The sequence below is a fragment of the Lampetra fluviatilis genome, chromosome 25 (genome assembly GCF_964198595.1).
Source record: "Lampetra fluviatilis chromosome 25, kcLamFluv1.1, whole genome shotgun sequence".
Taxonomy (NCBI): domain Eukaryota; kingdom Metazoa; phylum Chordata; class Hyperoartia; order Petromyzontiformes; family Petromyzontidae; genus Lampetra; species Lampetra fluviatilis.
Genome location: NC_136299.1, coordinates 7,570,671 through 7,641,804, shown reverse-complemented (window position 1 = coordinate 7,641,804; position 71,134 = coordinate 7,570,671). Strand labels below are relative to the sequence as shown.

Sequence of the window (71,134 nt, the reverse complement as noted above, 5' to 3'; positions counted from 1 at the left end):
TGTGGGATGTGTGTGCGTGTGTGGGATGTGTGTGTGATGTGTGTGGGATGTGTGTGCGTGTGTGTGGGATGTGTGTGTGATGTGTGTGGGATGTGTGTTCGTGTGTGGGATATGTGTGGGATGTGTGTGTGATGTGTGTGGGATGTGTGTTAGTGTGTGGGATGTGTGTGGGATGTGTGTGTGATGTGTGTGGGATGTGTGTGCGTGTGTGTGGGATGTGTGTGTGATGTGTGTGGGATGTGTGTGGGATGTGTGTTCGTGTGTGGGATATGTGTGGGATGTGTGTTAGTGTGTGGGATGTGTGTGCGTGTGTGCGTGTGTGGGATGTGTGTGCGTGTATGGGATGTGTGTGCGTGTGTGTGCGTGTGTGGGATGTGTGTGCGTGTGTGTGGGATGTGTGTGGGATGTGTGTGCGATGTGTGTGGGATGTGTATGGGATGTGTGTGCGATGTGTGTGCGTGTGATGTGCGTGTGTGCGATGTGTGTGTGATGTGTGTGTGGGATGTGTGTGCGTGGCGCGTGATGGGGAGCGGTGGCGCAGCGGTGAGCGCACTGCGGTGCCCTGCCAAACCCTGCGAATCCCGAGTTCGATTTCCCGCTTCACGACCAATAACCCCCGTAAATATTCGATCCGGTCCTGAGCCTCCCCTACGCCTTGTGTGGCGATGGGGAGACAAAGGCGGTCGGGCGTGGTAGTGACTTACCTTCCCGGCCTTCATAATAAGTACGCGACCACAGCACTTACCCCAACAGTCTATTGAATGCTACCCGGGGGATCTTTGTCTCTTTGTGTGTGTGTGTATGTATTGATTGATGTATGAGTGAATGCCAAAATGCATGCGAGGGATATCAGAATATGTGAGTGTGTGTGTGGATAAATGCGTGAACGTGTGTGGGCAAATGGATGCTTTGTGTGTGTGTGTTACGTAGCTGTTAGCGAGCTGCGTTACGAAACCCGGCGACCCCAGTTCGATTCTCGCCCACGGTCAACACTAGTGGCGATTATTATCGGAATCGGTCCTGGGCATCGCCTAGGTCGACTCAGCATCAAATGAGTAACTGGTGCGATGTGTAAACATCGCTACTAGGGAGACAAAGGCGGCCAGGCGTGGTGCTGGCCCCCCACCCTCTCTATCTTTGACTTTGGTGGTGCAGTGGCGATAAATGTTCAACTTCTTTCGCACCGTACGTTGCCACCCATGCGAATCGGAGGTGCGGTTAGGGCACTGGTGTTCATCTGAAACTGGTGCTGGGCCTCTCCTAGGTCCACGCAACCCTAAAACGAGTGCGGTGTGTGTCAACAAAACAAACCCCATCAGCATAGGAAACACAAAGACGGCCGGGCGGGCGTTGTTCTCGGCCACATCACCCCCTCGTGTGCCGTGTCGGCCTTCACAGGCGCTCGTCAACAGGATCTATGAAGGCGCTTGCCCCAACAGCCTGTGTTAGGCTCCACTGGGGGATATCGGTCTTTGGGGTGAATATGTAAATGGAACGCGCCGATGAACGGACGGATGGATCTACGGGATGTGTGAGAAGTAGATTGTCCGATGTCGTTTGTAAGAATCGATGCTTAAACCCGATCTTAATCGAATCACCGTTGCGAGCCGCGACCGCTAAGTGAAGCGCGCACGTGCGCGTGTGTGTGTGCGCGCGTGTGTGTGGTGATTTGTAGAACAATACTCTGGGGAGAAGAGAGACAGAGAGGAGAAAACCTGGGCCCACTCGAAAAACACGGACACCCCCCCCCACCACCGCGGAGATGAAACGCGACACAGAGAGAGACACGTCCACAGAGAGATGCAGACAGATGCATAGAGACAGATACACACACAGAGAGGTACACATAGAGACATACACAGAGGTACACACACGCAGATAGACCTTTGAACATACACATATCGAGAGATGCAAAAACTAAAATCCCCTCCGAAAGCCTTAGCGGACTGTTAGAGATGCACTTCCATCATCATCATCAACAATCGCCGTTCGCCACTCATTGTCTAAGACGTCCAACTCTGGCTTGTACCAGGCTAGGTACACTTTTAGGCCACGTCAAGTGTCGAAGTCTCGCTGTTGGCAGGAGGTCACAGGCAGGTGCCATGGATTGATTGAGATGACCGGCAGATGCACCACCCGTGTTCCCCAGTGTGTGTCACAACGCTGCGTTTTAGACGCCCGGAACTCCGCTCGTCGTTGTGAGCGTCGCTCCGTTGTTGGAGGGCGACTACCTCCAACTACCCAGTAGCATTTCTTCACCAGCCTCCTCCACAGAAGCCGATCTTGACACCGCTGGTACCAGTCATCGCCAAATCCACTCAGCTGCACATCCTCCTGTACCACATCAGCTCCACATCCTCCTGTACCACATCAGCTCCACATCCTCCTGTACCACATCAGCTCCACATCCTCCTGTACCACATCAGCTCCATCTCTTCTCCAGCCCGTGCCGCGCCCGTTTAGCCCCCCATGTATCCGACCAAACAGAAGTGGCTTGGACATGCGGTGGCTGGGCACGCGGGCTACGTGACCCAGCCAACGCCTACACGCGCAAATATGCATGCACACAGGCAGACATGCACATCCATACTACAGCGATCCCCTATACATATATCCTTGTACAGCATGCTGTAGTGTGGCTGTTAGCGAGCACCTATTAACGCTGACACAGGAGATGGGTGACCAGCACCACGCTCGACCGCCTTTGTCTTCCCGGTGCCGATGCTCACACACCGCAGCAGGCAGTCATTTAAGGCTGAGTCGACCTATGGGGAGGACCACTACGTATATCCATGCACGTGTACGTACGTTGAACTTCTTTCGTACCGTGCGTAGCCACCGGAGCGAATGGGAGGTACACAGATGCACACACGCAACAGTAGACGCGCGTGGTGGTGTCTCGAGGTGTTGATGATATCGCTGCACTCCGTGGCGCCTTAAATTCGCTCAATCTTTCTAGATTTGAAGTTTTCGTGACTGCAGGAATCCATACTCATTGGTTCTTTCGGTAAAGTCACGTAGGTATAAAAAATTAAATAAATGTATTTTATTTAAAATAAAAAAAATGTATTTTATTTAAAATAAAAATTTATTTAAAATAAAATAAATGTATTTTATTTAAAATAAAATACATTTATTTAAATTTTTATGTCACGTAGGTATAACAAATAAAATAAATGTATTTCATTTAAAATAACAAATTTATTTTATTTAAAATAAAATAAATTTATTTTTTATACCTACGTGACTTTACCGAAAGAGAACCAAAGAATATCGCTCAATCTTCCCGCCTGTCGCTTCACTCCGAATAACTGCGCCCGGTTCTACCCTACACGGCAGCAGTGTGTGTGTATAGAGACATCAACCGCACGGCGAGATGCGGCAACAGCTGGGGCACAGCTGCAGAACAAGAGGCCAGCTGCTCAACGCACAGCCACCGACAATACCACCGCTGATATTGCAAAGACAAAGATCCCCCGTGGAGCCTGCGTGTACTTTTGGGGCAAGTGCTGTTAACGAGCACCTATGAAGGCCGCCGACACTGCGCCCGGCCGCTTTTGTCTCCGCAGTGGCGATGTTCACACATCGCACCAGGTACTCATTCGAGGCTGAGTCGACCTAGGGGAGGCTCAGGAACGATTGTCAGATAATCGTCACCGGTGTTGGCCGTGAGCGGGAATCGAACTCGGGTCGCTGGGTTCGTAGTCCAGCGTAGCGCTAACCGCTACACTACCGCACACGCACACACACCACAAAGTCATACACACACCCACGCCTATACACCACGTTGGTACACACCACGCTGATACACGCACACCACCGACGTATCATGAACACCGTCTACTCACATGTCATCAACACACACCATCAATACATTAAATACATCACAACCCCCACTAACACGTGACACACACTACTAATACGCACAACACTATGACATCAGATACATCATACATCACACAACACGAACATGTCATAACACTCCACCTCTGTTACAGAGAGAGGTTCACGGTTCGATTTCAGCAGCCGCCCTGATTAATACTGCGGGTGGAATAACCGTAATGTTACTACCCTCCGTCTGTTTCAAAGAGGGACCTGATAAGATCTCCCAGACGTCATTGTCAAGACTAGGCTATTGTGTACCAGAAAATAAAAAAAAATACCCGCACAGTACTTATTTGGGATTGTATACACAGTAGCAACCATCGCCCCCTACTGGCAGGCTAGTGCCCCATGTGACTTGCAAACGAGGCTCTATCCTTGGTTCCTTGTGGTATTATCTGGTTACACGCAATCATCTTGGAACCTGCATAGAGGCTTCACACATCCATACACACCCTAAACATTTACGATATAATCATTGACAGGGCTTAGTTTTTTACTGAAGAGTCTAGTGATGGCTGGTAGACTGGGGGAGGTCTCACGTGACTGCGGTGGCGAGATGTTAACTACCTCGCCTGGTATACAGGAGGTCGTTTGATCCCGATCCTAACGCCTGTATATTTTGAATTTGCATGTTCTTCCCGTGGTCGCGTGGATTTTTCTCCGGGTCCTCCGGTTTTTTTCTTCCAAGTGTATAGACACGCGTTTGGAGTATTTGGCTGCTATAAATGTCCACGTGATGATAAGCCACTGCGTTGAGCTATCATCACCTGTGGCCAGGTCGCTTCTGAGAAAGAGCTACATAGCATCGCTGGCCAATATTGATCCGGAAGGCCATTAAAATATTATTATTTCCTCTTGGATGTGCTTTTGTTTTCGTGGAACAGATACTCCCTTATCCGTTAAGTACACACGTAAACAGTGTTTTAATTTGATCAATGTGACTCTTGGTACAAATCCGTTAATTTAATTGAATAAAATACATTTACACGTACGTAACAATTTTGCTCAACTGAGTACCTTAATTCATCATGATGGCCTCCTTTGCCAGCACCAAAATATAAGAATACGTTTCAGTTTTGTTGCCAGAAAAAAGGGGAAAACCCTATTTTTTTTATTTTGGTACTGGCAAAGAAGGCCTAATGATGTAGACGCTTACCCCAAACCCTCATTACTCTGATAGTGCATTGTCTTTGAGCTGTACGCCTTTTGGCGTCCTCTGGTCGAACACCGTTTGAGACTAGGCTCAAAAGAAAACTGTCTCTGGTGTGGACCAATCAGTTTCAAGGACAATGCATATATTAGCAGAGTATTTTTTTGTTTGCATTTTGACCACAAGTATTGTGGTTAATGCAGACACGGTTCCTCGTAAAAAGGTTTCAGTTTTGTTGCCAGAAAAATGGGGAAACCCCTATTCTTACACCTTAATTCAACTTACTAGTACGTATTTGCTTATATCAATGCATTGACATGCTGGCATTGCGTACCAATACATTGCACTGTGTAGATTTGAAGCTTTCGTGACTGCAAGGATTCATACTCTTAGGGTTTTTTCGGTAAAGCCACGTAGGTAAAAATAAATAATACTTATTATAAAAATAATAATATAAATACAATTATAAATCACGACGTTTCGGAGGCAACACAAGCCTCCGTCATCAGGTGGGACAGTCACAGCTAGATTTACTGTATCAAGCGAGGCAACATTTTTATTATTTATTTTTACCTACGTGACTTTACCGAAAAAACCTAAAAGTATTGCACTGTGTACCAACACATGGACGTCTCCCTACCCAATATGGCCACAGGGAATTGCAACGTGTGGCACGTGGCTCGCTCCCACGTGTCCACATCTGACCATTGTGATTGGGCCAGGGCCTCCCTGGGAGGCTGGACCAATGACGGGTCTGCTGCCCGCCCTTACCGCTGCAATGGGGGAACAAATCAATTCATTGATTCGTTCATTGGATTTATTTTTGCTGCGCTGCCCTCTGCTGACAGCCTCCGAGATTGACCCGCACGGCTGTCGACAAGACCCTCAATCCAGCAGTTGATTGATCATGGCCGATGGTGAACCATGATGGGGCCGGTGAAACGACGCGTTGTCCAATACAATTGTTGGCAGTAGTTGGGGCTGTAGGGGCACGTGACGGCGAGGAGTGATGCACGTGTGAAACGTCGGATTTCTTTCGCACCGTACGCAGGCAACCCGTGCTAATCGGAGGGGATGATAACGAGGTGGCAGCCGAAGGAGGTCACGAGTCTGAGAGATTATAAACGCCCCCAGGGAGATGGAGCGATGCCGTGCGTGTGCTGTACGCCTGTCTGTATGTTGAACTTTTTTCGCACCGTACGCAGGCAACCGTTGCTAATCGGAAGTGCGGGGGGGGGGGTAAGGACAACAAACTAACACACAAAAAGGTGCTAGGTGGACTATTAACATCGTGGTATCGCGAGAGATGGTGACGATTCGGGGGTGAAGTCGTCGTCATCATCCAGCAGTGGATTGATCATGACCGACAACGACGATGAGATTCCCGGATCGATTCCTGGAATCGAAAGCTTCCTGAATCGATGCAGAGAGAATCGATTCCACACGTTGCGGTCATGGCTTACCGCTTCAATGGGGTTACGCAGCGTCTGGCGGGCGCCTCTCCTCAAGCCGCCTACTGCCCGCAGGTGAGACAAGCTGACCACCTGGAGATACAAAGACGGCCGGAGCGACCCCCACCCACCCCCCTCGTTGTGTCTCTCTCACGGCCGTCTTTGTATCTCCAACCCGGAACCCCTAAAACAAGTCCAAAACGGCCTCGGACTTAGGCTTCATTTAGAAATCGAAGTTCGTGTTAGCAACGGCGGCATCTGATTGGCTGTTGTAGCACCACGTGCTCGGATATTCTTCGTCGTGATTGGATGTACGCCCACCGCAGTGCGGATCCAAACTATAAAATGTAAACGATTTCTGAATTTTAAAAATGCCGTGTTCGCTCCACTGCTGGATGATGCCTCGCCGCGTCGCTCGGTCAAGGCGGTTAGCGCGACCATACCTCACCACGCTCGTTGATGCGGATAGGAGCCACCCCAATGCCCCAGGGTAGCACGCAAGGCCGGTATCGACTTTCTTTGGAGGCCTTCATGCAGCAGTGGATAGAGCGTGGCCGTCGATAATGACCGTGTGTATGTGTGTGTGGTGTATGTATGTTGAACTTCGTATGCACCGCACGTAGCCAAACGTTCTAATCGGAGGTGTGGGTGGGAATGACAACAAACTATGGGTTTCTGTGTGAGTCGATGGGTCTCTGTGTGAGTCTATGGGTCTTCGTGTGAGTCTATGGGTCTCTGTGTGAGTCTATGTGTCGCCGTGTGAGTCGATGGGTCTCTGTGAGTCTATGAGTCTCCGTCTGAGGCTATGGGTGTCCGTCTGAGTCTATGGGTGTCCGTCTGAGTTTATGGGTCTCCGTCTGAGTCTATGGGTCTCTGTGTGAGTCTATGGGTCTTTGTGTGAGTATATGGGTCTTCGTGTGAGTCTATGGGTCTGTGTGAGTCTATGGGTCTCTGTGTGAGTCTGTGTCTCCGTGTGAGTATATGTGTCTCTGTGTGAGTCTATGGGTCTCTGTGTGAGTCTATGGGTCTCTGTGTGAGTCTATGGGTCTCTGTGTGAGTCTATGGGTCTCTGTGTGAGTCTATGGGTCTCGGTGTGAGTCTATGGGTCTCTGTGTGAGTCTATGGGTCTCTGTGGGTATGGGTCTCTGTGTGAGTCTATGGGTCTCTGTGTGAGTCTTGGTTTCTGTGTGAGTCTATGGGTCTCTGTGTGAGTCTATAGGTCTTTCGCACCGTACGTAGCCAACCGCGCTAATCGGAGGTGCAGAAGGACAACAAACTAAACACAAAAAAGCAGGTCGAAAGAAACAAGTTTTCAATTTAGATTTAAAATTGCATAGCTCCAGTGGCTTCCTAATAAATACTCCAACACACACACACAGCTCATATCTTGTGGTAGTACAAACATAGCCTCTTGGGCAGTGTATATTAGGCTATTCCTTTACCAGTCTGACGCTTCCTCCCGCAGTGGATAGGGGGTACAGCTGGTGCATCTACCGGTCATCTCAAGTCAGCCAACCCATGGCACCTGGTTTTGTCCCGAGACCTCCTGTCAGCGAGCCTTCGACACTTACTTCACGTGGCTTCAAAGTGCACCTGGCCTGGCACAGGCGTCATGGTGACGTCACCTTCACTTTGTGGCGAATGGCGTGGTATTTGGTACCTGCTGTCATCCCTTTCAGCCAGTAAACGCGCAACTTTTGCCCGACGTACAGGACCGACGTTAAGCCCGCCGATGACGCCGGCCAATGTCAACCAACGTTGGCCCAAGGTTTCATGTTTGTCTGCCCCCCCCCCCCCAGGGCTTGCGGGGAGCCGTACCCGCTGAATCACCCCCCATGGTGTTTTCCGGGTCGGTGAAGGCCGTCTCGGAAGCGAGTCAACCGGAGTTCTTGGGGAAAAACAGAGTCCCCGAGCTGCAGAAATTCTTCCAGGTGAGAGGGATTAAGACGCTTCGCGAAGCACAGAAGCACCCCCAAACCATCTGGGGGTCATTTATAACCTCCCCACACGGTGGCAAGATGTTAACTACTTCGCCTGGTATACAGGAGGACGTGGGTTCGATCACGACCCTGACGATGCCTGCTGTATATTTGTAATTTGCGGTGTTTCTCTCCCCATGGTTGCGTAGATTTTTCTCGGGGTCCTCCGGTTTTTCCCTCCACATTTAGAATCAGCATCACACCTTTAGGGTGTTTGGCTGCTATACATTTCCACATGATGATAAGCCACTTCGTTGAGCTATCGTTTGTAGCCAGGTCGCTTCTGAAAAAGAGCTATATAGCTCAATTTGGCCTTACCTGGTAAAATAGTTTAGTTTTAGTTTAACATTCTTGCATTCTTGGAAAGCAGGAAACACATGTTTTGCCGAATCCATTCGCGTGTGCGTGATCCTTCTCTTTCCTCTTCTCATTGCGCCAGCGAGCAGACGGGCTGCCCGTGCACCTCAAGCGCGGCATGGCCGACCGGCTGCTCTACCGCACCACCATGGGGCTCACCGTGGGTGGCACCATCTACTGCCTCATCGCACTGCTCATGGCGGCGCGGCCACAGAAGAACTGACGGAACCACGTGACCTCGGTAGCCTCGCCGACGACGACGAGGTGGTGGAGGAGGAGGACGGGGTTGCGTGGGGGAGGGGGGAATATGGGAAGGGCAAACACCTCGCCCTCTAAACCAAAAACCGTGTTGCCTCGTGGGCACGACAATCGAAGGGCGGCGGCCCACGAAACGAAAAGCTCTTCTCTTGTAGCTTCACCTGTTAGGCTGCGTGCTCTGGGCAGCCGCACTTGGTAGCCAGTTTAAATTCTTCGTGACGAGGAGGTGGCCGGGAGGTGTGGGGGTCAGAGAGCCCAGCTGGAACCGGCGAGATCCTCGTTCCAAATCCAGGCAGCCGCTCGTGGTTAAACTGGGTTCTCGCCGGTCAGTGAGAGGGAGGGCAGGAGGCACGCAGGACCGGTTTCTGGCATCACTCGCCACCGATGTGAGCCATGACCAGGAACGTGGGCTCACAGTGCGTTGTGCGCTAATCACTCCGCCGCCACTAAATTATAACAGTGTCATTTGTTTACCCAGGAAAATCCCCCCACTGAGTCTGAAGATTCATTTTCAGGAGTCGGTTCTGCTATAGTTGGGATGTTTGGCAAATTCAGTGAATGAGAGTTTGGGTTCGTGTGCTAACCACGCAGAGAGGGGGATAACAATGAGTGCCACATCGTGGCCCACAGACTCACGTAGAGACCCATAGACTTAACATAAAGACCCACAGACTCGCATAGACTGAGCTGCGATTAAACTGAGTTCTCGCATGTAGCGAGTTTACATGGTCTCGGCCCAGTCACCAAAAACTCAGAATCGACATTCATCCTGGAGGAATCCAGTAGGGGCAGGTCAAACACGGTCCAACAACAACGTCACAACGTTACAACTGCACACGAAAGAAACACATTTGGCTCCGTCACTTAATTTAGCTAAACTCCAGCTTCGAGAATAAATAGTTGAGTTAGACTGTCATAGGAAGAACGTTACTCGGTGGCAGGGCGGGTGGGAAAGTGCTGACCCCTGCTGGGCGGATCGGAGCTCACTGATAAGATATCGAGGTAGCTCTGTGGTTTCCACTTCCACGGGCCGTTCGGTCATCAGGAAGGGGGTTACACTTTTGCTCTGCGAGAGTTCCTCACGGATTCTTCTTCGTCTCTCATGGCGCGACGCCGATGAGCACGATCGTGACGACGTTGAGGACAGCCCCGGTGTGTAGCTACAAGATAAGAGCTGTAAAAAAATTATTTAAAGCTTTCGTGACTGCAGCGATTCATATTCTTGGTTCTTTCGGTAAAGTCACGTAGAAGGGAAATAATAAAATAAAATCAATGTATCATTTTTATTATTTCCCTTCTACGTTACTTTACCGAAAGAACCAAGAATATAAGAGCTGTTTTTCACCTTGGAACGCTCCCTCTCTTAACTCCAGCAATTCGCGAATGACCAACTCTAAAGTAGTAAATAAATGACGTCTCATCGCGATTGTACGACAGTTGTGGCACATGTTGAAGTGTGCTTAGTGGGACTACAGGGAGGTGTGTGTGAACGTCTGTGTGTATCAGGGAAAAACTAAATACTGCAATACGATGCGGATGTATATATCGCGGTGTCTACATGTGACTGCAGCCTGTACGGAACCGGTGGCCGTATTTATCTTATATAGAGAGATGGTCGGTAAGTCATTGGCAGAGGAAAGAAGATAGTTCTCTCTTTTGAATTTGTCTCTCTATGTGAGTCGGTTTCTGCGACTCTATGGGATTGCTAGGTAAGTGGGTGGGTGTCTACGCAATATAATTACTGTTTGGATTTACAGAATGTCTTATCTGTGACCGCATCTCATGACTCTGTACAGAAACAGTGGGCTTGTTAATTGTGTCGAGAGGGAGAGGCAGTCAGTCACCACCGGTCTCCATGTGACTTTGGTCTCTGTGTGAGTCTATGGTTCTCTTTGTGAGTCTATGGGTCTCCATGTGAGTCTGTGGGTCTTAGTGAGTCTGATTCTCTTTGTGAGTCGATGGGGTCTCCATTTGAGTCTTTGGGTCTCAGTGAGTCTATGGTTCTCTTTGTGAGTGAAGGGGTCTCCATGTGAGTCTGTGGGTCTCCATGTGAGTCTGTGGGTCTCAGTGAGTCTGGTTCGTTTTGTGAGTCTATGGGTCTCCATGTCTTTGGATCTCAGTGAGTCTATGGTTCTCTTTGTGAGTCGGTGGTTCTCTTTGTGAGTGAAGGGAAGGGGTCTCCATGTGAGTCTGTGGGTCTTCATGTGAGTCTGGATCTCCATGTTTGCTTGAGAGAGAGGCAGACAGTCATCGGCAGGGGGGGAAGCTTTTGAGCCGGGACTTGAATAGGGGCAGGGAGTCCACAACACGGATGGCTTGGGGGTGGAGTTCCAGGCAATGGGGCAGCACAGGAGAATGAGCGACCTCCCACTGAGCGAAGGGTGACTTGGGGGGAGGGGGGGGCTAGCACGCAATCTGCTGAGAGCACTCGGTTGGTAAAATGATGAGTTGCGTTCAAAATCACGAGTGGCACTCGCGATGGTAATTGCCATTCTAGTGTTCAGCTAACAATACTGCTGTAATTGTAATTATAGTTCACACCAGATCTGGCTTGAAGCTTCGTTAATGAGAATAAAAAGGACTTACAAAGACTCCATCATCTGTGCGTCGTCATGGCACTCCCTTAGCATCATTACTCCCACACGGTTTTAATCTGAATCGGAATCTTTATTTAGCCTGAGGGAATCCGTGCCAGTGATGTCACGAGGGTGCTGTCGAAAGGTGCTTGACCCTGACTTCAATTTTTTTTTCTCATAAACGAATCTTCAGTCACGTGCGGGACAGCTGGGGATACATAACTTTGGTGCGTAGCTACAATATGAGAGCGGTTTGATTTAAACTTAAAAATTACCAAAAACTTGATATAGGGACCCATGGTAAAGGTTGGGACACAATACTTTTGGTTCGGGATTGTACAGTGTAATTGCAAACAAATGAAATGAAAACCTACGACACTTTATACTCATGCCAGGAACGACGCGTGTGTGGATGGGTCCAGTGGGGAGCGGTGGCGCAGTGGTTAGCGCACTACGCTACGAACCCGATGACCCGACTTCGATTCCCGTTCACGACCAAAAACAGTGGGGAATATTTGAACCGGTTCGGCCTCCCCTGGGTCGACTCAGCCTTAAATGAGTACCTGGTGGGGTGTGTTAAACATTTGCACTGGGAAGACAAAGGCGGCCACCCACCCCGTCGGGTGACACGGCCTTCATAGGTGCTGCTCGCTAACAGCAACTGTTCAAGGCTATGAAAGGGATCTTTGTACTTTGACGTGTGCGTGTGTGCTTGTGTGTGTGTGTCCAGCAACGGACACACATTCACCTGCGTTGCAGGCCTGAGTGGACACACACACACACACCTGGTGCGTTGTTGATAGAAGCTGCCTGCCGTAAATGACAGTTTAAACCAAGGCCGGGTTAACCTTTGACTTACCTGAGGGCCGCATCGGACTTTTCAAATTCCTTTGGTGAACAGCCATACGTACAAAAAAATACGAAAGACACTCATGTAGCCTTGACAGACCGTTGGGGCAAGTGCTGTTAGCGAGCACCTAATAAGGCCGGCATGGCACGCGAGGGGGTGGGTGGCCAATACCACGCCCGGCCGCCTTTGTCTCCCATGAACGGGAATCGAACTCGGGTTGCTGGGTTAGCAGCGGAGCGTGCTGACCGCTACACGACCGCTGCCCACACACGAACGCACACAGCACCTCGGCCACTTCTGTCAGTGTGCCGGAAACGCAGTGGCAAACTGGACTGAGCGTGCCGCCAACAATATAAAAGGCGCCTGTCTGTCCGCCGGACTGACCATCCGTCAGGCTGTCTGTCCAAGGCTTTGTGAAACACATTTCTCCTGCGGAGGGAGCCGGTAGGAACGTTGGGTTGCTCGGTCAATGACCAGGGTCAACGGCGGCGTGGTGTATTCCGCAAATATGGCCGACTGTGAGGGCGGGCACAAGCCGGCGTGAGTAGGTTAAACGTTGAGTTTTATAAGGGCAGAGTTTGGTGCGAGGATTTTCAGGAACATTCCCCTCTCGTACCCGATCGGTGTGGGGCCAAGATCCTTGCAGTGACGGCTGGAATACCGCAGCTCTCCGACGTTGTCTTTCGTTGTTCGAAATTATGGTGTCCCGACGTTTCGCTTCACGCGCCGATAGCAGCTTCAGGGATGGGGGGGGCAGAGGGCGAAGGGGCTGGAGAAGTAAAGGAGCGAAGCTGCTCTCGGCACGTGCAGCGAAGCGTCCGGGCGTCGAGCCGAACAACGCCAAAGCGGCGCAGCCCGAAAGCCCGCCGGAGAGCAGTGCAGGGCAGTGCAGCCCTGAGAGCAAACGCAGCATGGGGCAGCACAGATCAATATTCATGCGGACTGTTTGCAAGCAGTGGTCGCGCGAAGTGGAAGTCTAGGGCCCTGCCCTGCCCGTGGTCCGTACGGTCACTACCCCTGATTTAAGCCAGTGCATGGAGACAGCATTGTCAGGCTAGGGTGCACTTATATGGGACTATAGTTTTTAATGGAAAAAGAACGGATAATACACTGTCACGTGATAACGAATGTATGTGAAAAGCTTTAAAAAGTCCGTACTTGTTCGCCATTATTGTCAACGCGTGCCCTGGAATATTCTCCAGCACATTTCTTGCGGTATTGTTGCAAATTCTCAGCAGTGTGAACATTCTTTTGAAGCACCAGTTTTCCAGTGAAGCAATACTCGACGGACCGGGTGAATAAGGCATTAACGCGTTGAGCCGTCAATCGTATCAATTGCTGTATCGTGAGAATGTAACCCTTCCGTGGCGATAATAACGTGTGATAAATAATTATAATTAATGCACGCACCTTGGTCAATCCACTGCTGGACGAAGTCCTCGGCAAACGGTGAATAACCTTCATTGGCTTATGGGCCCTGTGCAAGGAATGAATGGGGCCACCCCTCTCTACAACTCTCTTCGTAGCCCAGTACTTGGGCCCAGGGCCGTGGGGCCCGGGGGAAATCCCACTGTGTGGGCTCCCCCCCCCCCCCCGACGCCTTCAACCTAAACCGAAAGTATTATATCGGACACCGTGACATCAAAGCGCGGGGCTTCCCACAGTGCAGGGCCCAGGGCGGTCGCCCCGATTCGCCGGTTTACCTTTGGGACATCTCTGCCTGGGGCCGTCCGCAGAGGTCGCAAACGGGTTTTGATTCCTTACACGTACCCGGCCGCACCAGGGTCGCAAATGCGTACGGCCGGGTACGGGTACCCGTTCCCTTCCCGTACCCTACCCGAAATGAGTGACAAACGGTGACTCACCAGTGACTCACGGTCTACCCGTACCCGTACCCGGCCGCACCAGGGTCGCAAACGGCTACCCGTACCCGGCCGGGTACGGGTATCGGGTAGGGTACGGGTATCGGGTACCCGGTTGCGACCTCTGGCCGTCCGGCACGTGGGCCCCGGGTGCGGTTGCACCGCCCTGCGCACTACTCGATAGACAGCTACGCCGCTGTTCACACGCCGCACCCGTCGTGGGGGTTGTTTGACCATAATTCACCGCGCTGGTTATGTGCAGCTTGGTCACGTCGGAGGTGGCATGACAGGATCCAGGTAGGACCGGTTCAATTATTGCTGTCCACTGGTGTGAGCCGTGACCCACAGATCGTGGCCACGTGGGGGAGGCAAGGTCAGGGGTCGGCAACCAAAATAACAAGGAGACATTTTTGTTCGACTTCAGTCAAACTGAATATTTCAAGAGCCGAAATGCGCGTGAATGCGTACACGTGAATGCGTACACGTGAATGCGTACACGTGAATGCGTACACGTGAATGCGTACACACGCATCACGTCACGAAGCAACCGCAAAGAGCCGCGTGCTGCCCTGGAGCCGACCACTGGGCTAGGTGATGGAGGGGGCTTGAGTAGCTCTGGGCAGAGACGTGGACAGCCCGCACCTACACGTAGGGGAAGCAATAAACACACGGCGATGTGTAATTGAATGGCACGGTTGGTTTCTGTGAATAAAGAGAGTATATTTTAACGTGGTCGTTGACTTAATAAAGCATGTGCTGCTGCCGCTTCTGCTGCTTCCGGCTGAATTGTTCGGTATGTGTGCGTCCCGCAGTGCGCGTGAGATCTGGACAAAGTCCCATCGGTGAGCTCCTCCCGCAGGCAAGGCTGCGTTGGCTGGGTCATGTAGCCCGCATGCCCAGTCACCGCATGCCAAAACAGCTTTTGTTCGGCCGGATCGAGGGGGCGAAATGGGCGCGGCATGGGCTCGAGAAGAGATGGAGTGATGTGGTACAGGAGGACGTGGAGCGGAGTGGACTTGCCGATGACTGGTACCAGCGGTGTCAAGATCGGCCTCTGTGGAGGAGGCTCGTGAAGGACGCTACTGGGCAGTTGGAGGCAGTCGCCCTCCAACAACAACGGAGGGCAGAGGAGCGACGCTCAACAACGAGCGGAGCGCCGGGTAGCTAAAGCACAGCAAGTTGGCACAGTAGGGGGCACAGGTGGTGCTTCAGCCAGTCATCTCAGTCGGTCGACCCGTGGCACCTGGGTCTGCCCCGTGACCTGCCAGCGGGCGTTCGACACTTCACGTGGCCTCAAGGTGCACATAGCCTGGCACAAGCGTCGTGGTGACGTCACCGCCACTGAGTGGCGAATGGCGGTTGTTGTGAGACTGGGACTCAAGTGTCGAAAGGGGTCCACTTTTGGCAGGAGCGGTGGTGCAGCGGTTAGCGCTCTGCGCTACGAAACCCTGGCGAACCGAGTTCGTTTACCGCTCACGGCCAACACTGGTGATGGTGATTATCTAAACCGGTCCTGGGCTTGTTCCAGGTTGCCTCGGCATCAAATGAGTACCTGGTGCAGTGGCGTATAAACATCGCCACTGGGGAGACAAAGACGCCCGGGCGTGGTGCTGACCACCCACCCCCTCGCGTGCCGTGCCGGCCTTCATAGGTGCTCACTAACATCACTCGCCCTAACAGTCTGTTAAGGTACACGGGGGGGGAGGGGGGATCTTCGTCTTTGCCGTGTTCCCACGTGTTTGGAAACGTGTACAGGACCAGGCCCGCGTACGGTTTTAACTGGAATATTTCAGCAAAGTGCGAAACGTCGTTTTCAGTGAAGCCGGCATCGGTCGTCTTCGCGTGTGAAAGCTGCTTCAGTCGATCGTTCCACCCCCCCCCTACAATTTATCTCGCGTCAATGTCGCTTCACCTTACCCGCTGCCACGGCCGCTAGAGGGCGCTCTACAGTCGCGTTTGCCCCAAGGCAGCCGCATTCACCCACCATATTTCGCTCGTCTCATCCCACACCGTGTTTCACAACCATCACCATCACAACCACCACCACCATGCCGCTGCTGCTGACACCACAGCCGCAATCCTCCACTTACGTGGCGGTGACATCACCAAGACGCTCTGCCTGCCCCGTCTAACACACAAAACGTCTTTGTTTAACCCATCCCATCAGCACGCACGGCCTTCAGTGGCATTTGCTCTTAGAAGCAAAACTCTGGGCCGGTTTCGACGTCCTGCGTCTCATCAGCAGCAGGGCCAGATGCTCGCAGGCAAGGACCGCCTACATAAGACCTTGTGTTTCAGCAGCTCTCTCTCTCGCCTGCTCAAGGCGCGGCTCCGGCTGGAGCACGCGTATCACACACACGTCGGTGATGTGCAGCGCGTCTTCTTCGAACGCTGGGGAGCCGGACAAGCCCCTCTCTGCACCAGCGTGGACGGCACCCTCGTGGTGTTCACCTTCTGAAGCGCTCGCTCGTCACCGTGGCGTGCGCGATGACCACCACCACCACCACCACGTGACTTTTCTTTTGTATTGTGCGCGGTGCTTTCAGCACCACAGCGCGTGGATTTGTAACGATTTGTAACGTTTGTTTTCTTTTGTTTGCTGGTGACTTTGTGTATTTCATATTGAAATCGCCTCCAGTGCTTTTGCTGCTGGCGGCAATAAAAGTTGTTTAAATGTCAAAGTCTCTCTCACCTCAAGACGGACGCTTGTGTTGGCGGCCGAAACGTCGTGATCTATTATTATTTTTTCTACCCACGTGACTTCACCGAAAGAACCAAAGCGCAGAGATGGGGTGTTTCAGTTGCGCGTAAAACTAGAAAAGAATTATAATAATACACGTGAAAGAGTATACGAGTATGTATCGTGTTACTTAAAAGCTTGGCTTGGCAGCTTGCGTGCGTGTGCTTTTTCTCTCTCTCTCTAACCGTGAGCTCACAATTATCTCTGTGTGTGAGAGAGAGAGAGGCTGTGTAGAGCAATCGGGAATTAGCGGCTATTGCGAGAGGAGGGGGGGGGGTTTAACTCCCACAGCCACGCACACACACAGAGGGATGCATTGAGGCTCGAGGCTGCGAGCCTCTGGCGTGTAAACGAAGCCGCGGTTTCCACCACCGCCACCACCACCACATTCCTTCGAGTCGCAGCGGCACTCGTAATTACGGTAATGATTTACAGCGGCGGGAGAAGCTGAAGGCGCAGCCCTGCAATCGTTCACTCACGCCACTGCTGGCGGAAGGGGCCTCCTCCCCCCCCCACTCCATAGAGAACTCCCACACTCGAGGGAATTCCACCAGTCAATAACAAACTACTCTACTCTGTAGGGAACCCGCCCCCCACTCTACAGGGAATCCCCCCACTCTATAGCTAAGACCCCCACTCTATAGCGAACTCTTCCACTCTATCGCCGAGACCCCCACTCTACAGGGACCCCCCACTCTATAGATAAAACCCCCAATCTACAGACAACTCTCCCACTCCATAGCGAACTCCCCACCTCTCTAGGAAACTCGAGGAGAGATCTATAAATAGAGAGAACCTTCATGCAAAAAAAAGAGGGGGGGGGTGCATTTCTGGCCTGACGCCTTGGAAGAGGTGCGAGTCGCCCCACACTTTACCCTACCGCACCTGCTGACCCACGATGTAATAACAGTGCGCTTGGGGGTCTACTACTCCTTCATCCTGCTGGGTTGGATGGATACGGGGGGAAGAGGAAGGGGGGGGGGGTTAGACTTAGTAAACTTGCACCAGTGTGTCGACCGCCGCGCCGGGAGATGCAACACGCTGCTAAGCGTTCCACAACTCGAGTGGCAGGAGGCCCTCCTTTCCGGCAGCACGGGTATCCAGCGAGCCCTTGCAGGGGCTGCGCCTGCGTCCTCGCGATTTCAAGCAACACGAATAAATAATCGCGCCCGGCGTCAATCATTAACACACCACGCGAGCCCTCCGTGCGATATGCCCTGAGTGTATTTCATGAGATAAACATTATCAAGATGTAATAACGATTATTATAATAGTACAAATACTATTATTTAAAATCTTGCCACCGTGCGTGTAGTTATTACAGTGGTTACAGGTACAGCAACAGCAGCAGGTTAATTGCAATACCCATCGCAGCGGTAATTGGTGACAGGATGAGAGGTCTCAATTCTAAAAGGTCTCATTTAGGTTCTGGCTAAGTTTAAGGATTTCCGTTTGCGTCTACAATTAAATTAAATTGAGCAATCACGCGACATAAAGACTTCGTATTGTAGCCTTAACGGGCTGTTGGGGCAAGTGCTGTTAGCGAGCGCCTATGAAGGCCTGAACGGCACACGAGGGAATGGGTGGCCAGCACCACGCCCGACCGCCTTTGTCTCCCCAGTGGCAATGCTTACACATTGCGCCAGGTACTCATTTGAGGCTGAGTCGACCTAGGGGAGGCCCAGAATCCGTTCAGATAATCATCACCGGTGTTGGCCGTGAGCGGGAATCGAACTCGGGTGGCCGGGTTTTGTGGCGCTAACCGCTACACCACCGCTCCCCACCCAATGGGACTCAACAACCAACATTCACCAATACTTTCGTACTTACATACACGCACTCACCAGCTCGTACACTTGAATAGACTCACTCACCAGCCGACACTCACCAATACTTACACGTACATACTTATATACACGAACTCACCAGCTCGTACACTTGAATAGACTCACTCACCAGCCGACACTCACCAATATTTATACGTACATACTTATATACAGACACTGACCAACTCGTACACTTACGCAGCAGCAAACACTCAAACGATGCAGGTACTTACAAATACCCATAACAGCCGCCATTCGCCACCACGTGCCAGTGATAGCACCACGGCGCTGGTGCCAGGCTAGGTGCACACTGAGGCTATCGCGTGAAGTGTCGAAGGCTCAATGGCAGGTCACGGGACAGACCCAGGTGCCGTGGGTTGACCGACTGAGATGACTGGCAGATTCCTCCACCTGTGCTACCCACTGCGGCAAATGCCCATATGCACCTATTGACACTCATCGACAGCACTCGCCAATCCAAATACGCATCTACACACTCACCAGCACGCACTCACCGACACAAATACCCATTTGCACCTACTGACACTCGCCAGCGCCAAACGCTCACCGTGTGAATATCCATCCACGGCATTTGTCCAGTTGATCCCACGCTCCTGCAGACTCGGGGTCACTCCAGGGAGATGGAGACCCCCAAACGCACGAACCCCCCCCCCCCGCCCCTCCCAAACCCTCCAGGGAATTAAAGTCACAGCTCAGAGAAACTGAGGGAGAGATCCGTCGCCTTCCTTCACCGTGCCGGAAATGTGGCAACTTTCACCAAAATCCGGTTGGAATAAAAAAAAACTCACCCCTGCACTTCATATTCAACCTGAATTGGAACAGCTTGTAACACCGGTACGGGAATTATTTTGCCAGTACATTAGTATAATGACGATCATTATTAAAATAATACGGTTTGTCATAAACCCATCAGTAGGATTATGTACAAGAACATTATAGGATTGCTACGCATAGGCGTACCTTTGTAGTCTAGTGGTAGTGCCTTACGCCGCTAATCCCTGCGTGCCTTTTCACGGGAGCCCGGGCCGCGATCCGATTTCCCCCTAGCCCCCCCCCCCACCCCGGGGACGGCTGGGGGTCGTGGGGGTGGGAGTCTCACCTACGGAGGAGCAGATCGACGTTTAAGAGCCGGTGGCTCCAGTGAAGTTTTCTCCCCGACCCCCACCCCTCCGGTTCACGAGGGGCTCGCTCAAAGCTCAACGGAACGGACGAACAAACGGGCGAGCGGGCGGGGGGGGACGGGGGGGTGGGGGTCGGGGGGGTGGGGGTCAACCCCGCACGGCCGAGGTTCACGCGGAAACGCTCGGAAATAAAATAAATAACCCGGCGCCCGTTTGGGCAGCGGCTGCGGCGATCCGAGTCCAAGTCCAGGTCCGCGCGACGACTCAAAACGCGGAACGCAAATACAAACCCGCCCCGATAACACGCGAGATTCGACGACAAATGAGAATCAACCGTAAGCGCTGTGCAAGTAAAATGGGAATAAATAGCGCGCACACGACGCCGGCGGTGGTGGTGGTGGTAGGTGTCGCTCATTACGGTGGCGGAGGTGGCTGAAGCAGTGGTGACCCGGGAGTGGTGGTGGTGGTGGTAGTGGCGGTGGTGATAGTGGTGATAGTGGTGATAGTGACGGCGGTGGTGGTGGCGGCGGAGGTGGTGTTTGTGGTGGTTGTCGGTGGTGGCACTGGTGATAGTGGTGGCACTGGTGATAGTGGTGGCAATGGTGGTGGTGGCGGCGGTGGTAGTGGTGTTGGGTGGCAGTGTTGGTGGCGTCTGAGATAGTGGTGGTGGCGGCGGTGTTTGCGTTGGCGGGCCGATCGTCGACGATGCCCACATCCGCGTCGCCCCGTTGCCGCGCGGCGTCGCTAGCAGCGCCGCCGGCCCCGCGGTTCGGCCCCCGCCGCCGCCACCTCCTCCAGGATGGCGACGAGGTTGTCCAGGCCGCCCAGGTAGCCGTCCTCGCGGTTGCCCTCGCGCCACGCCGTGCGGTGGTCGAGCGCCGTGCCGGGCGGCAGCGGCCGCGTCTTGCTGAAGTCGATCATCCACACGCCGGCGGGGCCGCCTGCGTCGTGCACGAAGAGCAGCGAGCTGCCGATCACCTGCGGGGGAGCGGCCGGGAGAAGGACAGCACAACCGTGGTGACGATGATGACGACGATAAAATAACGATGAGAATGAAGATAACAACGGTAACGAGAATAATAACGTTGAGAAATGTTAACAACGATGGCAATCAGACGACAACGACTTGTGTTGTCGTAACATCGCGCCGCCCTCCTCCTCCCCTAAGCTGCGGGGGTCTCCGAGCGATTCACATCTCATCACATCTCAAACGCCCCTCCCCCCCCCAGCGGCAGCTGTGTCCCTGTGCAGCACAGGGACATACAGCACAAGGACAGCTGCCTGCTGCCCGTCGGGCTACGGCGCGTGCGTGATAGCACCGTGACTACTACGACTACTGTGACTACTGGGATTACCACGGCCGTCGCACACCGCAGTATTCACCAGGGCAGCCGCTCTCCTGCCAACCCCACCGAACCCCGACCCCCCCCCCCACGCAACGCTTGCGGCGACCAACGCACGCGCCGGGGCCCGAATGGGGCCCGAATTGGGCCCGGATTGGGCCCGAATTGGGCCCCGCGTGGGTCCCGCGTGGGTCCACTGTGTCCCCCGTGCCACCCGTGCCCGCTGTGCTGCACCTCGTGTGAACGGAAGAACGGAGAGACCTCGAGCGCCGCTCGGAGTGCGTGGAGCCTCCTGATGTAGCTCTCCTGCAGCGCGCAGCACAGACGCACGCAGCACGGGTGCATCGCCATCACACGTCAGCCCAACAACGACGCAGTATTTATATAAAACACCATCCTGTCCCATCACACGTGGCGAATCTGTGGGTCTCTACGTGAGTCTATGGGCGTCTGTGCGAGTCTATGGGGGTCTATGTGAGTCTATGGGCGTCTCTGTGAGTCGATGGGGGTCTATGTGAGTCTATGGGAGTCTCTGCGAGTCTACGGGTCTCTATGCGAGTTATTCGTGACCTGGCTGAGACCATCAACTCGTTGCGCTTGAGAACTCGGTTGAATCACAGGCGGTGGCTGACACTCGGATTCCAAATCAGGATCTCAGCCGTGCCAGCTCAGTGTCTCTGCGAGTGGCATTTTAGAAACTTAATTAGGCCATCATCTTGCCAAGGAGCATAAACTATCATCACGCGAACTCCGCTCATCCTCACAGCAGCAGGGGCGGCTTTTGACTGGCCATCGAACAAAGACGGTGGACCCCGCGTCGCGCGCTTTCCGATGCGCTTCCTCGGCCGTCTGGAACGCGCTCTTCCGACATCAGGAAGCCACCGGAGCTATGCACTTTCAAATCACCTGCACTTTCAAATCACCTACGTTGAAAACAAATTTCTTGAGAACGGCGCTTTTTGTGCTGAGTTTGTCATCCTTCCCCCGCACCACCTGTTAGCACGGTTGGCTACGTACGGTGCGAAAGAAGTTCAACATACGTACACGAGCATCACGAACCCCACCACCTCCCCCTGATAACACAACATTTGTCACCGTCAGACTGATTCCCCGCTCGCAGCCCAGGTGCCGAGTCACCTTGAACCCAGATTCAAAACCCATGGTTCTCACCGTTGCTGGCCCAGTGTTCCCGTCAGCGACACGGCGAACATTATCATCATCCTCACGTGCCCATTACGTCCCCCGTGAAGGGAGAAACGGGCAAGCGGCAGCCTCAGGATTCAAAAACAACCCAGGATGCGGGGGTTGAGCGCCGGCCTGGTTCGACACGAGGGGGCCAGGTTCGTGTCAGGTGACGTGCCGTGTGTGTTTGTTGGACCGGCGTGGAGAGCCCAGGAGACCAGGATGTGCACGTCTCATTTGGAGCGGTGACCCGGGGTCACCGGAGAACGCCAAAGCAAAGCAAACAGAGTCACGGCCGTGACATCAAACGGCAATCGTCGCTCATCGCTCCCCATCACTCCCCCGTCACTCCCCGCCACTCCCCGTCGCCCCTCACCATGACGACGGCGTCTCCGCCCACGAACTCCTCGAGTGCGGCGCGCACCTCGTCCCTCGACTTGGTCCTCTTGAAGTCCTGCCTCAGCGTCCCGTCGCTCTTCTGAACGCGTCACAGCATCGCGCAGGCAGCGGCGGCGGTCAACGTGGTCACGGAGACGGTGAACGATGATCGCAGTGATCGTGATGATCGTGGTGGTGAGTGATGACCGTGATGGTCGTGATGATCGTGGTAGTGGTGACGGTGAGTGATGATCGTGATAATCGTGGTGGTGATGATCGTGGTGATGAGTGATGATCGTAATGATCGTGGCAATAGTGGTGGTGATAATAGTGATGATCGTGGTGGCGAGTGTTAATCGTGGTAGTGGTGATGGTAAGTGGTGATCGTGATTATCGTGGTGATCGTGGTGACCATGGTGGTGATGTAGGTGATAGTGATCATCGTGGTGGTGATGACCGTGATGATCGTGGTGGTGAGTGATGATCGTGATGATCATGGTGATGATCGTGGCGATGGTGGTGGTGATAATAGTGATGATGATGGTGGTGAGCAATGATGGTGGTGATAGCGAGTGGTGATCGTGATGATCGTGGTGACCGTGGCGGTGATGTAGGTGATAGTGATCATCGTGGTGGTGTCACCGAAAACATTGGTACTGTTGCGAGCGGCGACGATGGTGGATGTGGTCGTGGTGGTGACGGAGATGATGGTGGTGGTGATGGTGGGAGTGGTGACACTGGTGGTGGCTGCGATGATGACGACGACGATGACGCTGGTGGCCGTGGCGCCAGCAATTGACCGATAAGAGCGCCGAAATCGTCCTCCCCTCCTCACCTTGGTGGCCTCGATGCGGAATCCGAGCGAGGCGGAGGAGCTGCAGAGCTCGCGCCACTGCATGTAGCGCGGCTTGGTGACGGCGCCCCGCTCGCGCTCCAGCGCCGTCGGCGCCTTCGGGTCCACCGCCACCATCTTGGCGAGCATGTCGGCGCGCGGCTGGGGGTCGCGGCGCGCCAGCGCCAGCTCCTCCTCCAGGTACGTGCTGCCCCGCAGGCAAGCGCACGCACGGATGGACGGACACACACGCGAACACACGCACGCACGGGACACGCACGGACAGATACGCGGACACATGCACGGAGACACACGCACGGACACACGCACATAGACACACACACGGACACGCACGGACATACGCACGGACACACGCACGCACGCAAGGACACAAAGATAAAGGCAAAGATCCCCCCATATCGCCTTAACAGACTCTTGGGGCAAGTGCTGTTAGCGGGTGGCACCTATGAAGGCCGGCACGGCATACGAGGGGGTGGGTGGCCAGCACCACGCCCGACAGATCTTACGGAAACGTTGGACGTTGGAAGGCATGAACAGACGGACGAACGTTAGAATTGACAGAATGAACGTGTGGACTGGTGGTCAAACTGACAGACCGACGGACCAACGGACGGGTGAACGGAGGAAAAAATGGATGGAGGGACGGAGGTCACCACGGTCACCACCCGGGGTCACCGCGACACGGTGCGATGCGATTCGGTGTGAACGTTGACGGCGCCCACGACCATCGCGATATCGTTTTTTCCCGCGAGAACCGGATCGGATCTCAGCTCCCGGCACGTGGAGCGGATCGTCGGACATCGCGCGGCACGACTCGGAGGAGGGAGGAGGGAGGGGGGGGGAGGAGATCATCGCTGCCCCACGTGCTCATCAGGGTGGCCGAGCGGTGACGTCATGAGTGACGTTGTCAGAGGGCCCTTGCATATCAACATATCGGGCAATTCACCAGCACTGTTCAAGCTCGGCCTGACTCTGCTGCTGACAATAACGAGACACTCGCTAAACATCGAAGTTTCGCTCGCGTTGATCCAACGCTGCTGATGAGATGATCTTCTCCCCAGCAGAAGGCCACGGGTGGGCTGATGGCTGTGTAAAAGAAATACACTGTGTATTTTTTTTAAGCGGATGGGCAGATATGTGGAGGAAGAGGCCAATTACTGTGCAAATATATTTACTTAGTCCAAGCCCTCTGTGGGGTTTACCGGGGGGGGGGGTGGTCACTGCTGGTCTCCACGACTCATTGAGCCAGACCAATACACCCAAGGGGATCACACTACTGGGGATTAAAGTTAAACGCTCATGTACACACACACGCGCGCCCACGCACACACCAAACACAAACATCACCCCGAAGCCTCAACAGGTTTGGGGGAAGTTGCTGTTCAAGAGCAGCACCTATGAAGGCCGGCACGGCACACGAGGGGGGGGGGGGGTCACGTGACTCACACACAATAGAAAAACTTACGTCATCCACCTGCCACGCATACCCCGTGTACACCCCCCACGCGTACCCCGTGTACACCCCCCACGCGTACCCCGTGTACACCCCCCACGCGTACCCCGTGTACACCCCCACGCGTACCACGTGTACACCCCCACGCGTACCCCGTGTACACCCCCCACGCGTACCCCGTGTACACCCCCCACGCGTACCCCGTGTACACCCCCACGCGTACCCCGTGTACACCCCCACGCGTACCACGTGTACACCCCCACGCGTACCCCGTGTACACCCCCCACGCGTACCCCGTGTACACCCCCCACGCGTACCCCGTGTACACCCCCACGCGTACCACGTGTACACCCCCACGCGTACCCCGTGTACACCCCCCACGCGTACCCCGTGTACACCCCCCACGCGTACCCCGTGTACACCCCCCACGCGTACCCCGTGTACACCCCCACGCGTACCACGTGTACACCCCCACGCGTACCACGTGTACACCCCCCACGCGTACCCCGTGTACACCCCCCACGCGTACCCCGTGTACACCCCCCACGCGTACCCCGTGTACACCCCCACGCGTACCCCGTGTACACCCCCACGCGTACCCCGTGTACACCCCCCACGCGTACCCCGTGTACACCCCCCACGCGTACCCCGTGTACACCCCCACGCGTACCCCGTGTACACCCCCCACGCGTACCCCGTGTACACCCCCACGCGTACCCCGTGTACACCCCCACGCGTACCCCGTGTACACCCCCACGCGTACCACGTGTACACGAGTTTACCCCGTTGTTCATGACAAAACGTGCGGCTGAGTGGGCAGGTGTTTGCTACCATCATTTTAAACTATTTCCAAAATAGTTTACGGTTTGTTGACAACAGCGTGCTTGGCATTACTACACCGAGAGAGAATGAGGAACCCGCAAGGTGAGAAGACAAGGCCCCGGTTCACCACATCACCCAAACTGCCAACGGAACCGATGCGGAGCAACTCGGCAGGGCTCGTTACGGGCGGAAGGGCCGATGGCCGATGGTCGAGAGCAACGGCGGAGCGGCAGACGAATGAGGGAAGGCGCCCGAGAGGACGTCCAGCCAGGAGACGGAGCGATGGTGCAATCAGCCCGTGCGTGGGTGCTGGGCGGATCGTGGTGTCGCGGGCGTCATGTGGGACGGAGACAGCTTAGGGGGGGGGGGGGAGGGGGGCCTTGATCCAGCAGCGTTTGTGGCTCACAATGGGCGTGTCGGAGCCGCGCAAAGCGGTCGCCTGAGCGGCGCCGCAGGACCAGCGTGGCTACGAATGCTCGTCCGCCCGCCCGTCCGTCTCTCCGTCGCTTTGTCCGTCTGTCTGCCCGCCCATGTGTCTGTCCATCCGTCCGTCCGTCCGTCCGTCCGGCCATCTGGCCATCCGGCCACGTGTCCATTCATCTGCCCGTCCGCCCGTGTGTCCGTCTGTGTATCCGTCTGTCCGTCCCCGTCCATCCACCCAGCCGTCCGCCGGCCTGTCCACCCGTGTGTCCGTCGGCCCACGAGCCGTGACCGAGCGTGCACCGTAGCAGCAGCAGCAGCAACATTAGCACAGCAGCAGCAGTGCAGCAGCAGCAGCAACAGCAGCAACATTAGCACCGCAGCAGCAGCAGTGCAGCAGCGTCAGTGCAGCAGCAGCAGCAGTGCAGCAGCAGTGCAGCAACAGCAGCAGTGCAGCAGCAGCAACAGCAGCGGCGCAGCAGTGCAGCAGCAGCAGCAGACTCCGGCCCTCGCTCACCGCACGCCCATCTTGCAGTCCATTGCGGCCGGCGCTCGGAACCCCGCGAGCAGGTCCTGCATGCGGTTGTAGCGCTGGGACGACGAGCGGTACCGGGAGGGCAGCGCCGTTGTCGTTGTCACGGCGGCAGCGACGACGACGGTGGCGGTGGTGATGGTGGTGTCGCCGTGGAACTCGGGGACGAAGGGGCGCAGCGGCGCATCGCCCATGAGCAGCTGCAGGCAGCGCTGCTCATGGGGACAGAAGCGCTTGAGCACCGTGCCCGAGTGCGAGGGCATCAGGCTCCCTGCGGGGTGAAGGGGGGGGGGCCCGGGGGGAGCGCACGGCATGAGGGAACTATTATTATTATGATTACCATTATTCCTCCGGTTTACAAAACGAAATAATCGCTGAGTCTCAAGACGCTTTTACCAGGAGGGTCTTGCCAAGGGGCGCCGTCGTGGCTAGGTGATGTTAACTACCTCACCTGGTATGCAGGACGTCGTGGGTTTTATCCGTACCCTGACGCCTGCTGTATCCGTGGAGTTTGCGTGCCTCTGTGCCCGTGGTCGCGTTGATTTTTTCTCCTGGTCCTTCCGTTTATCCCTCCACATTTGTAAACGTGCATTTAGAGTATTTGGCTGCTATAAATTTCCACATGAGTCACTTCATTGGGATATCATTTGTGATAGCCATGCCGTTTCTGAAAGAAGAGCTATGTAGCTCAGTGGGCCTTACCGAGTAAAATAAAAAATGGTTTAGTGGTTTCGGCAGACAGGGTGATGCTGCTGCTGCAGCTGTGGAATTCCTGCCGAATCATTTGCGGTGTCATTTCTCAGTAATGGGATGTGGCTTTGGCCAACAGCAGTACCACTCTGCGCGTGTGTGGTGTGAGTGTGTGTGTGAAAGTGTGGCTTTAGCTCTGGGAGGAAAGCGTAGAACCCAGGCCACGTGAAGTGTCGAACGCTCGCTGGCAGGAGGTCACCGGACAGACCCACGGGTTCACCGAGACGATCGGTCGATGCGCCCCCTCTACCCCGCCCCCCTACTGTGCCAACTTTCACCCACTCGCCCACACGTCGCAGCACAAGAGGAACGCGCGTGACAGCGGTCACACGACAGTGTGGACGTATCCACGCGGTCATGTGACAGTGGTCACGTGACTGTGGTCAATCGCCTCTCACTGAACCTGTGACAGCCTCACGTGACCCCAACAGCCACTAGAGGCACTACGATTGCTTAGCTGCCAATCGTGTGGGGGGAGGAGTGAGAGGTCGGGGGGGGGGACAGTGAATAGTGAAATCATTCAATGCCTACCACACGCCCGACCACCTTTGTCTTCCCAGCGTTAACCTTTAAACGACCGCGGCCGAGTTGACCCACCTTCGTGGCCAGACAGCTGCACCCAGGAAGCACTGCGAGGAAGAGCGTTGTGGGGGGCGGACGAGGGGGCGGGGGGGGCCCCCTTAGGGCGGCAAGGCCCCCCCGTGTGGGAGTCCAAGTGGCGGGTTGCGGCCTGCACGGACACACGACAAGGACAAAGATCCCCCGTGTAGCCTTAACAGACTGTCGGGGCAAGTGCTGTTAGCGAGTACGCAACTATGAAGGCCGGCACGGCACACGAAGGGGGTTGGGTTGCCAGCAACAACGCCCGGCCGCCTTTGTCTCCCCCAGTGCTAATGTTGTTACACACCGCGCCAGGTACAGTACTCATTTAAGGCCGAGCCGACCTACAGGGAGGCCCGGGGAGCGGCTCAAATATTCGCCGGTCACAGCGATTGCTCGCGAGCAGGGAATCCAACTCGGTTCGCTCGGGCTCGAGGCACGGCGCGCTAACCACTGCACCCGCCGCTCCCCTGGTCGTGTGCAACGCCGAGAGACACGCGCACACAGACAGAGAGAGATCCGTGTCGAGCGTGAGCTTTCGGCAGGTTGGGCGCCTTCTGTCTGCACTCGTGAGGAACACGTGTCGGTGTTTCCGGCGACACCGGCGCCCGCTCGCGTCTTGCACTCACGCTCGCAGCGGAGGTCTAGGGCCAGACACCGGCGTAAGGCACTACCACTACGACCCGGCGACGTGAACATTACAACTGACATTCCGCAATGGGCAGCGAGCTGGGCGAGCGATGTGAATTCTGGTGATGCTCTAGAAGGTCTTAGGGAGAGCCGAGTTGGCGGTTTGAATTCTAACTCCGCTTCTAAGGAAGGGCCAAGAGAAAAAGAACCGCCAACAATGAATATAAACCCGCCCCAAACCGACCGAACCAGTCCACGGGGCGAACCTTGGCCGACATGCGGGTGGCTTGTTCGTACGGCGGCGGTCGTCCTGGGCGCTAAACGAAACGCTTCGGTCGTTGTTGCGTCACGCAAAACCACTCGGCGGGGTGGGGTGGCGGTGGTGGCGGTGGCGGTGGCAGGGAGAACAAAACCGCCAGTGTGAAAAGACTCTCTCCAGTTCTTGACGCAGCCTTGGGAAATGTTAATTCTCTGTCCAGCAAAAGTAATGAATCGGACAATAGGCATCCCCCCCTCCCCTCGCGTGGTATTCGTCACTCCACGTTATTTTACGAGGGGGGCGGGGCGGAAAACAGTTTTGACACGTGTCGTTCTGCCAAAGTTAATGTCGTGTGCCCTCCGCCACCCGACATGATTGTTGCGTACGCGTGCGATCATAGGCGGAGTTTTACTTCTATATTTGGGGGGAGGCGGAGGGGGGGGTTCGTTTTGTTTCTCACATTAGGAATCGCGGGTGCATTTAATTAATTATTCATTATCGTAAACTACTGAAAGTAAATTAATAAAGGTGACCAGTTTGGGGGGGGGGGGGGGCTTTGTTCCCCCCCCCCCGTGCCCCCTACCGCAGACTCCACCCATGATGCCAATGTATGAAAACTCCCAATCTCTCTCCTCCTCCTCACTGTGGTTTGAGACTCTTACCAGCAACACACAGGCACTCCTCTACTTACGAACGAGTTAGGTTCCAGAGGCACTGTTAGTACGGCCATTTGTCCGTAAGTCCAACTTTACTCCTGTCAATTCCACACTTGTTGTACGGCGTGTACACTAAACACGGGGAGTGGCTTGAAGATTTATATAATCTCATGGAAATGTCGATGCCACCGATTCTCCGCGTTCTGCAGATGTAGATGCCACTGGTTCTTCATGTTCTGCAGATGTAGATGCCACTGGTTCTTCATGTTCTGCAGATGCCACTGGTTCTTCATGTTCTGCAGATGTAGATGCCACTGGTTCTTCATGTTCTGAAGATGCCACAGGTTCTTCATGTTCGGTAGATGTAGATGCCACTGGTTCTTCATGTTCTGAAGATGCCACTGGTTCTTCAGGTTCTGCAGATGTAGATGCCACTGGTTCTTCATGTTTTGCAGATGCCACTGGTTCTTCATGTTCGGCAGATGTAGATGCCACTGGTTCTTCATGTTCTGAAGATGCCACAGGTTCTTCATGTTCGGCAGATGTAGATGCCACTGGTTCTTCATGTTCTGAAGATGCCACTGGTTCTTCAGGTTCTGCAGATGCAGATGCCACTGGTTCTTCATGTTCGGCAGATGTAGATGCCACTGGTTCTTCATGTTCTGAAGATGCCACAGGTTCTTCATGTTCGGCAGATGTAGATGCCACTGGTTCTTCATGTTCTGAAGATGCCACTGGTTCTTCAGGTTCTGCAGATGTAGATGCCACTGGTTCTTCATGTTCTGCAGATGTAGATGCCACTGGTTCTTCATGTTCTGAAGATTCCACTGGTTCTTCATGTTCGGCAGATGTAGATGCCACTGGTTCTTCATGTTCTGAAGATGCCACTGGTTCTTCAGATTCTGCAGATGTAGATGCCACTGGTTCTTCATGTTCTGCAGATGTAGATGCCACTGGTTCTTCATGTTCTGAAGATGCCACAGGTTCTTCATGTTCGGCAGATGTAGATGCCACTGGTTCTTCATGTTCTGCAGATGTAGATGCCACTGGTTCTTCATGTTCTGAAGATGCCACTGGTTCTTCACGTTCTGCAGATGTAGATGCCACTGGTTCTTCATGTTCTGCAGATGTAGATGCCACTGGTTCTTCATGTTCTGAAGATGCCACTGGTTCTTCACGTTCTGCAGATGTAGATGCCACTGGTTCTTCATGTTCTGCAGATGTAGATGTCACTGGTTCTTCATGTTCTGAAGATGCCACTGGTTCTTCACGTTCTGCAGATGTAGATGCCACTGGTTCTTCATGTTCTGCAGATGTAGATGCCACTGGTTCTTCATGTTCTGCAGATGTAGATGCCACCACCGCCATCTATTCCACGGCTGTTGAACTTATGACTCTCGGTCCAAACAGGAAACTGGACATATCTCTGAAAGTTCTTAAGTCGAATGTTGGAATATCGCGAAGTCCCTGTACTGAATTCACACTGCTGTTCAAGTCAGTCAGCGTCATGAGTCATCATCAGCCGTGATCCATCCACTGCTAGATGAAGGCCACTACCACTCCGGTGTTAGTCTTGAGCATCGGTCATCGGCCCGAAGAAGTCCTGCCCAGGCACCACATGGGTTTAATTAGCTATAAAACTAAACTATAAACTTTTTTATTTTACCAGGTAAGGCCCACAGGAGCTGTATAGATGTTTTTAGAAGTGACCTGGCTGTCACAAATGCGGCCGCCGACTACTCGAAACGCGTGATGTTGATTGTAAATGTGGAGGGGAAAAAACTCCCAAGGACCAGGAGAAAAATCCACGCGTCCACTGTGAGAGAGAGAGAGACGGAACACAGAAACTACAAATATGCAACAGGCATCAGGGTCGGGGATGGAACCCACGGACCCTCCTGTATAACCAGGCGAGGTAGTTCACATCTCCTAGCCACCGTGGAGCCCATTAACAGCGTCGGTGATGTCGTGAACCATGGTGACGTTCTCTAATCCGCGTGTTCCTCATTCTCGGTGCAGGAATTCCAAGCACGCCGCTGTTCGTGTTTGCGAGCACCCGGGCGGCTGAGCAGCGCGCGCTAGACTGTTATGAACAACGGGGTACACGTGGGGGTTGTACACAGGGGACACGTGGGGTAGGTGCTGGTGGTGGTGGATTACGTAAGTTTTTCCATCGTGGGCGAGTCACGTGACACCCCACCCCCTCCACTATCATCGCCCAGTCGTGGGTGATGTTGCAAGAAAAAGGCTTTTAGATTTTTTTTTACAAAAACAGGTCGCGAGAGTGTTTCGAGTGTGTGAATTCCACATTCCCATGCCGAGGCTATTCCACATATTGTCTTCCATAATTGTCCATTCATAAGAGGGCGAGTGCTGGCTCTGAAATATATACACAAAGACAAAGATCCCCGTATAGCCTCTAGCAAAATGTTGGAGCAAGTGTTTGGGGCAAGCGCCTTTGTCTCCGCGAGACTGATGTGTGCACACCGAATTAGGTACTCATTTAGGGCCGAGTCAACCTAGGGGCGCCACGGGCGCGGTTCAGATATGACTCGTCACTCTATGTGTACGCGGGTGTTTTTGTATATTGCGGGGAGCGGTGGCGCAGTGGTTAGCGCACCTAACTACGCATCCGGCGTCCCGAGTGGCGACTTCGATTCCCGCTCACGACCAATATCAGTGGTGAATATCCAAACCAGTCGTGGACCTCCCCTAGGTCGACTCAGCCTTAAATGAGTATCTGGTGCGGTTCGTAACCATCACCAAGGGGAAGACAAAGGGGGCCCCGGACGTGGCTCTGACCAAACCACGACTTCGGATGCCGTTCCGGTATTAATAGGTGCTCACACTTGCCCAACATCCTGTCCAAGGCGACAAGGGGGAAGGGGGGAGGGGGGGTGGCAACCTTTGTATTCGCATGCGTTGGCATATCCGCCTGCCAGGGTTCAGAAACTTCACTTGAGATCAAAGTGCACCTAGCCTGGCACACGCGCCGCGGTGAAGTCACGTCCGCATAGCGGACGCTGTAGTTGCCGTGCTTTGTCTCGGTGGCGGAATGCGGTGGCGGACGGATGAGTGTCGGGGCGCGTGTGAGTCCGTGTCGATGGAAACGATGCATCACGGCGCCTGTGCGCGTCTCTCTCTCTGCGCGCGCCACCAGACAAGAGATTACAGTGACTCACTCATTCATTCATCGGCCATGGTCAATCCACTGCTAGATGAAGGCCTCCTCCTCCCGCCCCGCTGCACTCCCCCCAGCCGATCCCTGCGATGTTACGGATCCAGCCGGCACCGGCACACGAGCCGTTTTCATCGCTCCGTCTCCCCGGTGGACGTCTCCTACGACGCGTTTCCATTAACTTGGCTGCCACTCCGGATGCGAGATGTTAACTACCTCGCCTGGTATCCAGGAGGTTGTGGGTTCGATCCAGACCCCGACGCCTGCTGCTGTATATTTATTTGGAGTTTGTGTGTGCTTCTTCTAGGGTCCTCCGCTTTTTCCCTCCACATTTGCAAACATGGGTTAGTAATATTCGGCTGCTATACATTTCCACGTGGACTATCATTTGTGATAGCGAAGGTCGCTTCTGAAAAAGAGTGATATTGCTCGGTGGGCCTTACCTGGTAACATTAAAAAAATGGTTTAGTTTAGTTTATAGTTAATTATTCTTGGCCATCATCAAAGTCCCCCTCTGACCGTGACGCATCCTTGCCCAAGCCCCACTCACTCACTTGCGTGTGTGTTTGTTTTAAAGAGCTTCAGTGATGTAATGCACTTGCGTGTGCTCTCTAATGCCCGTGTTCCTCTCCCTGTCTCTCTCTCTCTGGTTTCCTTCCCCATGTCCCTACCTCGCGTGCTTCGTTCCCAGTCTCCCTCTCTGTCTCTGTCTCTCTATCTGTCTCTCTCTCTGTGTGTCTCTCTCTGTGTGTCTCTCTCTGTGTGTCTCTCTCTGTGTGTCTCTCTCTGTGTGTCTCTCTCTGTGTGTCTCTCTCTGTGTGTCTCTCTCTGTGTGTCTCTCTCTGTGTGTCTCTCTCTGTGTGTCTCTCTCTGTGTGTCTCTCTCTGTGTGTCTCTCTCTGTGTGTCTCTCTCTGTGTGTCTCTCTCTGTGTGTCACTCTCTGTGTGTCTCTCTCTATCTCTCTCTGTCTCTGTGTGTGTGTCTCTCTCTCTGTCTCTCTCTCTCAGTATATCTCTCTGTCTCTCTCTGTCTGCCTCTCTCTGCCTGCCTCTCTGTCTGTCTCTGTCCCTCCTTCTCCCTGTGGTGACCCAATCCCGTGTTCGATCCATCCCCCTCCTTGCCACCCTTTCACTGGAATCAACTTTCCCTGTACATGGAGCAGCACTGCTCCTTGAACTCAACACTGCCCATAGACTCAACACTGCCTATAGACTCGACACTGCCCTGAGATTCAACACTGCCTATAGACTCAACGCTGAACCATAGACTCGACACTGCCCTTAGATTCAACACTGCCTATAGACTCAACGCTGAACCATAGATTCAACACTGCACCATAGACTCGACACTGCCTATATACTAAACACTGCCTATAGACTCGACACTTCCCTGAGATTCAACACTGCCTATAGACTCAACACTGCACCATAGACTCGACGCTGCCCATAGACTCACTGCCCAGACTCAACACTGTTCATAGGCCCAACACTGTACCATACTCAGCACTGCCCACAGACCCAACACTGCCCATAGACCCAACACTGCCCACGAAGGCAAAGACTCAGCACTGACAGTGCAAATTTAAGCAGTCCCCCCCCCTTCTTAACCTCCTCCCGTTCCTCTCTTAAAGCCTCACCACCTCGTCTCCACCGTCGGCCCCTCACTTCCTCCCTCCCCTACAGCCCTTCGTGACCCCCTTCCCGTGACCCCTTCACGTGATCCCCTTCACATGACCCCCTCACGTGACCCCCTTCCCGTGACCTCCTTCCCGTGACCTCCTTCTGTGAACCCCTTCACGTGACCCCCTTCCGTGACCCCCTTCACGTGACCCCCTTCCCGTGACCCCTTCCGTGACCCACTTCCCGTGACCCCCTTCACGTGACCTCCTTCCGTAACCCCTTCACGTGACCCCCTTCACGTGACCCCCTTCACGTGATCCCCCCCATTGCGGTCACTCATCCCTCGGCCCCTACGCTGCCCCCCCCGTAATCTAAATCGCTCTGTTTTTGTTTACACGTCAGACTTTAAAGCGAAGGCGCGCGCGTGCGCTCTATAAACATAAACTAAGATCAGGGTGGATCAGGGTGGAGGGGGGGGAATTGTTAAAAACAACACCAGAGTCATGGCAGGTCAACGTTTGCAAGGCTGTCAACTCACACGGATTAACCCCCCCCCATTCCCCCCGTATTCTTGTACAGGGAAATTGAGTTTGCAGGTCCATACGGCATACAGCCGTTTCAATACAGGCAACAAACATGTTTAGTCTAATTTGTGTTTCTCTCTTTGTGATGGGAGTTTGTAGGATGAACGTTGAGATTTATAAGAGGCACGGGGTAACCAATACGGTCTGAATTGTTCCGTGATGAGGTTTAGGCACTGATAAGAGGTTGACAGGTATGTATTGGTGAGTGTACTCGTGGTGAGTGTAGTGGTGAGTGTACTAGTGGCGAGTGTAGTGGTGAGTGTACTAGTGGCGAGTGTAGTGGTGAGTGCAGTAGGTGTGAATTGTTCTGTGATGAGGTTTAGGCACTGATAAGGGGTTGACAGGTATGTATTGGTGAGTGTACTCGTGGTGAGTGTAGTGGTGAGTGTACTAGTGGCGAGTGCTGTGATAAGGGGTTGACAGGTATGTGTAGTGGTGAGTGTACTAGTGGTGAGTGTAGTGGTGAGTGTACTAGTGGTGAGTGTACTAGTGGTGAGTGTACTAGTGGTGAGTGTACTAGTAGTGAGTGTACTAGTGGTGAGTGTACTAGTGGTGAGTGTACTAGTAGTGAGTGTACTAGTGGTGAGTGCTGTGATAAGGGGTTGACAGGTATGTGTAGTGGTGAGTGTACTAGTGGTGAGTGTACTAGTGGTGAGTGTACTAGTGGTGAGTGTACTAGTGGTGAGTGTAGTGGTGAGTGTAGTGGTGAGTGTACTAGGGGTGAGTGTACTTGTGGTGAGTGTACTAGTGGTGAGTGTAGTGGTGAGTGTACTAGTGGTGAGTGTACTAGTGGTGAGTGTAGTGGTGAGTGTACTAGTGGTGAGTGTAGTGGTGAGTGTACTAGTGGTGAGTGTACTAGTGGTGAGTGTAGTGGTGAGTGTACTAGTGGTGAGTGTACTAGTGGTGAGTGTAGTGGTGAGTGTACTAGTGGTGAGTGTACTAGTGGTGAGTGCTGTGATAAGGGGTTGACAGGTATGTGTAGTGGTGAGTGTACTAGTGGTGATTGTAGTGGTGAGTGTACTAGTGGTGAGTGTACTAGTGGTGAGTGTAGTGGTGAGTGTAGTGGTGAGTGTAGTGGTGAGTGTAGTGATAAGGGGGTTGACAGATATGTGTATTGGTGAGTGTACTAGTGGTGAGTGTATTGGTGAGTGTACTAGTGGTGAGTGTATTGGTGAGTGTACTAGTGGTGAGTGTAGTGGTGAGTGTACTAGTGGTGAGTGTAGTGGTGAGTGTACTAGTGGTGAGTGTACTAGTGGCGAGTGCTGTGATAAGGGGTTGACAGGTATGCGCGGATCTTTGCTCGGCGGGCCCTGCAAACGTCTTGGGCGAGACGGCATCCGCGGGGAGACCCGGCGGAGATGGAGCAAACGGGATCGGATTTTGCGACGCGGATCTAGGCCGCTCCGCACCGAGAGAGGGAAGGGAACGGATTGGGGAGGCTTTCATCCAGCGGTGGATAGACCATCGCTGACGATGATGACGATGATGATGCCTTCATTCGGAAGTTGATAAGACCATGGCTCGCGATAATCACGGTGCCTTAATTCAGCAGCGGATCGACCACGGCTAATGTCGATGGCGACGCAATCACGCAGCAGGAGGCAACGATTGACAATGCCGGATTACAACGCCTTCATTCAGCAGTGGACAGATCACGGCCGACGCCGCTACCAAATGCATATAACAGTCCCGTCGGCATATGCACAAGCCAACGGGCGATAAACAACCTTACAGGAGTGCTGATTGGTGTATACTATAAATAACACGTGGGTGAACCGATCGCTGCAGTACTTCTGGGCAAGCCTCTGCCGCTACCCTGTTAACCCTGACCTTAGCCTGACCTTAGCCTGACCTTAGCCGGACCTTAGCCGGACCTTAGCCGGACCTTAGCCGGACCTTAGCCTGACCTTAACCGTGACCTTAGCCTGACCTTAACCGTGACCCGAATCGCTGCGGGGGTTTGGTGATGGTGGTGGGGGCTGGAGGCTTGCCCCCCCCCGCCCCATTGTGCTCAACTCACGGCAGCCGACAACATTTGTTTTGTCCCACTGCATATCAATGCAATGCGGGTCACTCGTTTTCCACACGCACACACACAGAGAATGTTTTTTTGTTCATTTCCGCTGCTGTTGCTGCTTCTGCGTTTGTGTACAAACGACTCAACGCGTCCCCAGTCACGCGCGTGGCCTCGAAATGGGGAAAACAAATATTAGGCGACGTTTCGGGCAATGGCCCTTCATCATAGCACACAGCGCGCGTCTACTTCCACGCAGTATACGTGCACGTGAGTTATGTTACAGTGTTAACGCCACGGTGCATTGCTAAGTGCATACGTGGAGAGTACTGAGATAACACAAAACATGCTGGTAGCGAACACCTATTCAAGGCTGCACTACAAGTGTCTACCTGCCTGTGTGTGTACCTGTGTGTGCCAGTGTGTGTTAAGGGGAGCGGTGGTGTAGCGGTTTGTGCGCTGCGCTATGAACCTGGCAACCCGAGTTCGATTCCCGCTCACGGCTAACACCAGTGACGATTATCTGAACCGGTCCTGGGCCTCCCCTAGGTCGACTCAGCCTTAAATGAGTACCTGGTGCGGTGTGTAAACATCTCCACTGGGGAGACAAAGGCGGTCGGGCGTGGTGCTGGCCACCCACCCCCTCGTGTGCCGTTCCGGCCTTCATAGGTGCTTGCTAACAGCACTTGCCCCAACAATCGGTTCAAGGCTATACGGGGGATCTTTGTGTGTAGTGTCTATGTCGGTTTATATTGACTGTGTTTGCGTGTGTGTGCGCGCGTGTCTTTGCTGTGCCAGCCGTTATAGATGCTCGCTAATAATAGCACTTGCCGCAATAGCACTTGCCGCAACAGCCCGTGCAGGCTTCACGGGGGACCTTTGGTTGTCTCTGGACGTAGTGCTCAGTCCACACTCGCAGAAGAAGGCCCACAACACAGACATAAGCTACTCAGTGTACCTGTACACATGGACGGATGCTTCGACACACAGACACAGGTAGACACACACACACCACAACTACACATACAGGAAGACAGGTACACAATGTGTACACAACACGCAATGGCAAAGACCACCACCACCACCCCCGTGTAGCATCAACAGATTGTTGGGGCAAGCGCCTATGAAGGCCGGCACGGCACACGATGGGGTGGGTGGCCAACACCACGCCCGTCCGCCTTTGTCTCCCTCGTGGCGATGTTTACACACCGCACCAGGTACTCATTTGAGGCCGAGTCGACCTAGGGGAGGCCCAGGACCGGCTCTGATAATCGTCACCACCGGTGTTTGACCGTGAGCGAGAATCAAACCCGGGTCGCCAGGTTCGTAGCGCTAACCACTACACCACCGCTCCCCACATACAAAGATAAAGATCCCCATATAGCCTTAACAGACTGTAGGGGCAAGTGCTGCTAGCGAGCACCTATGAAGGCCGGAACGGTACATACACACACATACATACACACATGCACACACAGAACTGTAAATACCAAGACCACCCACCCACGTTTAGTTTCTCAGTTACATCCACAACCCCAGCAAGTGAGCATGCCGGCCTCAATAGGTGCTCACCAACAGCTCTCTTTCGCGGTCACCTGGCACGATGTGAGACAATAACCCAAACGGCCCCTCTCCTTATTATTTGTTTCTTTCGGTTAAGTCACGTCTAAAGATAAAATAATAAATTAAATTAAATAATAGAATACGACGTTTCGATTGCCTAGGGGAGGTCCCAGGAGCGGTTCAGATAATCGTCACGGATGTTGGCCATGAGCCAGCACCACGCCCGCGCCGCCTTTGTCTCCCCAGTGGCGACGTTGGACACACGGCACCAGGTACTCATTTGAATTCGAGTCGACCCAGGGTAGGTCCCAGGAGCGGTTCAGATAATCGTCACCGGTGTTGGCCATGAGCTGGAATTGAACTCTCCTCTCCATAACCCTCTAGACGTCTAAAGTCCACGCCACATTGGGTGTTGACACATTCCCATCGGGGGCCCGCGTGGTGGTCCCGTGCGAGTGACATTTCGGCGGCACAAGCGGCGCTCTGACGGACAGGTTTCAACATTCAGCGTCTCGTCATTAACGCCGGGGGAGGCTTCGGTGGCAGGCTAGGTGCACAACTGTGAGATCCTGTTGCTTACCGAGTGCTCGTTGGCAGCTGCCGTCTCCTTCTCATCGGCACGAGCAGCATCATCACCATCACCACCATCATCAGCATCACCATCATCAGCATCACCATCACCACCATCATCAGCAGCAATCTTCCCAGAGTCTGGTATTTCTCTATCTCCAGACCGGCTTAGCGTGCAACCGCCTTGTTCATTGTGAGCGTGCGCTGATGATGTTGATGATGATGCTAGTGATATGGAGTATGATGAGACTGCTACTCTTGATGATGATGATGGTGGTGGTGGTGCTCCTGCTACTGCTGATGGTAAACGCGCTGATGCTGCTTCTGCTGCTGTTGATGATGATGATGCAGACACCGCTGCTGCTGTCGACGTTGCTGCTGCTGATACTGATGATGATGCTACTGATGATGATGATGCTGCTGCTGCTGCTGATGATGCTACTGATGATGATGATGAAGACAGTCCCGAGGAAAGTTGTAGGCCCCGCATGGAGTCGCAGACTCGGGCGAGTCCCGTGGCCACCATCCCTGGCATCATCACGAACTCTCCTTCCCTCTCTGTTCTACGTCTCTCCCGCTCACCCCTCTCTCTCTGGGTTGCCCGAGGTGTACCCGACACGGTGCAGCAACCTCCGCGTTCTGTAACCTCACGCTCTCTCTCTCTCTACCCTCTTCTGTGCCTCGCTCACTCCCTCTGCGATCACAGATTCACCACCCCTCCTCCGGCTCTCTCTCTCTCCTCCCTCTCCTATCGCCATACCTCCTCCCTCCCTACCCCTCTCCCCGCCCACATCCTGTCCATCACCACGAACTCTCCTCCCTCTCCTATCTCCCTCCCCACTCCCCTCTCCTCCAAACTCACCGCCAGTCTCCTCTCTCGCCACTCTCCGCTTCACTGCGCTGTTGCCACTCCTCCCTCTTCCCCGCCCTCTCCCCTCCCCTGTCCATCACCACTCCCTCTCCTCCTCCTCCCTCTCTGCCTCCCTCATCTCTCTCCTCCTCCTCCCTCTCTGCCTCCCTCATCTCTCTCCTCCTCCCCGTGGTTGATGATGGTGCTGCTGCTGCTGACTGGGCCACGTGCTCCCCCTGTTGACGGCTCAGAGATCTTCTTGGTTCTTTCGGTAAAGTCACGTGACTTTACCGAAAGATCCAAGAAGATGAATCCCTGCAGTCACGAAAGCTTTAAATCGAAAGGCTCAGAGATCGGCCGTGGCTTGTGAGTCGTGAATTCCACGCGATGTTGTTGTTGTTTGTTGATCAGGGCCCATCGGTTGAGTGCGTACGCATGGAGGGGGGAGGCGGGGGGGGTAACCCTAATGCGCTCGCTTGCGTATAGGGGGGGGGGTCTACTGACAATGTACGTACGTATCAGGGACGTGCGGTCAGGGGAGGTAGGGGAGGCAAAGCCTCACATGTCATACTCCAATGAAAATAGCTGTTACTGAAAAAAAGAATAATAAAATAAAATAAATATTAAGATGCTTCCACTGATCTGTGTTATAAATGTCATTTCTATACGATTCCAATAATTTTTATAGTCAAAATCGCCAAATTTGCGGAGCTCCGCTGCAAATACAGGAAGAGACGGGAGGTGAGGCAGCGACGAGCTCAGCCTCCCCTCTGATTGCGCAACCCCTCAGTAACTGGATGGAGCGCGGGCAAATAAGCGCGTGTCTGTTACTATCTCAGTATGTCACCAATGTAATGTTTGTAGACCCCTTCATTTCATGTCCTCGCCTTCCACACTCCAGGTAACTTACTTCACGTACGTGTATAAAGATATTTAGGCTCGCTGGTCTCGTCATCAAACTGCAATGAAAAAGCACCAGGGGAGGCAGCTATCACATCTGCCTCACCGAGGGGGGCGTGTCAGACACGCCCCCCTGAGTGAGACCACGCCCCCTTAGTGAGGACACTCCCCTTCAGTGAGGACACGCCCCTCAGTGAGGACACGCCGCCTTCAGTGAGGACACGCCCCCTCGGTGAGGACACGCCCCCTCAGTGAGGACACGCCCCCTCAATGAGTCCACTCCCCCTCAGTGAGGACACGCCCCCTCAGTGAAGACACACCCCCTCAGTGAAGACACACCCCCTCAGTGAGTCCACTCCCCCTCAGTGAGGACACGCCCCCTCAGTGAAGACACACCCCCTCAGTGAGGACACGCCCCCTCAGTGAGGACACACCCCCTCAGTGAGGACACACCCCCTCAGTGAGGACACGCCCCCTCAGTGAAGACACACCCCCTCAGTGAAGACACACCCCCTCAGTGAGGACACTCCCCCTCAGTGAGGACACGCCCCTCAGTGAGGACACGTCCCTCAGTGAGGACACGCCCCTCAGTGAGGACACGCCCCCTTCAGTGAGGACACGCCCCCTCGGTGAGGACACGCCCCCTCGGTGAGGACACGCCCCCTCAATGAGTCCACTCCCCCTCAGTGAGGACACGCCCCCTCAGTGAAGACACACCCCCTCAGTGAAGACACACCCCCTCAGTGAGTCCACCCCCCCTCAGTGAGGACACGCCCCCTCAGTGAAGACACACCCCCTCAGTGAGGACACGCCCCCTCAGTGAGGACACGCCCCCTCAGTGAAGACACACCCCCTCAGTGAGGACACGCCCCCTCAGTGAAGACACACCCCCTCAGTGAGGACACTCCCCCTCAGTGAGGACACGCCCCCTCGGTGAAGACACACCCCCTCAGTGAGGACACGCCCCTCAGTGAGGACACGTCCCTCAGTGAGGACACGCCCCTCAGTGAGGACACGCCCCCCTCAGTGAGTGAATCTGGCTCTGACAGGAGCCAGTGCCTCCCCAGCCATTGACCTCACCGCACGTCACTGGTTCGTCGAGGAGACGGGGTGGGTGGGGGTGTGAAGCCTCGATAATAATAATTTGTGTACAGTGGCCTTCAAATTAGTTAGATAGTCCGGCGGTGGACTATCTGTTTGCTTAAACACGTTAATATTATTAATCCTTGATCGTTTCTGCGTGGATTAAATATCGGCCGTTCTATAGGATTGGGGGCGGGGGTGCGTCAGGCGTACGTACGCAGGTGGGGGGGGGGGGTAAGTACGCGTGCGCACAGGGAGGGGGGGCAGGGCTCAAGTTTTGACAGATTTTTGCGTTCCTACTAAATGGATGGCCCCTTATAGTGACAATGAGTCGACAATCAACATAACAAGAAGCGCCAACATTTGTTTAGAATTCGGTTAGCAGAAAAAAAAGCCACCCGCAATATCTCACGAGTAATATGTTCCTTCGTGTGATCTGTAATAGCGGGGTGGGGGGTGGCCTGGGCAGGCCTTCATCCAGCAGTGGATAGAGACCTGCTTGGCAGCGCCGTCCATAGGGGGGTGCGGGGCCCGGGGCAAATCATTCACCATGTGGGCCTTCAAACCAAACCAGAAGAGTTACATCTGACACCGTGACGTCGAAACGCGTCCCCCCTCCCCCCCCCCCCAAAGCGCGGGGCCCGGGGCGGTCTCCCTGATTCGTCGCCTCCCCTAGGGGACAGCTCTGCCCGCTGCGGGAGCTCAGGCAATTAAAGCCACCAGGTACGAGTGCTCACAAGGGATGATTATTTTATTTTATTATTTTATTTTAGTTTTTTAATGTTTTACCTACGTGACTTTACCGAAAAAAACTAAGAATATGAATCATTGCAGTCACGAAAGCTTCAAATCTAGAATTAAGGGATGATGAGATTCGGTGCCATAAAGACGGGGCCGCCGCTGGCGCATCTTGGCACAAGACGGCGGAGGAAACAGTGGAAACAAATGACGGAATGTCCAGTGGACAACGACCACGGGCTGCCTTGCCCATGGATCGTGATGACGACGGCGGCAAGAAGGCAGAGTGCAGCCAGTCACTTGTGCCGCGAAACGCTCGCTCGCTCCACGCCTCTCGTGGAGGTCAATGATTCACACGCATGAACGGATCGTTCACAGACCCCCGTTGTTGTCAATTCACTGCTGGATGAAGGCCCCCCCCCCTCCCCCTGCAACGTCGTGTCGGTCACGAGGCTCAAAGTGCATCTAGCCCGGCGACAGTTGTTGACTAAACACCAAAGACAAACATCCCCCCACCCCGACCCCCCCGTATAGCCTGGAGAGACTTTTGAGACACGAGGGATTGGGTGGTCAGCACCACGCCCGGGCGCCTTTGTCGCCCAGGTGGCGATGCTCACACATCTGAGTCGATCTATGGTAGAAGACCCAGGACCGGTTCAAATAATCGTCACTGGTGTATGATGTTCTTGGTTCTTTCGGTAAAGTCACGTAGAAGGGAAATAATAAATAATAATAAAATAAAAGTATAACAAAATTATTTTATTATGGTTTTATTTTATTATTTTATTATTTCCCTTCTACGTGACTTTACCGAAAGAACCAAGAAGATGAATCCCTGCAGTCACGAAAGCTTTAAATCGAAATTTTGGTGTATGATGGTTTGCCGAGAGCGGGAATCGAACTCGGGGAGCCGGGTTCGAAGCGGCAGCACGCTCACCCGGCTGCACTAAAGCCCTCCAACATCCACCCTCTTAGTAATAGGTTTTTACCCTTTCAACTGGTACAAAAACTGACACCTTTATACAAGGCATCATGTTGCAATAACCACAACACAAGCAGTCAAAATGCAAACAAAAAGAAACAACTCTGATGATGACAATGTAATGCACTGTCCTTGAAGTTGATTGGTCCACACCCGAGACAGCTTTCCTTAGAGCCTAGTCTCACGTGGTGTTGGACCAGATGACGCCAAAAGGCGTACAACTCAAAGACGATGCACCATCAGAGTATGAGTGCTCGGGTTAAGCATTTCCACCATTGGAACCTCCTTTGCCAGTAGCAAAATATGATAGTTTTACTCTTACCAGCAGAGGGCTCCACAAGGCTCGTGAAACCACGACGCTCCCATGATACAAACACAAAAGACGCTCGACACATTCAGCATGAACACGGCTTTGAAGCTGCGTGTGCTGTACAGCAATGGATCGTTGCATCTATCTGTGCGGAGCTTTGAGTGTCACCTCCACCCCTCCTCGTATACAGCAGCGCGGTGTTGGGTTTTTTTTCCAGCGTTCTCTGGCTATCTCCTCCCGCACATCAAAGCCCAACTCTCATCATCACCGATGATGGAATGAAAATATAAAAAAAACTTTTTTTTATTTCACCAGGTAAGGCCCACTGAGCTGTATAGTTCGTTTCTTTCAGCGACCTGGCTATCACAAATTATAGCTCAACGAAGTGGCTACTCACGTGGAAATGTATAGCAGCCAAATACCGTAAACGAACGTTGATTCTAAATGTGGGGAGACAAAATCGGAGGACCCGGAGAAAATGTCCACGCGACCACGGGGTGAGAGAGAGAGAAAGACATGAAAACTCCAAATATACAGCAGCAGCAGGCGTCAGGGTCGGGATCCAACCCACGACCTCCTGTACACCAGGCGAGGTAGTGAACATCTCACCACCAGGTAGAGGGGGATCTCTCTCTCTCTGGAGCTCATCTCTCAGTGCAGCGCGCATTCTGCTAGCAGTGGCGTGAGCGAGCACTTGCAGCCCTGCGCCTCTATCCCTACCCACATGGTAATAATAATAATATTATTATTACCCAGCGCAGCAAGTCATTCATTATTCATTTGTATTATTATAAAGCGCTGCTTTTTTTCCCGTAAGCTCCAGATGTGAACAAGGAGTTAAGTCTGCCTGTCACTTCTCTCTCGAGCACGTGTTTCCTCCTCCCGTGGCTTAAAGTGTCACGCATCAAGAGGTGTCGGTGTAGACGCAGCCCTGCAACATCAACAACAACAACGACAATGTTGCTGGCGGGAAAGGGGCATCGACTTCAACGAGTATTTGGCCTATTACTCCTTCACACCTGGCCAGACCGAGTGGACATAGGAGAGAGGGAAACTCCGTAAGCGACCGCCGCGTCTGGAGATCGAATCGGAGACGGGACCTCTGGATTGCAAGTCGCGGGGGTGGGTGCGCTGACCATTTGCACCAAGGCCGGATATTAGTAACTGAAGTGTTCGATTACAGCCCACCGGCTAACGTCAGCCATGGTCAATCCATTGATGGATGAAGGCGTCTCCAAGCCCACGTGTGTATGCATGCATTCAATGTAGCTTAGTGTAATAGAATTACCAATCACGTGGCTTTATTTAAATTTCAATACAAACCATTTTGTTGTTGTTGTTGTAATATCCCCTGCATCAGCATTCTCCCTTGAGACAAGTTGAGTTTCGTCTGGTTCAGACCGGTCTCTGGAAGTGGGGGCGAACCCCTCAACCCACTCACCCTCTTCACCCCTCACCCCAAACCCACCATCATCACTCACGCTGCTCGCCGCCACCACCACCCCTCCCCCACCCCATAACCCACTTAGCCCCCCCCCCTCACCCACCACCAACCACCACCACCACCCCCGATCCTTACCCCCATCACCAACAAAATGCGTCAAACATGACCCGATTTGTGAACGCAAAAAAGCATTCCCCTCCCCCACCACCCCTCCCCACCCCCCACCACCCCTCCCCTCCCTACCCCCCCACCACCCCTCCCCACCCCCCACCACCCCTCCCCTCCCTACCCCCCTGCTCTCCATCGCCCCTCCCCCCAACGCACCCCCCACCCCCACTCATCACCGTCAACCATCCACACCCAAACACAACAAAGACCAACAACTTCAAAAGGCGCGTCCGTTACGTCTCCTATAAGCCGGTGTTAGCGAGCGCCTATCACGGGGAGATAGGATTGTCTTGCACGTCGGGGTGGCAAAGGCCAGTTACAGTCCCGCGCGCCCGGCCGCCTTTGTCTCCCCAGTGGCCGCCGATATTGAAGTGTACAGCTGTCCGGTAATGTAAGCATGCGTCGAAATATCGTGTTCTCCCGATGATAAGACGCACTGACGCACTGCCCCCACCAGCATCTCCCTTGAATTTGAAAGTAAAAGTTGGAGGCGGGTCTTATGATTCGGTACGTGTGCGTGGGTGTGTTTCGTGAGACCAGACTTGCACATCTTAATCGATACCGGGCACGCAGTTTGAGTGCGTCTTATACTTACCGGCGCGTCTTATAATCGCGGAGAACACGGTGACATAGTGCGCCGAGTAAGACCGGTTCAGATATCACGGTGCAACCCATGTCATCCGTTACCGGGTATTGCACCGGGATGCCTGGGTCAGTAGCGCAGTGCGCTAACCACTGCGCCACCGCTCCCCATGCATTGACGGCAAGGGTTGCGTAATTGAATCTACAGATACATTCCGATATACGCACAAAGACCCCCCCCCTCCCAAAAGCCTTAGCAGACTGTTGAGGCAAGTGCTATTAGCGAGCACCTATGAAGGCCGGCGCGGCACACGAAGGGGGTGGGTGGCCATCACCACGCCCGGCCGCCTTTGTCTCCCCAGTGGCGATGTTTACTACATACCGCACCAAGTACTCATTTAAGGCTGAGTCGACCTGGGGAAGGCTCAGGACCGGTTCAGTTAATCGTCACCGGTGTTTGGCCGTGAGCGGGAATCGAACTCGGGTCAACCGGGTTCGTAGCGCAGCGTAGCGCTAACCGCTGCACCACCGCTCCCCACGCAACAACAACAACCGCCATTCGCCACTAAGTGGCGGTGACGTCACCACGACGCTTGTGCCAGGCCATGTGCACCCTGAGGCCACGTGAAGTGTCGAACGCCCGCTGGCAGGAGGTCACGGGGCAGACCCAGGTGCCACGGGTCGACTGACCGAGATGACCGAGATGACTGGCTGATGCACCACCTGTGCCCCCTACTGTGCCAACTTGCTGTGCTTTAGCCACCCGGCGCTCCGCTCGTTGTTGTGAGCGTCGCTCCTCCGCCCTCCGTTGTTGTTGGAGGGCGACTGCCTCCAACTGCCCAGTAGCGTCCTTCACGAGCCTCCTCCACTGAGGCCGATCTTGACACCGCTGGTACCAGTCATCGGCAAGTCCACTCAGCTCCACGTCCTCCTGTGCCACATCACTCCATCTCTTCTCTAGCCCGTGCCGCGCCCGTTTAGCCCCCTCGATCCGGCCGAACAAAAGCTGTTTAGGCATGCGGTGGCTGGGCATGCGGGCTACATGACCCAGCCAACGCAGCCTTGCCTGCCGGAGGAGCTCACTGATGGGACTTTGCCCAGATCTTTCAAGGACTTGTGAGCTCCTCACACAATCCAGCCTGGTTAAACCCAGGATGGATCGTAGGCAGGCCAGCCTAAATGTTTCCAACCGGCGAAGATGCTCCACTAGGGGGGTCCACGTTTCGCAAGCGTAGAGAAGGGAGGGAATGACCGTGGCCGAGAAGACCTGAAGCTTCGTGCGGAGCGACAGACCAGGTAGCTTCCACACAGCGTTACGCAACCGATGAAAAAATATTGCCGCTCGACTGATTCGGAGTGAGACCTCTGCTGATAAACTGGAGCCGGTCATAAGCACACTGCCCAGGTATGGGAAACTCTCCACTCTCTCCACAACTGCCCCATCACCGATTGAGAGTTGTGGGGGTGGAGTGCCCGATGGTACAAAATACCCAGGCAGGTGCTTAGTTTTGGTGGGGCTGATGGTAAGGCCCCACCTCTTAGTGGCACGCTCCAGTCTCAGCAGCAGCGTCTCCAACTCCTCTTCTGAATGAGCAGCTATTACCAAATCATCGGCATACATAACGTGGTTGACCAATAGGGAGCCATCCCTTGATCGCACCCGGGCGTCGATCAGCCTCCCATTATATCTGTACCAAATGGTAATTCCCCCGGTACAGCTATTGAAGGCTTCACGAACTATGCAGTCGAAATAGATGTTAAATAATGTGGGAGCCAGAGGACATCCCTGTCGCACCCCAAGGTGTACAGGGAAAGGCTCCGACTCCCGGCCACGTAGTTTTACCCGGGCCCGCTCACCATCATGAAGGTCCTTAATGATCGTGAGCAGAGGGTCAGGGACTCCGAAAGCACGAAGAACAACCCAGAGCCCAGTCCTACTGATGGTATCATAGGCCTTGACCAGGTCAATAAAGCAGAGATGTAGGTCTTTTTGGAATTCCCTACACCTCTGCTGTAGCAGACGGACAGAAAATATGACATCTGTGCAGGACCGCCCTTTCCTGAAACCGCATTGGGGCTCCGCAAGCCTCTCCTCAGCGTGCCTAGCAAGGCGATGTTGAATAATCCTTGCCAGGACCTTACCCGGCACACTGAGGAGTGAGATGCCCCTGTAGTTGTTACAGTCGGTACGGTCCCCCTTCTTAAAGAGGGGGACCACCAGGGCATCCTTCCAGTCCTGCGGAACCCGTCCAGTGGTCCAGACTGTTGTTATGATGTCATATAGGGCAGTCTGTGCACAAACGCCACCCTCCCTCAGCATTTCGCTTGGGAGATCATCTCTGCCCGGTGCCTTCCCTGGTCTCAGACTCCGGATCGCCCTCAGTACTTCCTCAACAGCTGGTACCTCAGCCAGCCACTCACAGGGGGTGACCTCTTCCAATATTTGAGGCACCGCAGCCTCAGCAGGGTTATCCCCACTTTGTGCCATGATGTTTTCCTGGCTGAGAGATTTTCCCTCCCCCAGGACCTCACAGAAATGCTCAGCAAATCTGCAAACCTGTTCCTGGGGGTCGGAGATTGGATCACCGTTTTTTCCTCTAATGATGGTAATAGGTGTGGCGCTGCAGGTTACTTTTTTGATGGAGTTAAATAGTGATTTGTGATCGTGATTTGTGATCGCGGGCCACTGAGGCAGACTCCATCTCCTCAGCAACCCGCGACCACCACCCATCCTTACAGCGCCTTACGGCTCTCCGAACCTCCGAGCGAAGGCTGCGGTAAACCTCCTCATTCTCTGACGTGGGATGCTGTAGGCGATGAGAGTGGGCCTGTCGCTTTTTCTCAATTAACCTGAACACCTCCTCCGTCAGCCAGGGTTTCTGGGGAGGTCTGGACCGCGTACCCAAAGCAGCCATTGCAGCTGCATGAGTCACAGTCTTAAACCTCGCCCATTTACCCTCGACATCAGGTGGAGTGGGGGGCGATGCCAACCCCAGCTGCAAGCGATGATGAAATTCTCGCTTGCAACTTTCATCAGCTAACTTAGACCAGGCCACTTTTGGTTGGAATGGGATCCTGGGTGTACACCCACCACCGGAGTGGAAGAATGGCAGGCGCATCTTACAGATGACTAGTCGATGGTCAGAGGGCAGATCAGCTCCACGGTAGGTCCTGGTGTCAAGGACATGGGCTCGCATCCGCTGGTCCGTCACTATGTAGTCCAGCAGATGTTCTTGCTTGGACCCGGCATGCATTCATGATGTTGTGTGGATGCGCCGATGCCGGAAGAGCGTGTTGGTAATTACAAGCCCATGGGCTGCACAAAAATCTAGCAGCCTCCTTCCGTTATTATTGAGCTGATCTGGCCCATGCCTTCCAATCACTCCAGACCAGGTGCCAGCATCATGACCAACTCGGGCATTGAAGTCACCCAACAAGATGACTCTGTCCCGAGTGGCCACTTTAGCCAGCACCTGTGACAGGAGGTCATAGAAAGCGTCCGACTCATAGCCTTTGCCTGCATCCCTCCACGGATGTTCGTCTTCGGTGGGGGCATAAGTAACCACGACCACCACTCCTCGCCTCTGGTTGATGGGAAGGCGAGCCCAAAGTATCCTGGGGCTTACAGCTTCCCACACCTCACCGCCACGCTTCCACGCCCCCTTCATTCTTTTGTTCAGAAGAAGAGCCACACCCTGTTGTTTGGCAGTCTCCTGCCCCGAGTAGAGGACTGTCCACCCCTCATGGTGGCAGGAGCCAGAACCGGTCCACCGGACCTCCTGAATGCCACAGAGATCCAGGCGGTACCGGTCCAGCTGCCGACAGAGGAGTGGCAGCCTCTCCTCCGCAGTGAGCGTTCGAACATTCCACGTGGCCATCCGCAATGGTTTTTCGTTGTTTCTGGAGGAGCCCCGAGGGTTAAAATTCAATCTCCTGGCTCCGCCAAATGGGGTTTGGCCAGGAGACGTCATAAAAGCCTGACCCCCCGGGGCCTCCGGCACAAGCTTATTAATTACAGGTTTATGTTTAATTCGTAGTTTAGTGGTGGTTAATTGAAGGTGGAGGGGTTACCAGCCCCTCGCACCCGTCCAGAGCCCCCGTTTAGCCACTGTGGTGGTCACAGACGCCATGAGGGGAGAGGCCAATGGGCATTGGCCCTCCCCCCACAGCACTGCCCACGACAGTGTTGCCCGTCCGGCACCGCGAGGAGGTAGGAGGTTGTTTTGCCGCTCCCCACGCACACACACACACAGACACGCACACACACAGACACGCACACACACACACAGACACGCACACACACACACAGACATGCACACACACACAGACACGCACACTTACACACACAGACACGCATACACAGACACGCACACACCACCGCTCCCCACGCACACACACAAAGACACAAATTCTCATTCTGGCAGCCTACATAGACTGTTGGGGGAAAGGAAAGTTAGCGAGCACCTATTGAGGTGGCAAGAGCGCTCGAGGGGGTGGTGTGGCCAGCGCCACACCAGGCCACCTTTGTCTTCCCAGTATTAATGTTTGCAAAATGTAGTCTCATACACAGGCGCATTCTCACACTCGGACACGTACAAATGTTATGCACATATCACACAACACAACTGATATTTATTTATCACCCTCCCATCACTATCATCATCACGGCCATCAACATCATCACCGTAACTAACATCACCATCATAATCAGCATCATCTCCCAATCATCACCATTATCACTGCCACCATCCACTATCCCCATCATTACCAACATCACCATAGTCATCAGCATCACCACAACGGTCATTAACACTCCCACCATCACCATAATCATCAGCATCACCACCACGGTCATGAAAACTCCCCCCATTACTATACTTAGCAGCATCACCACGGCCATTAACGCATAATGATGATCATATGGACCATAACGATGATGGTGGTGGTGGTGATGGCAGAGAGTGAAGAGAGTGTGTGATGGGAGTGATTGGAGGGATGCGAGGGATGGGAGTTGGGAAGATTGGAGCTGATGACGTGCTCGAATAATGTGACAAAGCTTCCCTCCATCACGATCGCGGAGATTGATTTATGCAAAAAGTGATGGTAAAGGAGCGAGCGGAGTGATGATGATGATGGCGAGGGTGATGTTGATGACGACGACGATGACCCGTCACCACCACATCACCATCAACATCACCATCACCGCCATCCCCCCTACCCCCTGCCCGAATCTGGCGGCTCTCCGTGTGGACGCGTTGCCGCTCACGTACGCACCCTCGCCCGCGGGGGGGCGGGGGGGGGGTGGAGGGGGGGTGGAGGGGAGGGGGTGGAGAGGGGGATTTGAAATGAGATGCGAGGATGAGAGAGGTGACTAAGATGGGAGAGAGAGAGAGAGAGCGCGCGTGCAGGGCCCAGCAATATCAACACATCCAACCGCAACATCGCACCAGTGCAAGGGAGTGTGGTAGCTGGGATGGGGGCGAGGGGGATGCAAGGGAGAGTTAAGGGAGGGGTCGTGATGGGAGGTTGAGAGAGAATGAAGGAGAGGGATGGGATTTTGGAGTGAGGGATTGGTGGGACCAGGGCAGTCAGTAATGGGAGGTATGGAGTGATGGCAGGTAAGGGGATTATGAGAGGGAGGGAGTGATGGTATAGTGGTGGGATGGAGTGATGGGAGGGATGAAAAAGAGTGATGGTGGAGTGGTCGGAGCGAGTGAAGGCATGATCGGATAGGGGGTGGGGACAGTGAGAGGCACGAAGGGAGGAGGAGAGGGAGGGAGGGATGGGAGGGAGAGATGGCATGATGGAAGGGATGGAGGGAGTGATGGCTGGGAGAGGGGGGCTCGGCAAATCGCTCCACAATGGTGGCCCCTCGTATCGCGCGTGCTGGGGGGGGGGGGTCTCCCTGTTCGCGGGTTGCCCCCTCCCGGACTCTGAAGATTCAAACATCCCAGGATGGCAGCATCCTCCTGAAAATAAAAAGCGTTGGTACTCGGCGTCTTTCCGACAGACATGTTCTTCACATGAGGACGGCTGCTTGCGTTGTGGCCGAAACGTCGTGAGAATTGTATGTTATTATGTTTTATTATTTTATTATTTCCCTTCTACGTGACTTTACCGAAAGATCCAAGAAGAGAAAAAATGGAGGCTTACGTGGTGAAATCAAGGGCTAGAAAAGCGCTCAAAGAGCTCTCTTCCGGAAACCAGCCATGGGGTGGTGCTCATTCCACCAGTGGTGGTAATTCCACATTTCTCTGGCGGGACGAAATGTTTAAATATGGATTTGAAGCTTTCGTGACTGCAGGCGTAACACGGCAGCTCTCTCGCCCGTTTCAGCAGTTTCTCTGCTGTGATTGTCTCGCCTGATGACGGTCGCTTATGTTGCGATCGAAACGTCGTGATCTATTATGACATTTTTTAAGTAACCAAGATACAACGATTGCGGATAGTTTTTTTTTTATCGACCACATGATGATTGACTTAACGTGAATATTTTCAGAATCGTGGCGACCTCTAGTTTCAGGATGAACACAGAGTTGGCGATGGTGTCGAGGTACATCCTCCAATCTGGTATGGCGTGAGCGTGAATAGATGACAGCGCGTCTGGCTGTGAAGAGGAAAAGGTGACACGGGGATGTTGATTGGTTGAAGAGATCAGCGTGGAGGGAGTGATGGGAGGGATGGGTGTGGCGAGTGATGGGAGTGATGGGTGGAGTGAGTGATGGGATGGATGTGCAGGATGGAATGTGATGGAGAGAGTGAACGAAGGAGTGATACAAGTGATGGCAGAGTTTGATGGGAGAAGATCGAAGTGATGTGAGGCAGTGATGTGAGAGAGTGAGAGAATGATGGGAGGCAGTGATGTGAGAGAGTGAGAGAATGATGGGAGGCAGTGACGTGAGAGAGTGAGAGAATGATGGGAGGCAGTGATGTGAGAGAGTGAGAGAATGATGGGAGGCAGTGATGTGAGAGAGTGAGAGAATGATGGGAGGAAGTGATGTGAGAGAGGGAGAGAATGATGGGAGGCAGTGATGGGAAGGGAGGGAGAGAATGATGGGAGGCAGTGCTGTGAGAGAGTGAGAGAATGATGGGAGGCAGTGATGGGAAGGGAGGGAGAGAATGATGGGAGGGAGTGATGGGAAGGGAGAGAGTTGTGCGAGATATGAGAGTGATGGAAGAGAGCGCACTGAGTGATGGGAGAGTTTGGAGTGATGGAGTTCAGCTCGCTTTAAAGCCGGAGCCAGTAAATTACAGTCAGAGCTTTGGCGAGAGAGAGAGAGGGAGGGAGGGGAGGGAGGGAGGGAGGGGAGGGAGAGTGACACAACACGGACAGGCAGGAAGGGAGAGGGAGGAGAGAGCGAGAGGGGGGGGGAGGTCTCTCCGCCTTAAAGAGCGCCAGTCACCTCGCACGGACTGACGTGCGGCTTGGAGCGAGGAGCTGAGTGGGCAGTCCCCGTCTCAGGCCGGCGCCGTGACCCGGCAATCAAGGCGAACGTGAGTCCCAGTGCTCATGTCCGTGTGTGTCGTCTGTGTCTCCTTTGTGTGTCTGCGCGTCCGTGTTGTCTCTGTGCGTGCGCGAATAGAATTCTTAACGCGGTGCAGACACACGCCTGCGTGTGTACACATATACTGCACACACACATGCACAATGCACGGAACGCACGGAAGCCGGAGTATGCACACTACATGTGCGTGCACATTGACACACGCACTACTCATTAGTGCACAGCAGCGAAATTGCATCTAAGGCACTTACACACACGCACACACGCGCACGCACGCCATGTGCACACGCACTGACACACTCGCCTGCACAAAGACAAAGTGGTCCCGTATAGCCCAAACATACTGTTGGGACAAGTGCTGTCAGCGAGCCATTTACACACTTGCATGCACACAAAGGCGTGTGCACACACACACACACACGTGCACACACACACACGTACACACACACGTGCACACACACGTGCACACACCGTGCAATGCACTCACAAACCATCGGTGGTGTGCCATCACCACACCACCACACACCGCGTGGGGAACACACACACGTTACTTTATTCTTGCTGATGGGCTACATTTGTATTTGCACAACGTTACTAAAGCACACGGACTTGGCGGAGTACGTGACGAGCCTCGAGATGGGATTGTGAGGAGCTGTGGTGGGAGTGGAGTGGTTCGCGCTGCGCTACGAACCCGGCCATCCGAGTTCGATTCCCGCTCACGGCCAACGCCAGTGACGATTATCTGAACCGGTGCTGGGTCGAATGAGTGGCCTGGTCCGGTGCGTAAACACATGCGCTGTGTGAACATCGTCACTGGGGAGACAAAGGCGGCCGGGCGTGGTGCTGGCCACCCACCCCCTCGTGTGCCGTGCCGGCCTTCATAGGTGCTCGCTAACAGCACTTGCCCCAACAGTCTGTTAAAGGCTATACGGGGGATCTCTGTCTTTGTTGTAGTCAAGGTGTTTATGGGTGTATGAGTTGGTTGTTCGTGGCTGGGATAAACATTGTATTGTTGTGGTGGTTGTTGTCATTGCATTGTATTGCCTACTGTGGTGTTGGTTGTATTGCGTTGGCGGTTGTTGTTGTGGTTGTTGTTGGTGGTTGCTGTCGTGGTTGTTGCAACGATGCATGTATTGGTTGTTGTTGTTGCAGCTGTTGTAATCACTGTGATTATTGGCTGCTGTTTACGATTTTAATGATACCGATTACGATTGTGACGCCCCCCCCCCCTCCTCCCCACTCACCCCTCCCCTCACCCACCCGGCCGCCTTTGTCTCTGTTCGCTTTCAATCGATGCAGTGGAGGTTGTTTACGTGACCTGGGCTGAGACGCGAACTTGGGTGTGGTGGTCGTTGGGGGTGTGTGGGGGGTGGGTGGGGTGAGTGGGTGGGTGGTGGGGGTGTGGATAGTGGGGGGAGTGGGTGGTGGGGGTGGGTGAAAGTGTGGTGGGGGTTGGTGGGTGGTGGGGGTGTGGATGGTGGGGGTGAGTGGGTGGTGGGGGTGAGTTGGTGGTGGGGGTGAGTGGGTGGTGGGGGTGAGTGGGTGGGGGTTGCTGGTGGGGGTGAGTGGGTGGTGGGGGTGAGTTGGTGGTGGGGGTGAGTGGGTGGTGGGGGTGAGTGGGTGGGGGTTGCTGGTGGTGGTGGGGGTGAATGGGTGGTGGGAGTTGGTGGTGGTGGTGGTGGGGGTCAGTGGCAGTGGGGGTGAGCGGGTGGTGGCTGTGCGGCTGTGGTTGTTGATCTTTTGAATCGGTGGTTGTCATTGTCTTGTTCAAGAGAGGGTCTGGAGATGCGATTGTGGGATAGCGGAGAGCGGCGACAGCGAGAGAGACAGAGAGCGAGAAGGGAGATGGGGCGGTGGTGCGTTCACACTGCGCTACGAGACGGACGGAGTTGCGTTTCGTGTTCCCAGCCACGACTCACGCCAGCGGCCAGCGATGTCTGAACGGCTCCTGTAGACCACCAACTCCCTGCTCACCTCCATCCCTGGTCGCCAATCCGCACTGATTGACCAGCGCGGTGAAGTATGGTTAGAAGAAGGGGGAAAAAAACAACCCCCTCGCACCGACACGATGTGGGGAGGCCTTTATCCAGCGGTGGATTTGACAAAAGGGCGGACATCAAGAGAATATAGAGGGAGGGGGAGCTGCAGAAACAAACACAGAGGGGAGAACAAGAGAGAGTAACAGAGAGAGTAGCAGAGAGAGTAACGGAGAGAGGGGGGGACTGGAAATTGTAACGATATTAACACAGAGGGAGAGAGTAACGGAGAGAGTAACGGAGGGGGGGGGGGATAGCTACAGCGAGAGGGGACAGATGGAGACACTCACACAGACTTTTGATTTGTAAACAACTTTTATTGCCGCCAGCAGCAACAGCACTGGAGGCGATTCCGATTTGAAAATGCGAAATACAAGAGAGGAGAGAGATGGAGAGACTAACACACAGAGATGGGGGGGGAGCAGGGCAGATGAACACAGAGAGGGAGAGTGGGGAGGAGTTGGCAGAGGCTTGCGGTCGAGAAAGTTGTTTACGAGACCGGGCGGAGGGGGAGGGAGATCTGGTCGAACAAGGAGGGGAGGGATGAGGAGGGAGATCTGGGAGGGGCGGGGGGAGCGCAGGGAGAGAAGAGTGGAGAATGGAGGGGGGAGATGTCGGCTGGAGGGGGAGACGGGAGGTCTGGGAGCAGACATGGGGGGGTAGGGCAGTGGCGGTAGGGATGGAGATCGCGAGAGGGTGGAGAAGAGACGTGTGGTGGAGAGGAGTCGAGATCTGGGTCAGGAGGAAAGAGTGGGATGTCGGAGTCGTCGTGGTGGGTGAGGAGTGGATATCTGATGTGTGACGGAGGGAGGGAGATGTTGAGTGAGAGGTAGACACGTGGGGTGGAGCAGAGGGGGGTTAGGGAGGCAGGCGGAAAGTGCCTGGGGGCTCGGTGGGGAGGTTGAGACGTTGGAAGAGAAGTTGACACGTGGCCGAGAGGAGCGGGAGGGTAGAAGTTTAACACGTCGGCTTTCGCCTTGTGGATTGTTGTGGATTTGCTGTCCAACACACAAGCGGTGGTGCTGTACCAGAGGTCGCAACCGGGTACCCGATACCCGTACCCTACCCGATACCCGGCTACCCGGCCGGGTACGGGTAGCCGTTTGCGACCCTGGTGCGGCCGGGTACGGGTAGGCCGTGAGTCACTGGTGAGTCACCGTTTGTCACTCATTTCGGGTAGGGTAGGGTACGGGTACCCATTTGCGACCCTGGTGCAGCCGGGTACGGGTAAGGAATCAAAACCCGTTTGCGACCTCTGTGCTGTACTAGTGACGAATTGGCACGTTCTGTTCACGTGACAAAGCTTACTCGTTGGCTGTGTCGGGTGGTGGCGGGTTTAACGACACATTTATATTGACGCGATATAACCCCAAAACAATACGCGTATTATGGAGGGCGGAAAACAGCGATATGAGACGATTCCAGATAATCTTCTTTGTTCTTTCGGTAAAGTCACGTAGAAGGAAAATAATAAAATAATAAAAATAAAACATAATAAAATAATTCTCACGACGTTTCGGCCACAACGCAAGCAGCCGTCTTCAGGTGGAGAACAGGTCTGTCGAAACGTCGTGAGAATTATTTCATTATGTTTTATTTTTATTATATTATTATTTTCATTCTACGTGACTTTACCGAAAGAACCAAGAAGATGAATCCCTGCAGTCACTAAAGCTTTAAATCGAAAGATTCCAGATCACTCAACAGGTTCCGTGTCAACTACAGTGCGGCCTTCATATGAAATGTAGAGAAACGGGCAACGTTTCGGGCAATGTCCCTTGATTGCACACACATAGAGGGGCTACAGAGATCATGTAGTGGATCAGAGTTGGGAATAACAGCTCTTGTGTAAATCAACTGCCGGGTGAAGGCCTCCACCACGCCGTGTTAGGCACGGAGGACGCAACAACAGCAGCAACAGCACCATAATTATCTGGATCAGAAGATGTATTTAGACTGGAGGAATCCGATGAGCTGTGAAGCTATTTTGTTTTACAGACGTCCGCAGTAGGGGCGGCTCAGAACGTTAAAATCACCATCATCATCATCGTCATCAGTAGAACTCCAGTCACCCATCGTCATCAGGAGCATAAACATCAGACCGCATCATCAGCTCATGGGGGGCATCGTGAGCTGTCCCCGATGAGCGGCGAGTGTTTCACCATACTTCACCACGCCGCTCGGCAGCGTGATGTAACACAAATGACGCGTGGTGCTGATTAAAGAGTACACAGAGCAGCGTGTCATGCGTTCCTGTGGCCCGTAATGATTTTAATAAACGAGAAGCCAGCCCGTCCCTGCGCACGAGGCGACGTGCCTCGGGCCACGGATCCAACCACCCCTCGACAAACGCCAGCCACTCGTTACTCATCAGAGACTTGATGATGATGATGTGTGGTTGGGCTGCTGCTGCTGCTGCTGCGGTCGTTGATGATGGTGGAGTCGCTGATGATAGGGATGCTGTTGCTGATGATGCCGAGCTTTGCTGTGGGTGCTGATAATGATATCAGGTGGTGCTGTTGATGATTGACGGCCTTTGTTGTGGGTGCTGATAATGATATCAGGCGGTGCTGTTGATGATTGACGGTCTTTGTTGTGGGTGCGGACAATGATATCGGTGTTGATGATGATGCTGCTGACGTGTGTATTATGTTGAACCTCTTTCGCACCGTACGTAGCCAACCGTGCTACTCGGAGGTGCGGACGATAACAATGTGATGTGATTATCACGACAATGCTGCTGATAAAGATGATGCTGCTGCTGCTGATGATGGTGATCAGAATGAGAATCTTGATTTAGACTGCATGCGGACTCCGATGAGCTGCGATTAAACTGGGTTAGCGCGTGTAGCGAGTAGACGTGGTCTCGGCCCAGTCACCAAAAACAAACTCAGAATCAGAATCTTGATTTAGGCTGCAGGAGGAATCCGATGAGCTATGAAACTCTTCTTTTTCTTCACATATGTCCAGCGTGGGCGGGTCAGCGAGTTGCAACAGCAAAGAGTGCAAATACACGACAGGGTGACGGACGCTTGTGTTGCGCCCGAAGCGTCGTGATGTATTTTATTTTATAGCTACGTGACTTTACCGAAAGAATCAAAGAGTATAAATGACGGGAGTGAAAAATCGAGAAACGTTATAAGCAAATCACTATTGTTAATAAACTAAAAATAAACGGCAAACACGTTTAATAATGAATTATGCTTTATTGTTCGGCTGGTTAAGACGATGACGGTGGTGGTGGAGGAGGAGGAACTTGCGTCATTGGAGCGTAGTCAGGACTGGAACTCGTCACGTGACCACTCAGGAGCCAGACCAAGCTGACTTCAATCCTGACTTAAAGCTTTCGTGACTGTAGGAATTCACATTCTTTGGGTCTTTCGGTTAAGTCACGTAGATAGGTTCAAAGAAAATAACAAAACGTTATAAAAAAAACTACGACGTTTCGATCGCAACGAACGCTTGTGTAGTTTTTTTTAGTTTTTTTGTTATTTTCTTTGAACCTATCTACGTGACTTTACCGAAAGACCCAAATAACAAGCTGACTTCGTTCCTAGACAAAGGATCTGGTGGCGATGCTGCTACTGCTGCTACTGTCGTTTCAATACGGACAACAACACAAATGTGTTGTCTATTTGTTTGTGTTTCTCCCTTGTGATGGGACTTTGTAGGATGAACGTTGAGATTTGTAAGTGGCACGGGGTGACCAATAAGGTCAGAATTGGTATGTAATAAGGTAGGCAGCACTGATCTCCTACAGAGTCCCATCACAAGGGAAACCACAAACAAATAGACACAAACACATTTATTTATTTTTGCCCGTATTAAAACGGCTATACGCCATATGAACCTGAAAACTCAACTTCCCTGTACACAGAATGCGGTGGTTAAGCCGTACGGATTGACAGCGAAGCCATCGATACAATCACGTTTCAAATGAGTCCTCGAGATCGTTTCGAGTCACGTGATGAGAACGTGGGAACGTTCAACCGCCGTGCTCGCACCCCATTGGCTCGGCGCTTGGGGCCCGCGTGGCAGCGGCCTGTGCGGCGAGGTTTTGCCTGACGGACGACTTCCGGCACGTGGTCGGCACGTGTTTGATTTTGAACGGCTCGATCGGTGGGGTGCTCGGTGCAAAGGGCGAGGCCGATGTGCCCGGCAGGTCACCCTTGCAGCGAGCTGCGGGTTCGATTTGCGGCCCCACGGATAAATATTCGTGGCGATTTGATGACGAGCGCGTGTATAATGAACGTGCGCCCGTGTGTTTGTGTGTATACAGAGCGGTGGTGCAGCGGTTAGCGCGCTGCGCTATGAACCCGAGTTCGATTCCCGCTCACGGCCAAACACCGGTGACGATTGTCTGCACCGGTTCTGGGCCTCCCCTATGTCGACTCAGCCTCAAATAAGTACCTGGTGCGATGTGTAAACATCGTCACTGGGGAGACAAAGGCGGCCGGGCGTGGTGCTGGCCACCCACCCCCTCGTTTGCCGTGCCGGCCTTCAAAAAGTGCTCGCGAACAGCACTTGCCCCAACAGTTTGCTAAAGCTACACGGGGCGTCTTTGTGTCACTTAAACGTTCATTATCAGTAGCCCTGTTTACTCAAGACGTCACTCTCCTGACCCTAACCCTACCTCCTGAACCCAAACTTTAGAGCTGATGGTAGCAACAGCTGCCAGTGTGTCCGTGCGCATGTGCCTGCGTGTGTGTGTCTGTGTCATTGTGTGTGTGTGTCAGTGTGTGTGTGACCAGCAATTGTGTTCACGGAACTTGCTCCAACAGTCTTGGTGGGCTATAGCGGCTTATCTTTGCCTTTGTTTTTTTTGTTCGCGTGTACGATCCGTATGTTATCGCATGTTGGTGTGTGTGCGTGTGTCTTTGTGTGTGCGTGTGTGTGGGTAACGTGTGTATGAACACGCGTGTGTGTGCGTGTGGATACAGAGCGGTGGTGTCGCGGTTAGCGCACTGCGCTACGAACCTGGCTACCCGAGTTCGATTCCCGCTCACGGCCGACACCGGTGACGATTATCTGAACCGGTTCTGGGCCTCCCCTAGGTCGACTCAGCCACAAATGAGTACCCGGTGCGTTGTGTAAACATCGTCACTGGGGAGACAAAGGCGGTCGGGCGTGATGCTGGCCTTGTGTGCCGTGCCAGCCTCCATAGGTGCTCGATAAACAGCACTTGCCCCAACAGTCTACTAAAGCTATACGGGGGATATGTGTCTGTGTATGTAAATTAAAATGCACGTGCGTATTATTGTGCCTGTGGGTGTGTTTTTGAGAGTACGTGAGTGCACTACGTGTATAGTAGATTAAGTGAGCGCGTGGATATAGCATTGATAATGCACACGCACGCGTACACATGTTCAAATCTCACCACGACTAACCACCACCCACTACCACTCACCACCACTCACCACCTACTACTCACCACCACCAACCACCCACCCACCACGACTGACCACCACTCACCACCCATCCACCACCATCTACCCACCACCACTCACCACCACCCACCACCACCACCACTCACCACCCCCCAGCACGACTGACATCATCTCAGCCGGATCGCGCGGCTTGGCCAGCATTGAGACATCGGCAACGGTCGCACTCGACTCGTTGTTGACTCGCGCATTCGGACGACACATAAATAAATAAATAAAGAAGACAGTTCAACACGTGGGAGGCTTTCGCGACCAATATTATTCATAATCAACGTTTTTGGGTTAGATCGCGTTATTTATAAATGTGTCGTAACCCTCCACCACCCGACACGGCCAATCAGCAAAAAAGTGTCACGTTGACAAAAGACAAATAGTTCACTGCTTTAGCCCACCGGTGTGTTGAAGCGTGAATCCACAACATTTACAATTTTTGAGTAGTACTGTGACGTTTCGCTCGTAATTGCATCCAGCATCATCGGGCAATTCGCCAGGATGGTGAGGCTCTGCTCTTGCTCCCGTTAAAGGCGCGGCCTTGCAATAGCTTGCTTAGGCCCCTGCAAACAGAAGAGACTTCTCCCCACTGGAGCGAACTCTAGTGTTGTATTTGGCCTACTCTTCCACGTCATCGTCTTACTTATGATAGCGGCAGCAATATCTGTGAAAACTTCTGGACGTCTGTGAAAAAATTGCTTAATAGCTCATCGGATTCTTCCAGTATAAATAAATATTCTGATGTTGCTGTTCAGGCTCTAAATGTCGAAGTCTGGATTTCCATAACGAGAGGGCTTCAGCAGAGAGAGAGAGAAAGAGAGTTCGTGTAGCTTACAATAAAAATGAGAGCTTATGCGGACATCTTATAATGCACCACCACAACCACCACCAAACAACATGATCATCAGCAGCAGTAGCAGCAGCAGTAGCATCAGCAGCCAGCACGGCTCGCGGGTCAACTCCGTAAAAACATCGCAATGGTCGAAATGGGTGTCGGGGGGGGGGGGACGAGAGGCGACGGTGATTCATTGGGGGTCCTCATGACCACGTTGGAAAAAAATAAAACACTCCCTGGCTTTGTATTATTTCCACACGACAATAACAAATACCCCCTCCCTCCCCCGTGTAGCATTAACAGACTGTAGGGGCAAGTGCTGTTAGCGAGTTGCACCTATAAAGGCCGGCACGGCACACGAATGAGGTGGGTGGCCAGCACCACGCCCGGCCGCCTTTGTCTCTCCAGTGGCGATGTTTACTACACACCGCACCGGGAACTCGTTTGAGGCTGAGTGGACGCGTGGGGGTTTAACCCCAGCAGGAAACGACTCCGAAATGAACAGCGACCTGCGGCCCCTGCTGCTACTGCTGCTTCTACTGCTGCTGATGCTTCTACTGCTGCTGATGCTTCTACTGCTGCTGATGCTTCTACTGCTGCTAATGCTTCTACTGCTGCTGATGATGCTTCTACTGCTGCTGATGCTTCTACTGCTGCTGATGATGCTTCTACTGCTGCTGATGCTTCTACTGCTGCTGATGCTTCTGCTGCTACTGCTGCTTCTACTGCTGCTGATGCTTCTACTGCTGCTGATGCTTCTACTGCTGCTGATGCTTCTACTGCTGCTGCTATTACTACTGCTTCTTCTGCTACTGCTACTATATTACTACTGCAGCAATCTATTGTTGCTATTACTGCTGATGCTTCTACTGCTACTGCTGCTATTACTGCTGCTTCTACTGCTGCTGCTATTTCTGCTGCTGCTTCTTTTGCTGCTACTACTGCTGATGCTGCTGATGTTGCTGCTGCTGCTGCTGCTACTACTGCTGATTCTGCTGATGTTGTTGCTGCTGCTACTGCTGCTGATGCTGCTGATGTTGCTGTTGCTGATGCTGCTGATGTTGCTGATGCTGCTGCTACGACTGCTGATGCTGCTGATGTTGTTGCTGCTGCTACTACTGCTGCTACTGCTGATGCTGTTGCTGCTGGCTGCTGCTGATGTTGCTGCTGCTGCTGCTACTGCTGATGCTGCTGATGCTGCTGATTTTGTTGCTGCTGGTACTGCTGATGCTGCTGCAAGCTACTGCCGCTGCTGCGAGCGTGCCTATTTGTTTCGCAACCAAGCCCCGACCGCAACCGGCGACTCGACAACATCTTCCGGGCCGCGTTGGCGGAGGGCGCGAGAGGCCACGGGGGGCCACGGGGGGCCACGCAGAGGATCGGCGCCAGAGGCTTCGCTGGCCCCCTGGCAGCGTCCCCCGAGAGCCGGCCACACGGCGGCGTCGTCTCGACGATTTTCGATGCACGGAGCGTCATTTGTGACGACCCGATCGATGACACGCGCGGCATTGTGCCATCGCCTCTTCCGTGTTACTCTTCTGTCGCTACTACTACTACCGTTACCATGGTTACTGTACCCCCCTCTCGCTTCACCCCCCCCCCCCTCATTTATTCCTCCGTCACCCGTGGTGAGGGTTCAGTGAGTACCAGGCAAGGACCGTTTCGTCTCATCCATCACCACCAACCACCACCACTCACCCACTCGATTCATCCACTCACCCACCCACCCACGTAGCTTCCCCCCGCACCTCCGATTAGCACGTTTGGTTACGTACGGTGCGAAAGAAGTTCCAACATAGTACATACACGCTGCGCGCTAACCGCTGCGCCACCGCTCCCTGCACTAATGCACAAACACACGCGTGCACGCACTCACTCGAGAGTAAACATCCATTCAAACACTATCGAATATACACTCACATACGCATTCACACACATACACACACGAGATAGACAAACCCCCCGTATAGCCATACCCCCCCCCGTCTAACATACATACATTACCTACCCATTCACTCACCCACCCACTCACCCACCCATTCACCTACTCACCCACCCACTCACCCACCCACTCACCCACCCACCCACCCACGCACCCACTCACCCACCCACCCACTCATTCACCCACCCACTCACCCACTCACCCACCCACCCACCCACTCACCCTCCCACCCACTCACCCACTCACCCACCCACCCACTCACTCACCCACTCACCCACCCAACCACTCACCCACTCACTCACCCACTCACCCACTCACCCACCCACTCACCCACCCACTTACCCACTCACCCACTCACCCACTCACCCACCCACTCACCACACTGCGGATCACAGAACTTCTCTCCCTGTCTGCTTCCTCCCTCGCACCGCACTCACCGCAGCAGCAACAACACCTCTTTCTGGCGATGCTGCTGTTGATCCTGTTGCTAGTGCTGCTGCTTCTGCTGCTATTGCTCTTGTTGCTGTTCCTAGTGCTGCTGTTGCTCCTGCCTCTGCTGCTGTTGCTCCTGCCTCTGCTGCTTCTCCTGCTATTGCTCTTGTTGCTGTTCCTAGTGCTGCTGTTGCTCTTGCTGCTGTTCCTAGTGCTGCTGTTGCTCCTGCCTCTGCTGCTGTTGCTTCTGCTGCTGCTGTGGTGACCTCTCCCCCGAAGCCCTGTCACCGTGGCTGGCAGACACCGACACTGGCATGGAGACAGCGGTGGTCAGTGTTCGTTTGTTGAGTCCTTGAGTCAGCTGGCCAGGATCGGGGCAGGGACACAGATCCACTTTTCATGGCAGGTTACGCAGGCTGCCCAGAGAAAGTCAACGCACATACCGTCTTCATCGTTATTTCATTCTTATTATAACACCAGGAACAGTGGTCACTGAGCCCCAGGACTCTATTTTCCGGAGGGTCCTGCCAAGATTTCGCAGTGAGTGGTAACGGTTGCTTTGCGTGTGGCCTCCATCGGGTCAGAAAAATCGGATACGTTTTTCAAATAAGGCACACGTGGTCCCGTGATGCCACCCCACATGGCTCTCAACTCTCTCACAACTCTCTCGCCTCCTCCTCTCTCCTCTCTCTCACCCAAAAAAATGTAATACTGGTAGGAACCTCCTGGTTACACCAGCCCACAGGGGATTATTGTGTCCGTCCGTCGTGCAGGGAGGGGCTGAGTGGGGAGGGAGGGGCTGGGTGGGGAGGGGAGGGTGGGGAGGAGCTGGGTGGGGAGGGTGGGGCTGGGTGGGGAGGGGAGGGTGGGGAGGGGCTGGGTGGGGAGGGGCTGGGTGGGGAGGGTGGGGCTGGGTGGGAGGGGTGGGGCTGGGTGGGGAGGGGCTGGTCACCTCGTGGTGCCCTTATAAAACTCAACGTTTAACCTACTCACGCCGGCTTGTGCCCGCCCTCACAGTCGGCCATATTTGCGGAATACACCACGCCGCCGTTGACCCTGCCCATTGACCGAGCAACCCAACGTGTTCCTACCAGCTCCCTCCGCAGCAGGAATGTGTTAATAACCATCGCGACGATTTTAATTCACGTCAACTGTGAAGCAGGCGGTCGCCTAGTGTATTCCTGTGGCCTAAGCCGACGAGGAAAATCTCGAAACCGCGAACCCTCCGCGGACGTAACGGCGGACTCGGAGCCCGCCCGCCAGCCCGCTCTTGCAGGCCGTCGCCCGCCTATCGCCGCCCTTAATCTTCTCTTTAATCCTTCTCGTGACAGACGCATACATTGCCTTACGGCTTGACTTGAATAAGCCGGCCGAAGTGTGTCAGCGCTCTTGTCCGTGGCGGCGGTGGCGGCGGTGGTGCCGCCTTACCCCAGTGCCCCCAATGATCCCCCTTCCCACCCGCCCGTAGGCACGGCGCTAGCTCCGCCTGGTGATTTGCCGGGGGTGAAACGTGCTCATTCCGTGGCCGTGCGCTCATTGGGTTGCGGCTCGTTGACGTTCTACGCCGTTGATGTTGTTTGTTTGTTTGTTTTCGCGAATGGTGTCTGTCTGCACGTGCGCACCGTTGGACTTCTTTCGCACCACGCGTAGCCAACCGTGCGAATCGGAGGCGTGCGGCGGAAGGACGTCAAACCGAACGCAAAAAGGGGTTCGAAATAAAATGAGTTTTCAATTTAGGGGCAGTGCCGGATTATCCTCGTAGCAAAAGTAGCTACATATGCTGCGGGCCCCGTACTTTCAAGGGCCCCGCGCTAAATGCTTTCAAGCTATCAATTCCGGTTCAGCGATTCTGCGCTCGCTCTATTACTATAGTACTATACTGCCTTCGACTTTTATGAACGAATGGGTGTTTAAGGTGAGCGATTTGTCGCATTATCCGGCTGCATAGCAAATGCAACAATACATTTGTGTTTTAATATTTGTGTTTATTTAAATTTAGGGCCCCTTTATAACAAATGCTACAGGCCCCGCACGAGCTTAATCCGGCACTGTCTAGGGGTCGCGGTGTGAAAGTCGTGACCCCGCTGTCTAGACAAGAGGTCGCTCGCAAGGGAAACTCGGAAGCGGTTCTGCAATATCGTCTTCCGCGGGCCGTTCTCTCTCTCAGGTGACGCGCCGCTCTCGCCGCGCGAGACTCCCAGGACGGGCGGATAACTCCACGTCCACGGCGCACCAGCATAGACGCGACGGCGGTGTGGGTGATGACGTCACAATCGTCGTCGTCGTCATCGCCACCGCCGCCATTGTCACCGCGCAGAGGAGCCGGCCGTCGTGAGACGTGGTCGTGACGCTTGTGCCGCTCCCGTCTGTCGCAGAGGTCGGTGCGGAGTCGGCGGCGCGCGAACCGTCGACGGTCGACACCAAACTTCCGTTTCCACCACCCCGTCGCGGGTGACCTCGTCTGCTCGCGGGGAAGTCACCCGCGTCGCCCAAGCACGCGACTTCGAAGGTGGACAATCGTTCGCGCGTTCACTCGCTCAACCGTCCCGCCACTCAGCCATCGCTCAGCCTTTGGGGAGAGTCTAGCTCCGTCTCCGGATGTCAGAACACGAGTTGGTGCCCACGTGGCAATCGGCGGCTCTTGCTGCGAACATCGGAAACCACCCCCCCGCCGCCGCCCCCCATAACACACACAATCATCGTCACAATCATCATCATCATCGTCGCTATCATCACCGTCACCATGGTCACCGTCGTCGTGATGAATCCCCGCCCCTCCCCGTGCCCCCTGCAGGAGATAGCGCGCGGCACCGCGGGGCGTGTCAGAGTGGGGGCCGGGCATGGCGGGCGAGCTGGCGCTGCTGGCGACGAGGGGGTGCGCCGCTCTGGCGGTCACCACGGCGGCGGTGCCCGGGCGACTCTCCCCGCTACTGGCGGCGAGCGCCCTCGCCGTTGGGGGGGGGCCGCGACCCCCCTTTTCGGGGACGCGGCGGTAACGGAGAGGTGGGAGCTCTCACGCTTGCCGCCAACCCCCCCCTCCCCCCCCCCCCCCCGTTTACTCGCGCCAGCCCCCCTTACTCCCCCCCTACCCCTCCTCCCACTGCATAGCCCATACGGTTTATTCGTATTCTTGTCCAGGGAAATGGACTTTGTAGGATGAACGTTGAGAATTATAAGGGGCACGGGGTGACCAGTAAGGTCTGAATTGGTCTGTAATAAGGTAGACAGCACTGATAAGGGGTTGACAGGTTTTATTATAGACAGAGATCCATAGAGATCGATAGAGACCCACAGAGAAACACAGAGACCCATAAAGATACATGGAGACCCACAGAGGTCCACAGAGACCCATATAGATCCATAGAGACGCACAGAGATACATAGAGACCCACAGAGATCCATAGAGAACCACCGAGATACATAGAGACCTATAGAGACCCATAGAGAGACATAGCATAACTGCCAAACCATACGGTTTACCCCGTATTCCTGCGCAGGGAAGTTCGTTTTTAGGTCCATACGGCATAGAGCCGTTTCTAAACGGCCAAAAAAAATGTGTTGTCTATTTGTTTGTGTTTCTCCCTCGTAATGGGACTTTGTAGGATGAACGTTGAGATGTATAAGGGCACGTGGTGACCAGTAAGGTCTGAATTGGTCTGTAATAAGGTAGGGCACTGATAGGGGGTTCACAGGTATGCCACTACCCCCACCCTGATGCGGCTTGACCGACAACAAAAACAAAGCGAGCCCAGGAAGAGTTGTCCGTTGAAGGGCAAGTCGCTTTTCCCTGGACAGCCATGGACAGCTTCTCAAGCTACGCGCTCAAAGAGAGTGCGAGGTGGTTGTAGGCGTCAGAGGAGGTCCCTGTCCCACCCTGGCAGGGAATGGCTCCCGCTCCCGGCCACGCGGCTTTACCCGGGGCCTACCCACCAGCCGTCCTTCAGGTTCGCTGAGCAGAGGTGTCAGCGACCCGCGGCCTAAATTTCGATTTAAATCTTTCGTGACTGCAGGGATTCATCTTCTTGGTTCTTTTGGTAAAGTCACGTAGAATGGAAATAATAAAATAATAAAAATATAAAACATAATAAAATAATTCTCACGACGTTTCGGCTACAACGCAAGCAGCCGTCCTCAGGTGGAGAGCAGGTCTGTCGAGTAGACTCTGTCTAAACGTCGTGAAAATTATTTAATTATGTTTTATTTTTATTATTTTATTATTTCCATTCTACGTGACTTTACCGAAAGAACCAAGAAGATGGACCCGCGGCCTGTTGATGATACCGTAGCCACTGACCCAGGTCCACGTTGGAATTCCCCACACGTCTGCCGTAGCACACGCACCGAGAAAATGACCCTCATTGAGGCTCCGCAAGCTTCTTCTCGGTACGACATTGAAGAAATCCTCGCCAGGACCTTTCCCCGCGCTCGCGCTGAGCAGGAGGGGGATTCCCCGCGGTAGATTGTCGCAGTCAGCGTTCTGTCCCCCTTCTTAAAAATGGTGACCACCAGGGCACGAAGAAGGGCCGTGAGCCAGGATAAACGTCACCTATTTTATATATAATAATAATAATGTGTCTTTCCTTTTAGCGCCACACGCGCAGTGTTCTGATTGACGACTCTCATTTGTTGGCCGTGCTTGTGACAACGCAGCAGCAACAGCAGCATCACCACCAAATAATTTGCAACAGCGTCACCACCGTCACCATCGTCGCTATCCTCACCGCGGGAGTTGTGGGTTCCGCGTGGTGACGGCCGCAGGTCCGCCGGGCGAGCGCGTGCCGGGACGCGCCGCGGCGCAGCGAGGATGGTGCCTGCCACCGGATGGGGGCCCCCGCTCCGTTCCCCGCTACTCAGCTCCGCGCACCCGGGCAGATCCGCGTCGCGGCGCGCGGCCCGCACGGACGCACGGTAACACTCGCTCACTGCTCGCTCGCTCGTGCACGGTAACGATCACGCACGGTTAGGCTCACGGCTCGCTCACGCATTGACGGTAATGCTCACGGCTCGATCGCTCACTCATGGACGGTAATTCTCACGGCTCGATCGATCACGCATGGACGGTAATGCTCACGGCTCGATCGCTCACTCATTGACGGACGAACAGACGGACGGACGGTGACACACATGGCACGCTCGCTCACGAACAGATGAACGGATGGACGGGTGAGTAATTTCCGGATTGGTCATTCTTCATTCATTCACGAAGGATTCCTCCGTTCAAAAAAACAATTCCGCGAGTTCGCTCACCGCTAATTCAACTCACGAGTGACTCATTCAATGACCCTTGACTCGTTCATATTCGAATGAGTGAGCGAATCGCTCACTGGGTTTGCCAATTGTAAGGGGAGGAATGACTCCACGTGACGCCGATGCTGATGACGTAGAGATGTAACGATTCACTCCTGTGCCCGGCGCTATCTGATGAATGAATGAGTGAACTAAAGCTACCACGTTTCTGGTGGGGTCCAACAGAGTGGTGTGGCCAGAATCACGGGCGGGGGTAGTGTTGGCAACCCCACCCCCGCATATGCCGCGCCGACCTTAACAGATGCAACACGTTAACGGCACTTGCACAAAAAATTTATGATGGTTATACGGGGAATCTTTGTCTTTGTGTGCTTGTGGCGTGCGGCCAGCAGCTTCCAGCCATACATTCGGCTGCCGTGTCCAGGACTCTCACGAGGTCCTACCACCACCACCATCACCACAACAACCTCAACCACCACCACCAGCAGCAGCAAGCGAGTTGGTACCAGCAGTCGAGGTGGTACCAGCAGGAGTCGCTGCGAGGGCTCACGACGGAGGACGTGGGCAAGGCGCGGCAATCCAAGTGCCAGCAGACGGTGATGGTGAGTGGGGCATGCGGGGAGATGGGGCCTCGGGAGAGGGGGACATCCTGGGGTCTGTCTGGGAGGGGGAGCGTGGGGGGTCTGTCTGGGAGGCGTCAGGGTCGGCATGAAACCCACGACCTCCTGTCTACCAGACGAGGTAGTTAACATCTCGCCCCCGCGTCTCGTGTCGCAAACAGCAGCAGCTGAGCGAGCGGGCGCGGGAGAGCAAGGTGCCCACCGGACGACTCAGCCGCATGGTCAACTTTGGTGGTGAGAACTCGCTCACTCACTCTCTCATCTCACTCACTCTCTCACTCTCTAATCTCACTCACTCATCTCACTCACTCTCTCACCTCACTCGCTCGCTCACTCATTCACTCATCTTACTCCTCTCACTCGCTCACTCACTCTCTCATCTCACTCACTCATTTCACTCTCTCATCTCACTCTCTCATCTCACTCACTCTCTCACCTCACTCGCTCGCTCACTCATTCACTCATCTTACTCCTCTCACTCGCTCACTCACTCTCTCATATCACTCACTCATCTCACTCACTCTCTCACCTCACTCGCTCGCT

The 71,134-nt window shown here is 54.1% G+C and overlaps 3 protein-coding genes across 4 annotated transcripts in view; 2 read left to right on the top strand and 1 right to left on the bottom strand.

Moving 5' to 3' along the window:
* The first annotated feature begins 6,447 nt into the window (after window positions 1–6,447).
* COX7A2L (cytochrome c oxidase subunit 7A2 like) lies at window positions 6,448–9,101 on the top strand. The gene is made up of 3 exons (XM_078868398.1): window positions 6,448–6,561; window positions 8,286–8,417; window positions 8,905–9,101. Exons 1-3 carry the CDS (start codon window positions 6,457–6,459, stop codon window positions 9,043–9,045), a joined length of 378 nt encoding a protein of 125 aa, XP_078724524.1. The 5' UTR covers window positions 6,448–6,456; the 3' UTR covers window positions 9,046–9,101.
* A 9,209-nt stretch (window positions 9,102–18,310) lies between these two features.
* LOC144941753 (inositol-trisphosphate 3-kinase A-like) lies at window positions 18,311–40,189 on the bottom strand. 2 transcript variants are annotated; one of them, XR_013639263.1, is made up of 8 exons: window positions 39,493–40,189; window positions 28,407–28,539; window positions 27,045–27,330; window positions 23,815–24,019; window positions 22,978–23,079; window positions 21,654–21,725; window positions 18,927–21,054; window positions 18,311–18,606 (listed from the first exon to the last, which is right to left on the bottom strand). XR_013639263.1 is itself a non-coding variant. In XM_078868167.1 (7 exons), the coding sequence occupies exons 1-7, from the start codon at window positions 40,018–40,020 to the stop codon at window positions 20,821–20,823; spliced, it is 1,560 nt and encodes a 519-aa protein (XP_078724293.1). In that variant the 5' UTR covers window positions 40,021–40,189; the 3' UTR covers window positions 18,311–20,820. The 2 variants fall into 2 exon arrangements, 1 of the variants encoding a protein (XP_078724293.1); XM_078868167.1 differs by having other exon boundaries at window positions 18,311–21,054.
* A 13,691-nt stretch (window positions 40,190–53,880) lies between these two features.
* Window positions 53,881–71,134, top strand: part of LOC144941751 (atypical kinase COQ8B, mitochondrial-like) — a 47,376-nt gene continuing 30,122 nt past the window's right edge. The window contains 8 exon segments of the mRNA XM_078868164.1: window positions 53,881–54,033; window positions 67,100–67,233; window positions 67,519–67,687; window positions 67,690–67,727; window positions 69,483–69,632; window positions 70,364–70,515; window positions 70,518–70,573; window positions 70,753–70,825. Of these exon segments, the coding sequence (XP_078724290.1) occupies window positions 67,565–67,687; window positions 67,690–67,727; window positions 69,483–69,632; window positions 70,364–70,515; window positions 70,518–70,573; window positions 70,753–70,825 (592 nt within the window). The 5' untranslated portion in view covers window positions 53,881–54,033; window positions 67,100–67,233; window positions 67,519–67,564.

Coding starts and splice junctions, on each gene's coding strand:
- LOC144941753 (XM_078868167.1), bottom strand. CDS start 40,020: ATGATGCCAGGGATGGTGGCCACGGGACTCGCCCGAGTCTGCGACTCC. Junction 21,726..22,977: donor GCGGAGACGCCGTCGTCATG/GTGAGGGGCGAC, acceptor TGCGCGCTGCAG/GAGAGCTACATCAGGAGGCT. Junction 21,055..21,653: donor CGTTCTTCCGTTCACACGAG/GTGCAGCACAGC, acceptor GCTCCCCCGCAG/GTGATCGGCAGCTCGCTGCT.
- COX7A2L (XM_078868398.1), top strand. CDS start 6,457: ATGCAGAGAGAATCGATTCCACACGTTGCGGTCATGGCTTACCGCTTC. Junction 6,562..8,285: donor AAGCCGCCTACTGCCCGCAG/GTGAGACAAGCT, acceptor CCCCCCCCCCAG/GGCTTGCGGGGAGCCGTACC. Junction 8,418..8,904: donor AGCTGCAGAAATTCTTCCAG/GTGAGAGGGATT, acceptor TCATTGCGCCAG/CGAGCAGACGGGCTGCCCGT.